Source organism: Panthera tigris, chromosome A2 (assembly GCF_018350195.1).
Source record: "Panthera tigris isolate Pti1 chromosome A2, P.tigris_Pti1_mat1.1, whole genome shotgun sequence".
Classification (NCBI taxonomy): domain Eukaryota; kingdom Metazoa; phylum Chordata; class Mammalia; order Carnivora; family Felidae; genus Panthera; species Panthera tigris.
The window spans coordinates 96367290-96439378 of NC_056661.1; the positions used below are offsets into that span (position 1 = coordinate 96367290).

At 38.2% G+C, this 72089-nt stretch overlaps 3 protein-coding genes and 1 pseudogene across 3 annotated transcripts; 2 read left to right on the forward strand and 2 right to left on the reverse strand.

Moving 5' to 3' along the window:
- The window catches only part of LOC102967092, a 4703-nt pseudogene extending 743 nt beyond the window's left edge, over positions 1–3960 (reverse strand).
- Positions 3961–7712: 3752 nt separating this feature from the next.
- On the reverse strand, positions 7713–11414 carry TFPI2 (tissue factor pathway inhibitor 2). The gene is made up of 5 exons (XM_007076700.3): positions 11013–11414; positions 10511–10693; positions 9689–9868; positions 8300–8470; positions 7713–7933 (listed from the first exon to the last, which is right to left on the reverse strand). Exons 1-5 carry the CDS (start codon positions 11098–11100, stop codon positions 7851–7853), a joined length of 705 nt encoding a protein of 234 aa, XP_007076762.2. The 5' UTR covers positions 11101–11414; the 3' UTR covers positions 7713–7850.
- Positions 11415–20563: 9149 nt separating this feature from the next.
- Positions 20564–28870, forward strand: GNGT1 (G protein subunit gamma transducin 1). Its single transcript, XM_015535101.2, has 3 exons — positions 20564–20601; positions 24160–24265; positions 28703–28870. The coding sequence occupies exons 2-3, from the start codon at positions 24170–24172 to the stop codon at positions 28829–28831; spliced, it is 225 nt and encodes a 74-aa protein (XP_015390587.2). The 5' UTR covers positions 20564–20601; positions 24160–24169; the 3' UTR covers positions 28832–28870.
- Positions 28871–35688: 6818 nt separating this feature from the next.
- Positions 35689–40104, forward strand: GNG11 (G protein subunit gamma 11). Its single transcript, XM_007076698.3, has 2 exons — positions 35689–36195; positions 39684–40104. Exons 1-2 carry the CDS (start codon positions 36100–36102, stop codon positions 39807–39809), a joined length of 222 nt encoding a protein of 73 aa, XP_007076760.1. The 5' UTR covers positions 35689–36099; the 3' UTR covers positions 39810–40104.
- Positions 40105–72089: the final 31985 nt, after the last annotated feature.

The following is a 72089-nucleotide window of genomic DNA, read 5'->3' on the forward strand; positions in this document are numbered from 1 at the left end:
AAAAAAAAAATTAAAAAAGAAAATGCCTATATAACTCTCTATCTAGTAGCCAAATTTCAGCATCTTGTGCTATTGCTGGCTTCCGTCTTTTGTAGGCAAGGCAAACCTTCCCTTCCCATTGCAAGGATCCAACTCAATATCACACTGTAAGAATCAAAGTGAGGCTTCTCTGGACATTCTCACTGGCTTCAAGTGCATCAATCCTCCAGGCCTGCCAAGGTTGGTGCATTAGGGAGTGAATGCATGGAAGACTGGTTGAGTCAAGTTGGCTTGGAGATGCTGTTAGGTGCCATGCTGCCCACTGGAATGGTGTGCTCGTCCAGCCATGTGGCAGCCACTGATCATCAGGAAAAAATTTCTTCACATCCTCAGGTAGCATGCAGTTATTATTTTGTTCCCATGGAGAAACCCATATGATGTTCAGCAGGTGACTTTCCTATGATAGTAGCGTCTGTCACACCTGGGGGTGACTCTAGGCTTCAAGTGATCCCCCACAGCAGCTTCTCCAGGTGTGGCTTCCTGTGGCCTGAGGGCGGCGTCTCCAACACAGCTATGTGTCCCAGCTCCGCACTGTGAGAGCAGCAGCAGAGATGGGCTCATTTATAGTTTTTGATGTTTACATCTTCTAGTGTTCTCATTCCATTTTGCAGTTATGTGCTTCCATCTGGAATCATTTTCCTTCAGAATTCCCAATAATGTTACTTGTAGTGCAAATCTGCTGGCAGCAAATCCTCTCAGCTGTGTTTAACTGTAAACATCTTTACTTATCCTTCGATTCTGAAGGATTTTTTGCTGGATATAGAATATTGGTTTGCAGGGTTTGTTTGTTTTTCTTTAGCACTTTAAAATGTTAATCTGTCATTTTCTGACTTCCATAATTTCTGTGGAAATGTCAATCATCAGCCTTTTTGATGCTCATTTGGAGGTATTATCTCTGTTTTTCTAGGTATATGAAGATTGTCAGTTTGTTTTTAGCATTCAGAAGTTGGACTGTGATGTGCTTAGTTGGTTTTGTTTGTTTTGTTTTATTTTCTATGTGGGGTACACAGAGCTTCTTGAATGTATAGTCATGTCTTTAATTAGTTTGGGGAAATTCCTAGCCAATATTTCTTCCAATATTTCTTTTTATATGCAATATAATACTTCTTATAATACATAAAACCTTTCTTATCTCTTTGTTCAAATGTTACTGTTTTACTAAGGAAGTAGCACATGATCTGGGCTTTGGCACAAACATCATACTTCCTGCTTTCTTGTAATGAGGCTACATAATCAATTTAAAAGTTGAGAAAGTGCTAAATTAACCCAGATTTCTGACATTTTATGCAATAATGTAACATCATAATCCAACAGGCAAAGGGAAAATAAAACAACATCACTGTTTACACAAATTGGAAGAAGGTATCTCTATATTATATAACTAACAAGGAATTCTTACCCAGAATGCATAAAAAATATGTTAATTATAAAAGACACAAAGTGAAATGGAAAAATGGGAAAAGAGTATAAAGAGGCAATTTATAGAAGAATAGCCAATAAAATGTGAAAAAATAATTTTCAATCCCATTACTAATCAGAAAACAAAAATGAAAACAGTAATGAGGTATAACTTCTCACTTATATGAATGTCAATAAAGACATCACTGATGCACAATGTTGCAAAAAACTTGAAGAAATATAAATTTGTATACATTGCTGGCTACAAGTATTTGGAGAGCAATTTGGCAAAATTTAGTAGGTTGAATGAACTTGTCTTTGACAATTTCACTTTTATGCACATATATGTGTGTAATGAGATATGTATATAAATATTCATTATTGTTTATAATAACCAAAATTTGGGAATAAAGTAAATATCCATCAACAGGGAAATGAACACACCGTGCTATATTTATGTAATGGAATACTATAGAGTAGTAAAAATAAATGAAGCAGATCTTCATGAAACAAAATGGATTTAGAGGGTATATCCTCTAAAATGCATGTATGTAATGTAAAATTGTATGATGACAATTTTATATTGTATGTAAAAATGCATGATGACAATGGATATATATGGTGTGATACCATATGAGTAATTTTAAAGCACATAGAACAATACTTCATGTTGCTATGAGTTATTATATTTATAATACAAGCATTAAAATATGCAGAGAATTGTGGCACCTTAATGGCTCAGGTGGTTAAGTATCTGACTTTGGCTCTGGTCATGATCTCGTGGTTCATGAGTTTGAGCCCAGCATTGGGCTTTGTGCTGACAGCTCAGAGCCTGGAACCTGCTTCAGATTCTGTGTCTCCCTCTCTCTGCCCCTCCCCCACTCGTGCTCTGTCTCTCAAAAAATAACTAAACATTAAAAAAATTAAAAAGAAATATGCAGAGAATGTATGCACTCCAATATCAGGAGAGCAGTTACTTCTCATGAAAGAGGAAAATAGGATGAGGTGCATTTTGAATCTTGAGCTCCATTAAAATAGAAAAAGCTCCTGAAACAAATCTGACATCTTTTCTAAACTGGGTCAATTATACTAGTTTTCTGTAATTTTCTGTACAGTTGAAACCTTTCATGATTAAAATTAAATTGTAAAATTTAAGCTCTATTTTTATGTTAAAAACTTTGAGCTGAGTTTAAAGGAAGTATTAACCTTTAATGAAAGAAAATGTATAAAATTTGTAAAGGTTCAACCTTAGTAATAATCCTGGAAATGCCAATTAAAATAATGATGAGATATAATTTTATTATGACAAAGAAGTGAATTTATTTTTCTGTTCGTTTAAAACCCAGTGTGTTCGGCATTTGCATACATTCTTAGATTCTTAGATGGAGATAAACTGATAGAACTTTGTAGTGTAATTTGTCAGCATATACTGAGAGCATTAACATGTTCATACCTCTTGACTAAGTTACTTCCACTTCAAGGGAACAGAAGAGTGGTTGTTAATTACTTAGTGATGAAATTTTGGATTATTTTTATTCTTATCTTTGTAGATACTTTTAATTTTCTAAATAGTATACAGTGAGTATAATAACATATTTTAAAATCAAAATATAACCTATTAGTTTTGCATGAAAAACTTGAACACCCTAACAACAAAAATCCTAGGAAAATAACTAAATGCTATCTTAGTGCAACTAGGAAGTTGTATTAGATATAGCGAAGCCACAGGACAAATGATTAAACCTGGTTGAGGTAACTCAAGGAATGCCGCCAATAAGAAGATTCAGCTTACCAAGTGGTTAGTAAAGAGGGAAGGCTATTCATTTCAAAGAAAACAAAAACTTAAACTGAGGCATACAATAGTGTTCCTCAAAGTGTGGCACAAGTGTACCTTCTAATCATCTGGAGTCATTGTCTGTCATGTACATCTTTGCTAACTCAAACCCACTAAATCAAAACCCCCGGTCATTGGGCATAGGAGCCTGCTGTATAACTGGCTCCCTGGATGGTTCTCATGTGCAAAATTCGTTAATTACATTACCAAAAAAGCCAAAGCAATATCACATTCTTTGGAAACTGAACATAATTTAGTGCAACTGAATTGTAGCTTACTGGTGATGTTGGAATGGGGGAGATACATCTGGAGAGGAAGGTCATGGCCCACTTTTAAGAAGCCTTAAATGACACACTAGGGGCTTGGGCAGTTAACATGAAGATTCAACAGCATCTTCATGGCATCAGCCATGGCATCAGTGTGGATGATGGATAGGGAGCAGACAGGCAGGGAGGAAATTTGGGAAAATGTTTTAATTTTCCTGGAATAAGATAAGCAGCATTAGAATAGACTTGAACAGATATACTTGGTTACCAATTGAATACTGAGTGAAGACAAAATAATTTTGGATGGTTCCAATGCCCACGTTTGCTTGCCTTCATTCTAGGCTTAAAATACCTAGACGAAGAATCTCTTAAAACTACAAACTCCACTTTTCCACCTTTCCTTATTTTTATCACAAGACCCATATTTTACTGGAGCCACTATTACAATACAGGAACAGATACTCCAAAGAACATGATGGAGTTACATCATTAGCTAAATGTCTACGAGACTGTTGGCAGAGATAGCATGTATATCTAGAGATGCTGTGATCCAGGCAGTTTTAAAGGCTCCACTGCAGTTTGTATGGTTAAACATGTGACAGTGTGTGTGCATAGAGCAGGAATGAGTGGCGGTCCAGAGTAATTTTTTTTTTCAATAAAAGACTATGTTATTTAAAGCCAGCCTGTTCTATTTTGTGTCTTTTTGTACCTAGAACGAGACATTCCTTTTAATCAGGCTGTCTGGTGAAACCACAGCAGTGACTTGTCTTCAGGCTGTGGCGAGAAGGAATTTCACTTAGACTGCAGGATGACCTACAACAGCTTTATATACTTCTTCATTAAAATAAAATGGCAGAGGTTTTGGCATATTAGAAAATTGTTTTCAAAATTCCTACCCAAGCTGGACAGAAAGCTGCAGCTGTAGCTGAATGTAGGCTGAGCCATCTCCTGAGGGCTTTGGCTGCAGGGGACTTAAAGGCAGCAAATACCAAATCAAGCTTCCCTGCAGCACTTGGAATCCCCAGAATTCCCAAAGGTTCTGTACATAAGATCCTCAGAGTACATAAGACCCTTTTGCTCTGATCATTCTCAAAAACCACCAAGAGTAGTCACAAATACAGGTCTTATTCCACCAAAAACCTTTTAATGACATGCTGCATCCCATATAAAAGCTATAAAAGCATTGGCTCCTCCTCTCACTCCTTTTAAAAAGTTCATTGGTTTGTTGGAAAACGTAAGGTATTTTTCCTGTAGAGTGGCCAACATTATGGATTTGGCTGGTTGACTTCCCCTGGTTTCTTCCAACTTGTTCCTTTATCCCCAATATTGCCTCATGAATGATAGATCTACAGGTTTGATTAACTTCAGGTTCAATTTTTTTTTCTTTCTTCAAGATTTCTTCATGGGGAGGAGGTGTGTGCTGCTTCATCATATCAAGAAGCAAAGAATGTCTGTTGCCACTGAAATTATCCGTGGATTCAGAGACATAAGCCTAATTCCTCTATCAACCTTTTGAGCCACAGCTTCGGCATCCACAGATGATCATTACCCAGATGCATACTTTCATTAGAGGTATCTTCTAACATCTTCATGCATGTATAAGGTGAGATTCTTCTATGAATAACTTTTATACACTATTTAGTTTCCCGGTGGTATAAATTTAAGGATAAATAAAAAAGGATAAATACTTTATTCTTTCTGTTAACTTATCAGTTTTCAAAGTAATGGGAGAGTGCCCTAGCAGTCTCCAAATGTGACCAAGGAGGCGTGCACGTGTGTGTAATTATTAATTCATTTTTATATATTTATATATATTGTGGTCATTATTTGTTTTGATGTTCATATTGCCTTATTTTAGATCATTGAAAGGCCCTTGTTGTTACCCTCCTGTTTTTATGATATGATTCATTAGTCTTCTTTTTAAATGGTTTTTAATGTTTCTTTTATTTTTGGGAGAGAGAGAGACAGAGTGTGAGGGAGGGAGGAATAGAGAGAGAGGGATTCACAGAATCCAATGCAGGCTCCAGTCTCTGAGCTGTCAGCACAGAGCCCCATGTGGGGCTCAAACCCACACACTGTGAGATCATGACCTGAGCCAAAGTTGGATGCTTAACCAACTGAGCCACCGAGGTGCCCCTGATTCATTAGTCTTTGATAGCTTCCTCGCTATCTGGAATAAGATGGCCTAAATTCATCTTACATATTTCCAGTTCTAGACCTGGAGTTGGTGATTTCTCCTCAGAACCCTGGTAGGTGTACTTACTGCCACTGGATTATCATTGCTTCAAGGACTTTTAAATGGAAAACACTTTTATTTTTTTAAAAGAGAAAATATACTTTCGATTCATACTAATATTTGTAATTCCAATTTAAAAGTTAAAGGCTTTTTCTTAATTTCTTAATTTCATACTTCTGTCTTTTTCTCTTAACACTGAAAATCTTGACTTCTAAAGAAATATATTTTCTATATATGATAGGTTCAAAATAACAGTACCAATATTGCTAATGACTACTAATCTGCATTTTCAGATTTCTTCGGAATTTATATGACCCTTAGATTATAGCCTTTAAAAGACATATAGTCAAAATACTGGCTTTGAAAGTCACCGGAAACAATTACATATTCTTTGTATAGTTATGCCACCATCTGATATTCATTTGGGTTCAATTGTTTTAGTTTATTTCTAATTGCAGAAGGAATGCTTTCTATTCTTTTTAATTTTGGTTTTAAATTATGCAGTGTTTGCGTGGTATAAGATCAAAACTATATAATATCTCCATACCTGTCCCATCCTCTGTTTCCTCCTTCCTGGTATAGGCAACTATTTTTAATATCCTTATGTCCTCTGTGATGTGTATATTTTATTCATATTGTTCTAGACACTGTTTTTTAAATGTATTCTGAGGATAACATGATACCCATATATAGATATTTTGCTCATTTTTCATCCATAATTTCTTCAACCAATCCCCTATTGATGATTATCTGGTTTGTTTCCAGTTTTCAGTTGTTCCGAATAATACATCAATGAATGTCCTCAGGCTTATACCATTTTGTACTTTTCTCACAATACCTTTGGGATAGATTTGTTTGTTTTGATTTTATTTGAGTGAGAGAGAGAGAGAGAGAGGCAGAGGGAGAGAGAGAAAGAAAGAAGAGAGAGAGAGAGAGAGAGAGAGAGAGAGAATCTTAAGCAGGCCCCATGCTCAGCGCAGAGCCTGATAAGGGGTTTGATCCCATGACCCTGGGATCATGACCTGAGCTGAAATCAAGAGTGGGATGATCAACTGTGACCCCTGGGTCACCCAGGTGCCCCTGGGCTAGAATTTTAAAAGAGGAATTGTTCAAGCAAAGGGCAAATGCATTTATAATTTTTCTAGATTAGGGGAATACTTTTAAACATATTAATCTTGCCATGAAAATGTAGGAATTAAAAAAAAGTCATTACAGAAAAAAGAAAAAACTGTTTAACTGGAATGATCATATTTATCAAGAATATTTCATTAGTGGAACTTAAATTATTAAATTCATGCATGCTCTCTGGTTTAATATAAATAAACACCTTGAACAGTTAAAAATTTTTAACAATTTTAGTGGTCTCCAGTTTATTATATCTTAGGAAGTAAGGTAACGATAGAATATTAAAAGCCATCTATTCTATATGTATAAACATATATATACATGTGAATGGGGATGATGGATGGAAACACAGTTAAAGAGAGAATTTTATACCCAGAAGAAAACATTTCTGATTTTAATAAATTTGCAAACTTTTTATTCGGTCAAAAAAGTTATTTTATTATCTTTTAAATGACACAATAGAAATAGAGGTTAATCATGTCTACCTAACAGCACTTGTAATATTTTTCTCAAGTGTTGATAAATCCGCAAGTTTGTTTCCTTGGACTTAAAATATAATTCAACTTTTAAATGCAAAATGAAATGTATTTGCTGGTCCTTTTTATGATAATATGTATTAAGACAACATGATTATACTGTCTTATGCTTTTCAATTGCTATCACCTTCTGATTTCAGGAAGAACAACCCCAAGAACTGGGTGAGTCATATTTGCTTTTATATCTTACGCACAGTAAGAATTCAACCTCATATAGGTGAACGGTAAATTAAAAATAATTGATTCACATTTGAATAGCAGCTGGTTATGTATAAAAATATACAAAAAAGTAACCTGTAGCAATAAAAACTGGCGAGTAAATCATTAATGATTCATTTACCCATGTTATCATATTATTATTCAGATATAACCGTAAAGGCAGTAGCATTCACAAAATGAAATATAGAAAAAAAAAGTTAAAATTGCCTCTTCCAAATCTTCAGCCGTTTGTTAGCAAAGAAAAGTTTTGGCATCTTCTTATTCTTTTCCTTCTTCAAAGCTAAAGTCAACAAAGTAAAAATAAATATCATATATCTCCAGCCCATACACTCACTTTAAATCAACAGTGCCGACATGCTTACCAGCTCACCTCAACTGTTTTTAATGATTATAAAGTCAGTTTTACTCACTACCCATTCAAGTTAGTAACTTTCTACCTTTAAAATGCAAGGATACAACTACTGTCTATTGTAGCTAGACAGCATTAGCATTTGACAAAACTGACCAGTACTAAAATGCTATTTATGTAGAAGTAGTCTTGAAATGTCAATATGCTATTAGGAAAATGGATACATAAAAATATAAATTTGCTTATAAATTATTTATAAAATTAGTTTAAAAATGGAATGAAGAAAAAAATCACTACCTTTTACACAAACATGTTTGCAGTCCTTCATGTTAATAAAGTTATTCTCATTCCCTCCACAGCCAGTATAGGTGAAGGCCTCACAAGCTTTGTGTCTCGGATTAAAATAATAGCGAGTCACGTTAGCCGAGCAGAGTCCTTCATCTTTTGGACTATAGCAAAATGATGGACCTTTATAAAAAGAGAAAATAAAATTAGAAATGCAGTAATACCAGAATTAATAAGCTGTGATTACTGAAGTAACTGAAGAAAATCTAATCCCATAGAAGCTTCATTCTGAATCCAAAATATCATACTAAACCATTTAAAAAGTGTGTCTCAATTTTCAAGAAAGCTTACATGCTATACTTTGCTAAATCTAAAATTTTCATAAACTGGAGAGAATTTCTTACGAAGCTATGTCGTTGTATCAATTGAACGTGTAAAAAAATTGAACCCAAAGAACAGATATGGTCTGTAGAAATGGGCTATGTTTCAAGGGCTGATATATGTCATGCTTTTAGTAAAGTTTCTTGTGTTGGTAGGTTTATTTTAAATATTTTTATCAGCTCTCCTTCCACTAGTAATCAAGAATGCATGTATCTATTTCCCAAGTAGCCACTGGAACATTTACATTTACACAAAAAATTTAAGGAAATACCAGCAACCACCATCTGTCCATTAACTCAAGATTTTACATTTTGAACACAGCAAATAGCTATAGAGCTCCCTCAAATCTCTGCCAAAGCAAGTTTTCCTTGTTTGTTAAGTTTGTATATATTTGTGTATGTCTGCTATGCTGAGGGAAAATGCTTATATTGTCTCTCTCTAGAAAAATGCTGCCCTAGTAACACATCATTTTTAGGGAGTGAGGGGGTGAGGATGTAGGTAAGAACAAAGAAGGGGAACAAAGAAGGATAGAGATCTCTTTGTCCTGCAATTTGCAGTTACTAAAGGATACAGAAATCTAGCCAAAAACTTTAGATAGAAATTTTCGAGTTTCACCATCTTAAGTCTGTATATATTCCACTGTCTCCTATAATAAGTGATTCCAAACCTGAGGTCATGACATTCAGAATACTGTAATTTTTATGTGTAAATTAAGTAGTAAGAAATAGTTCTAAAGAAACAATCCAGAAGAGGAAGCAAAAACTAAAATCATGCATGGCTTTGTGACTTTCCAGCCCTGAGAACTTGGCAAGTCATGAACTTCTGGTAGCCTGTCCTCTCATATGTAAAAATGGGAATAATTCTACTTCCTCACAGGGCAATTGTGTGAAGATCGATATCATACTATATGTGAAATCACCAGAACACAAGCCATGTGAATTCCACATCAAATTGTTGATTTTTTACTCCTAAAGTCTTAATAAAGAAACGAAATAGAAACACCATAAAAGTAGTATTTACTTTTTTTTGGTGCACAGAAGCCCATACAGGTAGCCTCATCTGGGAACCTGTTCTCATTGCTGTGACACCTGCCAGATAGGAATTTTTCACATGTCATGGAACTGAGATTGAAGAAATACTCTTCTCTGGGCTCTCCACACTGCCCCTCACTGACTTCCAACCTGCAAATTTTGGGAACTTCTAGGAAAAGGAGGGCATAAAACAGTGTTAGTCAAAAATTATCTTAGTATTACATCAAAACTTTACTATATTTTCAGAAACAACTGGGGAGAAAACAGCATCACATTTAGTACTGGGATAGTAAATCCCCAAGAGACTTTTCATTAATCCAGTTATTTTAGCTTTTTTTTTTTTTTTTTTTTTTTTTTTTTTGTAACAGTGGCTCCAGACCCGAGTCAGCCAAATGTAGTGGAAATTCTCTGTTCTCACAGGGTGTTCTGATTTTTCTACACATGAAGTTAATTAAACTTATTCACACGGATGGGTATTTTTGGCTTACTTCCCTGAATCGCAAAGTCCCATGTTCTGTTACTGGCCTTAACAGATACAATAAATATAATTAAAGTAAAATAGAAAACATTATCATGAATCTCCACGATATCCCTGTACTAAGCCAAAACATGTTTGGGCATCCAGGGACAAAAGGAAAATTTATAGTTAGCTAAATCATACTTTAATAATAAAATCCAGTGGAAGTATTTCAGATTGATGGATGATCGACATGAGGAAACAGTGTCTTCAAGGAGGCATAAAATTAAATTACCACCAGCCCTTCCCTGCAAGGAGCGCGCAAGAGTTCTGAGCTTGCGTGCGAAAACTTACTCTCTATCCTCCAGCAAGCTTCGTCGCAGGCCTCCCAAGTTTCGAAATTGTTGTCGTTGCCCTCGCAGCCTCCGTACATGAACTTGCGGCAGCTCTGTGTGTACCTGTCGTAGTAGTAACTGGGGATCCGGGCCCGGCAGGGCCCTTCGTCAGGGGGCAGGAGGCAGATCTCCGCATTGTTTCCTACAGGAGGGTCAAAAGGAGAGCCTGAGAGAGGGAAGGTCAGCCACGTCTCCTGTCTCCCGGGAAGGTAGAGGCTTCCCGGGGGAGTTCCGTTCCGAGCAGCAGGGGAGTTTGCAGGAGAGAAAGTACAAACTTCGGCGGGAGTGCCTCTTCCCACGGCTCTAGACTCCCGAGCGGCAGGGGCCCGGGGAAATCCGGGTGGAGAGGGTGGGTTCTGGGGGCCCCGGGTGGGTTCTGGGGGCCCCACTGCCGCAGCGCCCTCACTGCCTACCTCAGCAGAAGCCCGGCGCAAAGAGGGGGGTCCCAGACCAGCCCATACCTGGTGCCTCCTGAACACCATCTCCCAGCACGGTTCCCATCAGGAGCAATGGCAGAAGTAACAGCCCGAGAGGTCCAGTAGGCTCCATGGTGTCCGGTTCAATTGGCCCTCGGGGCGAGGCGTTCCTTGAAAGTCCCGTTGGAAAAGGGTGCACAGAGTCCAGCCTCTAGGCCGCCTGGGTGCCGACGTGCTGGGTGCTTGCTTTATGTAGTAGGGTGAGCCTCCTCCGACCCCGGACGGGGCGGAGCGTGCCTATGCGGAGCCTGGAAGGGAGGCTGATTCATGCCCTACTGGGCTGTGTGACCCGCCACAGCAGGGCGCTGGAAAGTGTGCGGGGGAGAGGAATTCCCCACCAGGTTGAACCTGCCTCTCCCAAACTTTCTCTCGCGGCCTGGCGGGGGTGGCCAGATGTGGCGTAGTGTCAGTGATGGGAAGTCGGCAAGCTAGAGGGAAATGACCTGGGGGTGATTGCACAAGGTTCCAACTTGCAGCATCACCCTGAAGCCTGAGTCCATGTTCTGAAAGCTCGAAATCCAAGTACTGCAAGGGCAGAAAGACAGTGTGAAATTCTTTGGGCTGAGGGGAGCCTGGCTCATTGCAATAGATTCCTTCATTAGATTAGAAATTTGAGTATGTATATTTATTTACATTTATATGTATGTACACATTTCAATCAAGATCTAATCTCCATTTAATAAAAGGCTCATAATATCTCAAGTGTACAGCACTATTCCAAATCAAGAATTCGAACATTTACAGCACTCCAGAGCATTCTCTCATACCCTTTCCCAGTCAGTCCTTCCCATCCCAGGCAGGGGCAACCACTTCTGATCCCCAGACATCCGTTTTGCCTGTTCTTGAATCACATGCAAATGGAATCCTAAAGTATGTACTTTATAAAGTTTTGTACTTCTTTGGCTCCACTACTGTTTTTTTTTTTTTTCAATATATGAAATTTATTGTCAAATTGGTTTCCATACAACACCCAGTGCTCATCCCAAAAGGTGCCCTCCTCAATACCCATCACCCACCCTCCCCTCCCTCCCACCCCCCATCAACCCTCAGTTTGTTCTCAGTTTTTAACAGTCTCTTATGCTTTGGCTCTCTCCCACTCTAACCTCTTTTTTTTTTTTTCCTTCCCCTCCCCCATGGGTTTCTGTTAAGTTTCTCAGGATCCACATATGAGTGAAAACATATGGTATCTGTCTTACTCTGCCTGACTTATTTCACTTAGCATAACACTCTCCAATTCCATCCACGTTGCTACAAAAGGCCATATTTCGTTCTTTCTCATTGCCATGTAGTACTCCATTGAAGACACACCATGTCATTGATAGTTCATTCCTTTTAAATGCTGAGTCCATTCTTCCAATGTTTGAATATATTACAGATGTCCTGTTAGTGGACATTTGTGTTGTTTCTAGTTTGGGACTGTTAGGAATAAAGCTACTTTGTGTGCACACACAGCTTTTATTACTCTCGGGTAAAATATTTATGAATGTTAAAAACTGCCACTTTTCCAAATTGATTATACCATTTTATACCCCCCCCCCCGCCCCCGAGCCACGTGTAAGTATTGTAGCTATGTTTTTTGAGCTGGAACATCAAAGTCCAAAGAGAAGTGGGCTTAGGGGATCACAGATTCGCCCCTTCCTGTACATTTCCTAATTGTCAGTGCATCTTTATTAAAGTTCACTGCTCCTTTAACATGTCAGCCCCAGTCTAACCTTTTATTTACACAAAACAAATTATTCACGTTCGGTTTTCACATAAAACGTTAAAGATATTTTTGGAGAATATTTTAATGGGTTCTCTTGATGAATGTGTCTTCCCTTCCTCCCCTTTTTCCTCTTGTTGTATTTAATATTTTCAAGAGAATAATTATTCCTGGCTTCTCCTGAGGGTCTGGACGGAGTTTACGGGAGTTCTCTTCCAAGTTTCTGAGAAACACTATGCTCACACTTAACAGTCTGGGACATTTTGCACACTATATCCCTCGTGCCAGTTTTCATTTATCCTGATGTCACAGCATAGGATCATATTCTTAAGAAAACTAGCCTCTTCTGGAAATATTCAGTGTTACTGATGCTGTCAGATTACCAAATATCTGTGATTAAGACTGACAGTCCAAGATATAAAGATAAATGTTTAACAACCAGCTCTCAGGAAGGGGAATACCGGGGGTGGGGAAGAGGGAGGTGGTGTTTTTGGTGTGTATAGTTTACTGATTTCCATGGTATAAATGCTCCCATCATGGCCAGTTTCAGGCTACCAGAGTTGGAAATAGATAGGTACAGTCAACCCACCAGAGCCAGCGTGAACTGGCTTTAGCACACCAACTACTGAAATAGCCAGCTGGTTTGGGAAAGACACATTCCTAGGAGAAGCAGATTAGACCCTCTCTGTACCTCTCAAATGTTAATAGGAGAGGGAACTTTTACCAAACAGCCAGTATCACATTCAGGGGAAAATTCAACTTCAAATTTATCTATTTTCATTCTTCTGAGTATGATTACATATATCTTACACGTGGACTAAACTAAATTAGACTGATTCAAACTTGTCATTCAGCAATGGCTGTTGTCATGTCTGTTCTTTGTTCTCAGGTGTTGGTACTTTTTGATCATCTTTTGCTTCATATAAAATGAGGAATCTTTTGGATTAGGGCAGATTGTTTTGGGAAATTGCATGCTGCAATGGGAAAATGAATTTTATTCCTTGCTCCTTCAGACAAGTCACATAAACTCTCTGAGCCTCAGTTTCCTTATCTGTAAAATGGGTGAAATGACTATTCTTGTTTACATGTGTGTTATAAGAATTAAAAGGCAAGTGCGTAGGCATGCAAAGAGATGTGCTTCAGCTTCTCACACACAGGCCCAGACTCCCATTGAAAACCTTGGCACAAAACTTTAAGATCGAGTATCAACCATAATCAGGAAACAGCAACATGATCAGACAAACAGCAATACAATCAGAAAACTGGCCTTGTAAGACTGAAACCTGTGACATTGTTCCCACCAGCTCTCCTCTTGGCTGAGCTCAGAGGCTACCCCTCTGACTGGGAAGGTGTCACACAATCAGGCACCTATCCATGATGGTTTCTTCTGGGGAAATGAGCCTCAGGATTCTTTCAGCCAGAGCAGTGTACTTAGTCCTGCTAAGTACTCAGACATGCTATGTTACAAACACATGGAGGGGAAGGGGAAAGGGCCAAAACCAGGTTTTTCACCCCTCTGTGGTGTAGAGTCTGTGAACACAGGTCAAAATTCGAGCTCAGAGATATTCTAGAAATGTTAATTTCCTTCCTTTATTCTGTGTGCTGTAGGGTGCATCTCTTATTTTTTTTTTTAAGTTTATTTATTTATTTTGAGAGAGAGAGAGAGAGAGAGAGAGAGCAAGCAACAAGCAGAGAAGGGGCAGAGTGAGAGGGAGAGAAAGAATCCCAAGCAGGCTCCATGCTATCAGTAAGGCCCTACTCAGGGCAGGGCTCAGTCTCACAACCTTGAGATGATGACCTGAGCCACAATTAAGAGTCAGATGTTTAACTGAATGAGCCACCCAGGCGCCCCATAGGATGCACCTTTAACACCCCTGTGACCACTGAGCAGAGACAGGGAAGGAGAATTGAACAAGTGAAGACAGGTAGAAGTTTGAGATTTTCAAGCCAGGTTATCAGGAAGGAAATTACTCCTCTTAATTGCAAAACACTTCAGTATTTTTTATATCTATGAAAAAGATACCATGAAAAAGATATAAGGGGAATCTAAATTTCCTGGGACTACTTTAAATTAATGAATTTATACTTAGGACCATGTGGAAGGGCCAAATGACTACTACAGTCAGCCTCCATAGGGACGTCATATTACTTCTATATCCTTAAACTAGTATCTAGGCCAAAGTTACCACATAGCAAAGGAAAAGAATTCCTTTATCCAAAGTCAACAGGAAGTGCAAGGCTGGAGGGAACTGGGAAGAACAGTCACCCAAATTGATTTGTCATTGTTATACCAAGTAATAGCTTTAGTAGCTGTGGCCAAAAAGTAGAGGTTCAAAATAGTTTGGAGTTCTGTAAAATAAGGCATGGAATTCTTATCATTTGAATGCTAAAGGAACTATGAATATCATCTATTCCACTATTTTCACTTCACAGAATTATAAATTGAGACCTGGAGAGATAAAATGGCTGGTCATGTTTATTTACCTTAGTTGCTGGCAGAGACTAGAATCCAAGTTCTGATACGCAGCCCTGTATTCTTTCTAAGCCCATACATGGGCTCTTTCTACTGTACAAGGCATTGGAGGAAAACACTAAAAACCAGAATTGAAGCACACAGAAGCTACAGTGACTTCAGGAGCACCTGTGCATGTGTCAGATCCTTGCTTCTGTTCTTTCTCACCACCACCACCACCCCCGACCCCATAAAAAATGGATATGAAGTTGATTTGGAACACATTAGCTCCTAGAATTCCCAGTCCTGAAGTATGATGTTCTGTCTTTTGAGAGCCACACATGCTTGGACTGTCATCATGAATTTTAGGAAAGGATTGAGGCAGATGGTCCTCCCCTCTGTCAGACACCTTAGAGAGAGGTGGCATGGTTAGCTCATGAAGGAATGAGGAGAATTAATTGAGTCCAGTGATTTGGGGGATATGTATTATATAACATAGTCACTTAAGGAATTACACTGATAACTCCTTAGTAAACAAAATTCTTGCTGCCTTTTAGCTTAAGCCCTCACAAAATAAAATCTGAAATGAATCCAGCTGGCTCTAACAAGAAGTTTACACATTTGATAAGAAAGGCAGTTAATCTTTTCTGAGAGATTAGGGATCACGAGGATTTTGTTAAAGTTTAGGCAACTCCTTCACCAAGAAGGCGTTTTTCTCGCGAGTTGGACCACATACGAAATGTTTACTCTATTGCGCCCTCTGTCGGACATAGAGTGCATCTGTGAGTCTTCTATAATAAGATGGAGCCACATAAGCGGATGAGACCTTCCCTATGCCTAATTTTATTATTCTTGTTCCCCTTAGGGAGAACGAGATAATGGAGTATTTAATATGTCTTGTACCATGGTCATTTTTTTCATTCACCTATTTTTAAATAAGCAGAATTAACATTTAACATGTGCCAAACCTTGTGCTAGGTGTTTGGGATACAAAGACGAACACATTAGGGATCTCATAGCATAATAGGGTAGACAGATGAATATCACATAACCAAATTGCAATATAGTGTTTTTGGTACAATATTGAATTATGTACTAGGTTTTATGGGATCATAGAGGAGGAAATAACATTTTAGCAAGAGCTCAATTCAAAATAATAGGCAATCCATATAAACATATCTAACATTGTATCTTCTATGCCTATGGGACACAGAGACTCATTCTTTCAACAGCTAGCTTTTTTGGTTGGTTTTTAAAGATGCTGTGGCTCTAGCAAAGCGTTGCCTTCTGTAGGAAGGTAGAATCTCAGAAACCCCCTTTCTCTTCTACCCAGATGTATGTTCCCTCAGCTATCATGCCTATCTAGGAGGCAGACCATCTTTTCTCTTGCTCAGGGTGCTACATATTTAACTATGTAGGGCATCTAGAAGGTTGGGACAAATTTGGGACTATTTCATCCAAGATGTTTCAGGCACAGTACAGTCTCACCATCTGTCCAAAACTCTAGCCTGGGCTACCAATCCATCAGAGAGTGGCATGTCAGGAAGTGGGGAAGACAGAGAAAATTGTCTCTAACTCCTGAATATCATGTGGGAACCTCAATAGCAATAACTATAATGATGAATGTGATGTTTATTGAGAGTATACATTGTATTTTGCATACATTAGCTCATTAAATCTCCCACAGTAACCACTGAGGGAAATACTTTATTCTCCTCACTCTGCAAATGAGCACTGAAACTTCAGGTGAATATGTGTGTTGGCCAAAGCTATACAGCTAGCTCAGGCAGTCTGAATCCCGATCCCATGTTCTTACTCACTGTGTGTACTTTTCTTTTTCTTACATAGTAGTGGGGACCCATGTCAGGCTTATCATATATAACACTTCCTCATGACCTTAGTTCAGTACCTGGGCAATTTTATCTCAGATTTCCTTTTTACTCAAACATAAAGTTTATCACTGAAAACAAATAGATTACTTTAAATACAAATAGATACAATTTAAATACATTGCTGTAATGCTCCAAGAGAAACATCTGCCAAAGTTAGTAATCAGATTAGAGGATTGAGAGAGTTAATCACTAAAGTCCTTATTTTAAGGGTTATATTTAGCAGAAAGTAATGGACCTTGACCTTTCTAGTATAAAGACACTCTTTCTTACAAAAATATTGTCATTTTTATGCTCTAACCCAAATCTCATGTTAGTTACACATTACTTACTAAAATGCCATAAACCCTTCAAATGTTCATTTGTTCTGGTTTTGTGTGGAAAGGCTTTTGTACCTTAAATCACACAGGAAGGACAGCCTGCCATTTGGGGGTGGGGGGAGGCGGTAGTTGCAGCTTGAAAGGGAAATACATCTCCTAAGACTCTAATTTTTTTTTTCTTTCTTGACTATTAGCCAAGGAAAACACTGAGTCAAACTGAAAGGTCTGTATTAGGAGGGAGTTGAGGAGAGTGGCACGGACCAGGTCTACTGAAGGAGCCAGAGAAGTGTGAGTTGTTCCTACAGGTCAATGGGATCTCTGGCATTCTCTGTCTTCCTGTCTCTTACCATAGAAGTTATGCCCTGGTGCAATCAGACACCAGCCCCTTAGCAACTGCTCTGGGTCTTTTCCCCTCTTGCCTTCTCAAGGACTTGACTCCTGTCACTTTTCTGTAACAACAGTGCTTCATCCCAGACTATTTTCATCCCAAACTTAAAGTTCATATTTAACTCTCTATCCCTTTTCAGTTAGAGCCTTATTTCACTGCTCCCTTTTCCAGCAAAACTTACCAGAAATGTTTTCTTCACTATCTGCTCCAATTCCTTATCTTCCTTTCTTTCCACATTGCACTCCAATTAAACTTCCATTTCGGGAAGAAGAAGAACAGGAAGTACTCCTGTCAAGGGCACCTCATTATGTTTCCACATCTTACTGGACCTCTCAATTCATATGACAACCAAAACAGCTGCCCCTAAGGTCACCAAGGACCACATTTTTTCCATCTACCTTTTGTCTCAACAATGTTTAACAATTTCAAATCTTTCCTCATCCTTGAAATGCTTTTCTTTTAGTTTTTATGACACCACATTCTCTGGTTTTCCCCTATTTACTTGGTATTCCTTCTCAATCTGTCCTTCTCCTCTGCCTGCCCATTAAAGGTTGGGTGACTCAAAGCTCAACCTTGAGAACTCTTCTCTAACTGTACTGTTTTTCAAATGTATATTCATACATATATATATGTATATATGTATATATATATGTATACACACACACACACACACACATATACGTATATTTGTGTATAGTCTTGATCTCACCTCTGAATTCCAAACACTTACCTCTACTTAATATCTGTATTTGGATGTCTAATAGACGTCTCAAATATTATGTGTCTTAAACTGAAGTCTTAGTCATAAACCTTGATCTTCCTTCTTTCTGTCAATGACACTTCTATGTAGACTTTCAAGCCCAAAACTGGAATTACTCTTGACATGCCCGTCTCTTCATCACCCAACCCATCAATAGTCCTGTCGGTTCTACCTGTAAGTCACATTTTTAATCTGCCCATATTTCTTTATATCCATCGCCACCAATATAGTTCAAATCTATTTGTTCTTAAGGGACCATTGTGTTAAGTTCTTACATAAATTCCCAGTTTCCACTTTTGTTCCCCACTCAGCCCCACACAGCAGAGTATTTTTAACATATCAGAGCATGTCACAATACCTCACTTCAAGATAAAATCTAAAGCCCTTCATTAGCTTCTCATTTTATTCCTCACCATTCCTCTGAGTGACTGTATGTGATCTGACTGCTATCTCCCTTACTGACCTCACCCCCTCACTCTCCATCGAATCTCCCTCAAGTTACACTGTGTTCTCTATTCTCCTAGTACAACAAATTTGTTTCTACCTCAGGTCCTTTGCATGAGATCTTCCTTCTGCTTAGCCTTTCTCCTTGCATGAAATGCTCATCTCCTTATCTTTACTGGCTCCTTCCTGACAGTCTTGGTCCCACTGACACTACCTCTAACCAGTCTATATGATGTTGCTTCACATAGCGGTCACTCTCTATCATAAACTATAGCCTTTATTATCTGATATCACTTTGTTGGTTCCTTTTGTTTTACTTGTCTTTTCATTATATCTAAGCTCTGCAACAGCAGGGAACTTACCTGTTGTATGCACCATTGCATCCCAGTGCTAAGAGCAAGACTTAGAAAGTAGGAGCTTATAAATGTCTGTGAAATAAACAAATTACTTATTATACCTCCCCTAGCACTTATCACAATCTAATATATGGTACATTTTATCTTGTTTATCGTCTTTCTCCCTCATTAGAATGTACATTCCTCATGGGCAGTGTCTTCTGTATTTTTCTCTGCTCTACCCTCAAGCATCTGGCACATAATAGCACTCAGTAAATATTTGCTGAATGAATGAATAAAATGTTAGCTATTTTTATAGTCCCAAGTATAATGTCAGGACAAAAAATAATAGTACAAGATAAGAAAATTTATAGCCATATGATTACAAATTTGTTGTACATAATACAGTGGATTTGTTTCTGAAAAAGTGTCAAATTCAATGTTTATAAGTCAAAATATTTAAAGTGTGCTAGCAATATTTCTATTTCAAAGAATGTGCGATTGGTCCTCTATCAAATGGGGGACTTCTATAAGTAATTTCAATAATTCCCCCTAATATAGCCCTTATAAGTTAAATATTTTATTTTATTTTTTTACTTTTTAAGTTTATTTTTGAGAGAGAGAGAGAGTGTGTGTGTGTGTGTGAGAGAGAGAGAGAGAGAGAGAGGAGAGGGAGAGAGAGAGCAGGAATGGGGCAGAGAGAGAAAGAGAGAGAGAGAGAATCCCAAGCAGGCTCCGCACTGTCAGTGCAGAGCCAGATGTGGGGCTCAAACTCACGAATTGTGAGATTGTGACCTGAGCCAAAACCCAAGAGTGGGATGCTTAACTGACTTACCCACCCAGGCTCCCCATAAGTAAAATATTTTATCAGGTTCCCTTACTTCAAAATATGCTTATCTATAATGTGTAAAAACAAACAGAAAACAGGTAGCTTTTGAACTTTATACTAGCCCACTTTAATTCTAGAATAAATCAGCAAGAATCCTAATGGAAACACTGAAGATATTAAGCATGAGACACTTAAGTTACTCTACACAGATTTATCCTCCCTACATCCCTCCCCCACATCCACAAAACCAATGAAAACCATTAACAACCTAACATATTTTCAAAAGTCCCTGGAGGGGGCAGTATTGCCCCCACTGAGAACACTGCTGTATTGATGGGGCACAACTCTGAGATACTTCCTCCCTCTTCGCTTCTCTTTGCCGGTTTGGACCTTATTTCTTCTGATGGTAGTGAAGGATGGAAGAAGAAGTAAAAAGGCAAATATCTTCTACCAGGGTATGTTTCTCCCCTGAGTTAGCCATAAATTGCTACCTTAGCTTGTTGGTTTGTGTCTTCTGTCCTTCCCTTTTATATTCTGGTAAAGATGGGGTGAGTAATAGGTGAGCTTGGTAATAGGGGCAGGGGCAGTTATAAGATCTAGCCCCTCTTAGGACTTTCCATAGACAGGTGAGTCAACTTGGAAGCTTTGAATATAAGTGACCCAGGTATGGGCGGGGGGTGGGGGGTAGTGGTGGTGATATGGCAGAGTGGGCTTAATGCCCTTTGTTTTCAATTTTGTGCTTTCTTTCTGTGTAATTCTAGAGTATGAAAAAACAAAACTATTCTTTTACACTAATTTGAAGAAGGGTAACAGTGTGCTGAAAACAAAAACAAAGATAAGTATGCTGTAGTCGAAAATACCCCAGACCAGAAAACAAACACTTGTGTTATAACCCCAGCTCGTTTGCCACCCATTGTATGATTTGGGGCACTTCAATCTCTGGACTGCATTTGCTTCATCTGTAAAATGGGATAAGGCATGATTAGATGATGCCACATCTAAATTCATTCTAAACTCTCAGTGCAACTCTGAGCCTTTGGTCTCCATGCAGACAATATACACTGCCCTTCTCTGTGTGTTGGGGTGTCCTTGAGGGAGGTTAGAGTTTTGATATTTGCTCTTTGAGTTTTCTCATGCAAGTCCTGTGGCATCAAATTTGGCAAGTGTTCTCACATCTTCTAAGATTCACCTCCATCAAAGGAAATGTGTTTTACTTAAAATATTATTAAATATCGTGAATCACAGCGTTTTAGAGTTGGGAGATCATTTGTTAATAATGTTAGAACTTTGCACTTTCTCTGTGTCTAGGTGAATTTTCATGACATAGGTTGCAAGTGACTTTTTCAACTTCAAGATCCTCTTTTATGTATTGAACAATTCAGGAGAAAGGACATAAAAGTTATGAAAGATATGAATGCTCTTATAAAGGTCCTTACAACCCATTGTGCCTTAGATTTTTTAGAAGCAGAGCCTAAGGCTTTCCTTGTTCAAGTGACTTATCAAGGGTGGGCTCTCAGGAGAAACCTCTGAAGGAGGGTGGAAAGCATGATGAAGCAGAAGTTAAGCAAAGTTGTAGTTTCAGATGTTTAGCTGATCCTGATCCCATGGGGAGCTCTGGAAGGTTCTCAATCATAAGGTTGTTCTGCCCAGAGGCAAGTGGTCTGAGCTATTAGAACCCCACTTCAGCCAGCCATGTGCTACATGGGCCAGCTGAAAGCATAATCTCCCAGACATCACCAGCTGAAGTGCTTTCCATCATCCAAGAACAAACTTATGCAGAAGGCTTACCCTTGGCAGTCAACACCTGCAGGTGTTGGGGAGATGAATACCCCACCCTGGAAAGGGAGATCTAGGCAGGGTACCAACAGTGTCTGCTATGCATGATATTAAATGAGTGAAATTATGTCCGCATGATATCCTTTAAAAGCACTTATAAAGCTACCTATCAGCAAATGACATGTAGGATAACACAGTCTGAAAACCTGGAGGTACCCAGCTAACATGTACTGAGCACTAGCTCTGTACTACATACTCTATGTAATCTTTATTCCTCTCAAGAAATCTACAATGTAAGTAATAATATTGCTTCTATTTCCTAGTAAACTGGGGCACAGAGAAGTTAAGTAACATGATCAGGGCCACACACCTATCAAGAGCCAATGAGTGACTATTTCATTGGCAAAAATATGGTAGGGATTCTCTAGAACAGAGAAAATTAAATTCTAAACCCTGTTCCAAATCAAAACCTCTTAGATTGGATTCATATTTTAACAGGTCCTAAAGTGATTTTTACACACATTGAAGTGTCAGAGCCATTACCAAATGGAATTAGTTTTCCAAAATGGAGAAAAGTTGTGCAAAGGCCAATGTCAACAGCTGAAAATGTTCAGCAGAGATAGATACACTTGTGAATGGTTATAGATAGTCTAAAGGTAGTGAGAAGGAAGGGGAGAATAAACTTGAGCATGGGCTCTTGAATATGAGGTAATAATTACATAGGAAGGAACAAACTTTTTGTTGTCATTGTTTCTTAAAGTAGGAACAAAATAGCAAAAAAACAGTATAGGGAACATTAACTTTGGGTACTGATAGAGTGTTTTTTTCTATATTTGTGCTGGCATTTATTCCTAAAAACATACTAAAATGTCTATTTCTGGGGTGCCTGTGTGGCTCCCTCAGTTAAGCATTAGACTCTTGGTTTTGACTCAGGCCATGATCTCGTGGTTTCATGAGTTTGAGCCCCACATTTGGCTCTGTGCTGGCAGTGCAGAGCCTGCTTAGGATTCTCTCTCCCTCTCTCTGACCCAACCCCACTCATGCTGTTTCTCTCTCAAATAAATAAAAACTGAAACTTAAAAAATAAATAAATAAAATGTCAATTTCCCAGAGAACAACAGTCTATTATAAGACTGAGAAAGGAAATAATGTTTCCTCAAAGGTTTTAGAAATGATAACACTGTGTAAGCATAGGGAAATAAGTTAATTTCTGATAAATTATTAGCAGAATATTTTTATGTAGATGTACAATGTTTGCTGAAATAGCATGTGACCTGAATGTGTCTACTTTAATAAAAATATGTCATTATAAAAATTGGACCAGGGAGACAAAGGAGAAAAAGAGAGGACCAAAAAAGGAGAGATTATAAGTGATGCCACTTGGCTACAATGAAATATTTTCCAGAGAGTTGCATACGGAACTGGGCAGTTCCAGCAACTGGACAGTTGCTTATCTTCCCCTTTGCCCACTGATAAAATCAAGGAGAAGAGATTTCTGAGAGTGCAAAAGATCCTTCTTCTATGATGAGCATCAGTAGATCAGACCCACTATGCTACCTTTAACCTGCTCCATTTGCTCATCATTGTTATCCAATGCATTGACAGTTATTACACACTTCCAAGTATTTTTAGAGTAACATGCTAGTTTATTTTTGATTAATAAGATTGTTTGCTGTATTTCTACTCTATTGGTTCATAGTTCAATCTATTATTTATAAAGAACTCATAATAACAGTTTTTGTATGGTTCTCTGTTAATACCAGATTAAGTACTCTAGCGATTTAGGGGATTAATGGGCAGTCCTCAAAATGACCTCAAACTAATTTAAATGGCATAAATCATATGATGGAGGGCTTTGGTGTTGGAGAAGAAGGTTGGAAACCCAAACTTTTAAATTGTGTCAAAAAAAAAAAAAAAACAGGGAAAAAGAGAGGCTTTTGGTGTTGAAGATTACATATGATTAAACTGACCTCTCCCCACAAACCTACTAGCAGGTGTTTCGAGTCCAATGCTTGGTTTAATCATATTAGTGAAGATTATAAAGGAGCTTTAAAATTGCAAGGCTAGCGTGTAGTGCTGGAATTGTTCAGAGAGCGTTCATAAGAAATACATTATCACAGAAAACTAAAACAAAGAAAGAATTCACTTAGTAAGTTAAGAGTGGAGGGAAGTGTTGGCTAACATTGGCTTTAAACAAAGGCCAGCAATTCAGGTGCACGAACTATCTATTTTTTCAGCAGGCAAAAGATGCCAGTGATCAATATTGAGGACCTGACGGAAAAGGACAAATTGAAGATGGAAGTCGACCAGCTCAAGAAAGAAGTAACACTGGAAAGAATGCTGGTAAACTGCTGTTCTCTTTTGAATTTTATTTTAAACAGTAGATATAGTAGGAATACTGGGTCAGAAACCATTGCAGGGGAGCAGAATTTGCCACCCCAAAATATGTTCCTTTGGCATAAGCATTATTTTAGGCTGATTATTTTTAAGAAACAGCAGATAGTAGAGAAGCTCTGGAAACCAAGTAAAAGCTGCCCTTTTGTAAGAGACGTTTACAATTATAAGAGAACTCTCCATTTGTAAGGGTGTCTTCTTCTGAGAAGGCATTTAGAGAGACTTAGGATTTAGAGAAGACTCTAAATCTCTAGAAACTCAAATCAGTAGAGAAGGCAAGGACTTAAGTCCACTTGATTTAAGTGGGTTTTTGATGACTGCTTTTCCTGGAAACCTCCCATAACTGGCCTGCTCCCCATATCCCCCAACATCTTTTGTCTTCAGCTGGAGGTAGTATTTAATGGGATATCTTAGGTCATTTTGGAGAGGTTATTCATTCTCCTGGGTCTCTCCCATATATACAGGAGGTACACGTTATTAAATTTCTGTGCGTTTTTCTCCTGTTAATCTGCCTTTTTTTATTACAGGGGTGTCTCAGCCAAGAACCTAAAAGAGTAGAGGGGAAATTATTTGTCCTCCCCCACACCATTTACTGGAGAAGCTCAATGTAGTTAAAAATAAACTGTTCGGGTAAAAATTCATCAGAGATTAAGAAAGTTAGTAATCATAATTATCTCTTGATTAGACTATAAATCAAAGATTCAGCAAACTATTTTTCATGGGCCAAATCCAGCCTTTAGCCTGTTTTAGTATGACCACTAAGCTAAAAATGTTTTTTACATTTTTATAGAGTTGTTTTAAAAATGAAAGAAAGAAAGAAAGAAAGAAAGAAAGAAAGAAAGAAAGAAAGAAAGAAAAAGAAAAAGAGGCAGAAAGAAAGGAGATGGAGGCCATATTTCAGTTAAGCAGTAAAGTGAAGCAATACATATAGGCATTTTATTTTTACTTTTCTAAATTGATAAGCTTCTCTTTATTTAATGCAATAGTTTGATGTTTAAATACTTTTAGCCAAAACCTCATCCCCTCCAGCACTGTCATGGCTAGTAATGAAGGAGTACATTCTATTCCTTCTTTGCAAACAAAAATGAGTTCAAGCACAAGAACTCACTCGTTCCTCCTAAAAACATATGACAGATCTTGGAAACGGATACCAAGAGTTCTCTGCTGTTAAAAGGACCAGAAATGGCAAAGGAATAAAAGTTTCCTCCAAGCAAACAGTGACTGAAGCTTGGAAGATGTAGATATGTATTTTAGATCTCTTCATTTTAGGAAAGTAAGTAGAACAAAAACTCCTCCATGAATAATAAGAGTATATTTTATATTTTTTCAAACATTTGTTTTATCAAGCCAGAGCAAAAAAATGGGGAGTAGTTTGCATTATCTTTGTATTTTGCTCAAAACTCTTACTCCCAATACATATGGGAATTTTGGGGATTTTTTCCCCTTTATAATTGTCTCAAACTCCCCTGTTGCCCTTTCCATACAGGCAAGACATATTTTGTTGTAAAAAAAAATTAAATTTATAAATATCAAGAAGAGCTTGGAACTCACAACAAAAAAGTTAAAATCTTTATAATTTAGGAAACATAAACTTTTGGCATAAAGGAAAGTTCTTTTTTCTTACTTGAAACATCCAAAAGCTGTTTGATTACTTATGTCCTCAGGATTATTGTTTTGAAGGCAATTTGGTTGTGTTCATGTTTATTATTCACTTATGGCAAGCTCACCTGGGAATTTTTATTTTTTTTTATTTTGGGTAAACATCACATACATCTTACCATCTGTCAGGTTTGGGGGTTCCTTTTCCCTACTACTCAATGTCTCCTCGCTCTTGGAAGTCAAACTAATTTAATACCACACTGCCCAAACCACACACACCTACATACAACCTACATGCACACACACACACACACACAGAAATTTTAGGTCCTGAACCGACATTTCTGATACAGGATGGTATAGCATCCTTATAGTATGGTCCAGTGGATAGATACTGGAACCATATCCCTGGCTCAGATTCTGGCTCCACAGCTTTCTCTCTGTGGAACACTCACCTGAGATATTTTCTGTAAAATGGGAATAGTAACAAAATGTAATTCAGAGGACAATTGGGAGGAATAAATGGGATAATATATATAAAGCTCTGAAAACAATACCTAGGACATAGCAAGTTTTTTCTGCTATTATTACTACTTTTTAAATTATTATTGAAGTCTGAGACCCAGACTAGTTCATAATATGCCTCAACCTCTTTTGCTATCAAGGCACTATTGTCAGAATAAGACAACTGCTTGCATCCCACTTTTAGAGGACAGATTTGCAATGACTATATGTCAATTCAGTGGGCAAAGGTTGAAGATAATCTTTGTGGTAATAGCTAAAAATAGCTGCCATTTGATTGAGAATCTGTTGTATGCTGGGAACTTAATGGAACTAGTGTTGCTGTTCCTATTTCGTAGATGAAGTAACTAAACCTTGGGTGAACTCTCCTAACTAAGGGTCTATTGTGGGTAAGTGGGTAGAGCCAAAATTCAGACCTGGAGTGGCCCGAATCGAGTCCATGCTTTCCACAATGCCATATAATCCTATATTAAACTATCTATACTTATAATAAGCTTCACTGAAATACATTTTGAACAACATACTCACATGGGTTTTGGGTAATTTATTGCTCCTTGTAGCCCCAGATCCTAGTTAGACATTGTCAAAACCAACCCCTCTCTGACTCCAGAATTAGGACAGCAGTTAAACCTCTATTCCTGACATCTGATTGGGGCCCAAAAAGCTGGTGTTCGGAGAAGTATAAAAAAAAAGTGAATCTACATGCACCCCCATGTTTATAGCAGCACTATCAACAATAGCCAAAGTATGGAAAGAGCCCAAAGGTCCATCGATGGATAAAGAAGATGTGGTATATATATAAAATGGAGTATTACTCGGCAATCAAAAAGAATGAAACCTTGCCATTTGCAACTATGTGGATGAAACTGGAGGGTATTATGCTAAGTGAAATTAGTCAGAGAAAGACAAAAATCATATGACTTCACTCATATCAGGACTTTAAGAGACAAAACAGATGAACATAAGGGAAGGGAAACAAAAATAATATAAAAACAGGGAGGGGGACAGAACAGAAGAGACTCAAATATGGAGAACAAACTGAGGGTTACTGGAAGGGTTGTGGGAGGGGGGATGGGCTAAATGGGTAAGGGACACTAAGGAATCTATTCCTGAAATCATTGTTGCACTATATGCTAACTACCTTGGATATAAATTTTAAAAAATAAAAAAAATAAAAATTAAAAAATATATATATAAAGTGAATCTAAATCTTAGTTTTGAGAAAGAACAAATGTGAATCTGAATTACTGCATATTTTAAAATTGTATATAAACTCCAATTGAAGGAGCCATCTGACCAAGGTCTTGCCTCAGTTAGGAATGATGTTTTCTAATATGTACATAATGAGTTTACAGAGTTAAAAAGTAATCTTAAGTCTTATATCTAATGTTGCTGGAAATTTTCATATAAAAATAGCATAAATATTTTATTAAAAAAATACAATACCTAGATAGCTTATGGAATGGCCACCTAATGGGCTGCCGGAAATGAAGTAGTTTCATGTTAATTTCATGAATGATGTATTAAGTGAAAAGGAAACAAGCTGAAAGTTAAAAGGAATGATAACTTGATCCTGTGTATATATGCATGCATATGCATGCATACACACACACACACACACACACACACACACACACACACACACACACATTTGTATTTATATATGTTATAGAACATTGACTCTAAAAAGTGGGTTAAATGTTACATGGATCATTCAGGCTCTGGCTGAGCCCATTAAAGTACTAAAGCCTGATTTTTCATGAACTCATTATTATAATAGTGCATATGAGGGAAGGTCAATCTCACAAAAAAAAAAAAAAAACTCAGTTCAACAAATACTTATTTATGGAGCACCAACTAAATGCAGTCTGTGTTCTCGATACATGTGAACAAATCAGCCAAAGGTCCCTGACCTTTTGGAGGTCACCTTCTAATGCACTGTCATCATCAATCATTGTAAATGAGTTTAAAATAACATTACATGTGTATACTTCTGAGAATCCAGGAGCAGTGATAAGCCTGGAATTTAACAATTATTCATTCCCTTCCACCTTTACAGGTCACATTTTTGGAAAGAGGAAAAATATTCAATCAGTGTTCACTCTGGTGAACAGCTATTCCTTCTTCTCTCCTAGAAAGTACATACGCATTGGCGGAAAGCAGAACCACATTTAAAAGAACACAAAAATTATAATAAATACATTCTTGGATTCTGCAGCAATTGTATTGAACCAAATGTGTCATTTCTTTCTCTTTTCCTTTAAGGTCTCCAAATGTTGTGAAGAAGTAAGGGATTATATTGAAGAAAGATCTGGCGAAGATCCACTAGTAAAGGGTATCCCAGAGGACAAAAATCCCTTCAAGGAGCTCAAAGGAGGCTGTGTGATTTCATAAGAAAAAAAAAAAAAATCCTTGGAATATCTTGAGATTTAATGACAGTACTAGTTTTTGGTCATATATAAGAATTCTATTAAGCATGTACGTAAAGCTTTAAATTTATAATTATAAACTTTAAATAAAAACTGGGATGTGATAATGTATAAATCTGTTTTTCTTCAACTGTTTAGTACAGTGAATTTTGATTGACCTTTTTCTTTTAACGATACCTACTGTTTCATGGGGCGCCTGGGTGGTTCAGTCGGGTAAGTGACTGTCTCAGATCATGATCTCACAGCGCAGTTCCTGAGGAAACGTCATAAGAAGCCAGAAAGTTCTGGCCCTGGCACTTCACTGCCTCTCTGACTTTGGATAAGTTACTTAATTTTTTAAATCTCAGTTTCTTCTGCTGTAGGAAAGAAAGAATAATGGTTCTATCCCCTTTTACTTGGGGTTAAATATTACACTAGAGTGATTATGGCATTTAGTGTACCACCTGACACACAGTAAGACCCAACAAGTGTTAATAACTAGTGTTACTGAGAAAGGAACTAGACGCATATCCAGAAATCTTTAAGATACGTGCTATTCCATCCCATCTCTAAGAAGACTGTCACCAATACGGTCCTTTTTCCTATAGCAGTGTAAGAGCAAAATGGTAGAAAAATAGCTTTGTTCTGCATCATCTTCCTAATCAGTTTCCTCCTGGCATCTTATTGAGTTGACATAAGCCAAATCTCACTACCTTTGTGCTAATGACTAAGATAATTTGCCTCTGTTTCTGTAACAAATGATGAGTGTTTATTACCCCAACTTGGAAACTACTTTTATTGTTACTGTTTCCTTATCCTATCTCACACGTACAGTGCTATTTTTGGATACGTCAGTGATCAGAATACAAGGAAATGTTAATTAATGTTCTTTTTGTTTTATTTTAATGACTTATGGGAGAGGGAGAGCGGCAGGGAGAGAGAGAAAGAGAGAGAATCTTAAGCGGGCTCCACGCACAGCATAGAGCCTGACATGAGGCTTGATCCAAGGACCCTGGGATCACGACCTGAGCTGAAATCAAGATTTGGACACTCAACTGACTGAGCCACCCAGGCACACTGATTGTCATCCATTTTTTGAAAATTTTTAAAAAATATTTATTTTTGAGTTACAGAGAGAGACAGAGCACAAGCAGGGGAAGGGCAGAGAGAAAGGGAGACATAGAATCTGAAGCAGGCTCTAGGCTCTGAGCTGTCGGCACAGAGCCCAACGCAAGGCTTGAACTCACGGACACTGAGATCATGACCTGAGCCAAAATCAGACACGCAACTGAATGAGCCACCCAAGCACCCCTGTCATCCATTTTAAAAACAAGGTAAGAATTATCTTTATTTGGTCTGGAAGGGAATGTCAATGTGGTCCCAAGTTTGGCTCCTAGCACGGTGTTTTCCCACTCTGGTGGTAGTAAATGCTCAGCAAAGATCTGCTGACTCCTGCTCAACCCTTTCATTTTGAAATAGAGGAAATCCAGGCTCAGAGAAGTGAATTGGCGAGTTTCTCAGGCCCAGACTCCGGATCTCTGGCTGCGTGGTTAACAACACACTCTATCACATATAGACATGCTTTCGGTATTAAGGGATTCCAGGATAAACTATTGGATAAACTACCCTTTCCTCAGCAGAAGCTCTTTTCCCCTGTTTAAAATTATAAAACTCCTTTCCAAGCACCCCTTCAGCACTGCCTGTCTTCGTGTTCCACTCTATTTTCTTCCATAGCTCCCACCACCATCTAGCATACTATATATTTTACTTGTTTTACTTCTTTAATTGTGGTCCATCTCAAGGGTTTTTCCATGTGCAGTTTGATGCAAATTAATGTTTATTAAGTGTTCCATTTATTTTTTCCCCCTGATTAAAAAAATACAGAGTCCTTGCTATGGCACTTAGTAACACGCATGATCCTAACCAACATCTCTACATGCATGGTCCTAACTAACATCTCTAACAACTGGAAATAGATCTGAGAGCCAGATAATTCTAAGTTAAAGCTTTGGTTTGTCCACTTTCTACTTCAACTCTTTGAACATCATGAGTTTTTTTCATGTATAAAATGAGAGCATAGGATGGATTCTTATATGAAAATTTAAAATCACTTAGAATAGAGATGAGCAAATGTCCTCTATTATAATAAACCTTGGAGACTTCCTGTAGCCAACAAACTTAACTATTAAATGACCACTGACATGACACCCCATTTCCCCACCTTCTGCAGTTTTAGTCGTATTGATCTCTCCACCTGAAATGTCCTCTTCTCTAACTCACTTCAGCCTTTTGAATCCTACTCCTTTCTGAGACTCACTAAAAACTATCTTTTCTGTCCCTCACTCCATCCCAAGAGTATTCTGTAAATCTTTTAACTCATTTAACATCGCTTTGCTTTCTCTTATTACAGTTGGTATGGTTGTCTTGATCTCAATTCTGTATTGTAAATTCCCCAAGCCAGACGCTCTGTTTATTATTGAAACTGCCATACCAACTAATAAATTGTCTCTACAATTTAATTGACTAAGTGTTCAATTAAAAGCAGGAAAGGGTAATACTTTTTATATTGGATAATTCAGAATTCTTATTAGCTTAATTGAGGAATAAATCGACAGTAGGGTAACATTCGTATTGCTTAAAAATACAGATTGTCAGCACACCTGGGTGGCTCGGTTGGTTAAGTGTCCGACTCTTGGTTTTGGCTCAGGTCATCATCTCATGGTTTCATGAGTTCGAGCCCCATGTCAGGCTTGGTGCTGACAGTGCAGACCTGCTTGAGATTCTCTGTCTCCTTCTCTCTCTGCCCCTTCCCCCACTTGCACTCTTTCTCTCGGAAAATAAATAAAAAAAACTTAAAAAAAAATACAGATTATCTGCAGAAGTTGGAATAAGATAAAAATCATAGAAAGGAGTGACAGAGAAAGATGGTTTAGGAAGAAGGATGTGATAATCATGACTGTTCCACAGGCTGTACAGCTACAACAGTGAGTGACCTTTTTTTTTTTTTTTCTTTCCAGAAGTTGTTATTTCAGGACCATGGATTACTAGGTAAAAAGGAATGAGGTAAGATTACAGGGAAACAAAAGAGACTCCTGGCATAGCCTTAGCATTTGGCTCTTCAACAAAACTTCCTGGGACCAGTAGTGAGAATGAGTTAAGTATACATACTGCAGTATACCATTTGAGATACTTGCACTTTGAGGGTATTTTGTACACATAAGTGAGTTTAAGCTTTAGCAAGAAAAAAAAAAACAACAGTTATTCTAATTTGGACTGATTTGATTTGAGCCAGATTTGAAAACAAGGCTAATATCAAACTTCCTAAATTCTTAAAACAATATTAACATGAGGAAAACAGTAAAATGAGTAATAAGAATGACCAGTTAAATGGAAATTAAAGTCTTGTATAAGCACAATTGATAAATCATATTTGATATGAATTATAAGTAGTTGTTAAGATAGTTGGAGCATTAGGGGCACCTGGGTGGCTCAGTCGATTAAGCATCTGACTCTTTTTTTTTTTTTTTAATTTTTATTTTTGAGAGAGAGAGCACGAACAGGGCAGGGGTAAAGAAGGAGGGAGAGAATCCCAAGCAGGCTGTGAGCTATCAGCGCAGAGCCCAAGGTGGGGCTTGATCTCACAAACCATGAGATCATGACCTGAACTGAAATCAAGAGTCTGAAGCTCAATGGACTGAGCCACCAAGGCACCCCTAGATTTTGACTCAGGTCGTGATCTCAGATCATGAGATCGAGGCCCATGACTGGCCCCAAGCTAGGTATGAAGCCTGCTTAAGATTCTCTGTCCCTTTGTCCCTCCCCAGTGCACTCAAGTGTGCTCACTCTCTGTCTCTCAGAAAAATAAAAAGGATAATTGGAGCATGAGACACAGGTCATCCTCTTACTTCATATTATCTCCATCTAGAAAAGGAAGCTTATGCACACAGTTGAATGGGTCAGTTGTGAAATTTTCCATGGGATTGTTATAATAAGTTGAAGTAAAATAAAATGAACCAAGTGCATCAAATATTTGTTAAATATGTTCCTTAAAGAAACCATCATTTTAATGGCCTAAACAGTCATCATGAACTTTATAAATTCCAGAAGAGCAGAATTTGGGAAATAACCTAGTTTATTTACACTAACAAAACAGAGGCAGAGAGAATATATGTCCTGTAAAAACAAACAAAACAAAACAAAACATAAGATAAAATAAGACCAGAATCCTGGTCTTTTTGAGTTCAACCTAGCATTAAATCAACTCCAATATGACACTCTTGATATTTTCTTATATAGTTTCCTTTATATGCATTTTTAACAACATACTTAATACATTCAGAAACATAGCCAAAGAATTTTTTCTTTTTTTTCTTTCCTTTTTTTCCTTTTTTTCTTTTCTTTTTTTTTTCTTTTTTCTTTCTTTTTTTTTTTTTTTTTTTTTTTTTGCATGTCAAGGTAAATATTTCATGGTCTTTGCTCTTTTATACTTTAAAAGTAGAAATAGGGGCATCTGGCTGGCTCAGTTGGTGGAGCTTGTGACTCTTGAACTCCGGGTCATGAGTTCGAGCCCCATGTTGGGTGTAAAGGTTTGATAGATGATATATAGGTAGGTAGGTAGGTAGGTAGGTAGGTAGGTAGATAGATAGATAGATAGGAAATAAACACATGGTTAATTTTCTTAAGCAGTTTTCTTTAAAGCATTTGTCAGAAGATAATGGGCTAATAAAAGTTACTTTCTGGTTATACTTGTTATTTTCATTGCAGAATGGTTTGTACACATACTATTTTGTAAAAAAAAACACAACAATCATAACTTCTATTACTTATATGTAAAATATAAGTAAAAAGCTTACATTACATTTGGATATAACTGATATGGATTTTAAAATCTGTTTATCCAAATGGTTTTGTTGGTAGAACATTTCTGTGAGAATACACAAGAAATTGCTTACCATGGTTGCTGTCTGGGAGGTACATTCCATGCTAGGGATGGGAGCTACATGCTCTTCTAAAACGTGTTCCCAGCATCTTACCATTTAAAACCAAACAAGACAGTTTTCAAAATGTTGTGTGGTCATGGATTTCAGCATTTCTCAATTCATTTTAGTTTAATCAATTAACTTAATATATTAGGACCCTGCATTATTTGATAAAAATAAAAACAAAAAAATAATAATATGTATTTCATCTCTAATTTAAGTTTCATAATACTGTGGAAGAAGTGAAAGAACCACTGTAGTTTTATAAATATTTATCACTGCATGCAAGTTGATGATTTCATAGAGGAAAAATTTCCAGGCTAAAATAATTCGGCTTTTATGATTTGGACCAAAAAGAAATACATTAAGATACTTAAACAACTTATTTAATTTGGGTGCTGAGTTTATTTAATTTGGGTCATGTTAACTACTTTCACTAACTTGTTTAAGTTATTTTTAACCAACGTTTTAAATCTGAGCAATGGGGAATCAGAAAATACAAATTGCTTTTGGAGACAGATGTTAGTTTTTTGTCTTGGCTCACAGCTTACTAACAGGGGAAAACTTTGGCAGCTGATTTGACTTCTTTGAGCCTGGGAGATCCTGGAATGTGTGGTATTTCAAATATAGAAAAAGAAACTCCTAAACAGTTTTCTTTGTGAAAGTGATTTATCAGATGTGGATACATACATACAATTAGAAACAAAACATACCTTGGCTAATCCACCTCTCCCCTTCCCCATCCTATATTGTATAAATTAGAAAGCCAAAATCCAGAAAAAATAAATAAATAAAGGACTTTTCCAGTGCTAGCCAGGGACAGAGCTGGGACTAGACCCAGAGTAATCACCAAGTAGCTTGTTGTCCTTCTTGTTCCAAGATATTCATTGAAGATAAGTGGGTGGAACATAGAAATTGTGAGCAAACAAAACCTCTGCTCACAAGACAGGGAGTGACAATGGGTGTCTCAGGTCAAGTGCCCTGAAAAACTCAGTTCATGCCACCACTCTTGAATCTGGCTCTGTAGGCAGGAGGTAATATCTCCAAAAAGAGAAATATCTGACTGGGAAGGTCTCCTACCCTTAATGCTTTATTTTTCTTCTAGTCTGTTGACCATCATTAAGAAGGCTTTAGTTTATAGTCAAGGGAAACCTTACATTGCAGGTAAGCATTTGTCATAGCAGACACTTTTCCTGGCAGCAAGATGAATACTGCTTTGCAGATAGTGGAGAAACCAATACTTAGTGAATCTGCTGCCTATGTCCAGAAAGGTGCTGGAGCCAGGAATTCAAGACCCATGGTGTCAACAGTCACCCAATCCTTGGTTGATAGGGAGTGGAGAAATACTTTCTGGTAAGAACTTTAAGACTGCTGCTTCTGTCTTCTCTAGTATCATCCGCGTGTCCACTAAATCATTACAAAACACTCCGCTAAAGAAAGAACAAAAACTCTGCTGTGGAGGGTGCAGACGATTGCCAGAAAATGGTCCTGCAAGTTGTAAACAATATTCACATCCCAATGACTCCTCGATCCCCCAATGTGTAAATATGTATCAGGCACACAACCGACTGGGTCCATCAACAGACGTGGTGGGTGTTTCTGAGATTACAGGTCAGTTTCACTTTCCTCTTGGGCCTTTTCTTAAGCGTTCGCATTTCCCACAGTACACATGTATATTAACTGGGGAAAAGGAACATGCTGTATATTTTTGAAACTCTTGGAGAGGTGAAGGGTCGTTATTTCCTGCAGGGTAGTGTCCTCCTTTTCTTGCTTCACAAACAAAACCCGGATGTGACTTGGAAACGGAAAACAAAACAAAACAAAAAAGGAACAAAAAGTAAAACTTTACAGTTGTTTCTCCAGGAAAGTGGGTTAGTGCAGCCCCAACCCTCGAGCCGCAGCCCTGGCCGGTCCCGCGAGGGCGTGGCCGACTCGGGAGCCGGCAGAGGGCCAGCATCCCGCCCGGAGATCCCGCAGCACCGAGCTTCTCAGGCTCCCTCCCAACTCTACCGTCCCCGGGCTCGCAGGGCCCGGCCACCCGGGGTCGTGGGAGCCCTAGAGAGATCCCAGGGCGCTGGGCAGGGCCAGCACGTGGAGAAGACCCGGGGACAGCTGAGCGCTCAGGGCTCTGGGGGCCACCTCGGGGAGGCGGTCCCGTCCTGAGCCGGAGGGCGGGGTGCGCGGGCACCACAGTTACTTGGGGACGCGCCCTGGTTCGCCGCACTTCAGCCACTCCACTTGCAGAGCAGTCCTCGGGCCCAGCTCTGGGCTGAAAATGCCGGCCCTTCACATCGAAGATTTGCCAGAAAAGGAAAAGCTGAAGATGGAAGTTGAGCAACTGCGCAAAGAAGTGAAATTGCAGAGGCAACAGGTAAATTGTCCCAGAATGTTATTCCCTTCTCTGAAATGAACCAAGGGTGGTTTTGCCTGGTTTGTTACAGTAAAACAGTACAGCTTTTTTGTTCTTTGGTTTCTCACCCCTCCCCGCCCCCCCACCAGCGTCTCTTGAAGTGGGGCTTTGGTTGTACCTGGCAACTGCCAGTTGATGTGGAGAAATCACAAGAGGGAAAGGAGAGCGCAAGGATCCCATGAGTTAATTCAAAGCCAACTGTCAGAGCATCTGAGCCTAGCATGGGGGACCATGGACAAAAAAATTCTGCCCGCTGTTAGTTGGTTTTAAAAACTCAAATTATAGGAAGAAGGCAGATGGTTATTTCATTCCTTGATCTTTTTCATTAAGGGAAAGACTGGTATTTAAAGGTGTTTTTGTTTTATCACTATTTAATTCATCACAATTTAGGTAATTTGAATTACATAGTTTTGAATTTCAGGAGGCCTCTCCAGAGGTATGCAATGAACAGTTCACTTGGGCTTGGAAACAAAATCTTACAATTCCTATTTTTATTTGTTTGTAACTCTCATCCCTTTATACTTTCCACTTTGTTTTAGAAGGGCGCACAATGAACGAATACAGCATTTTTACACTTATATATAAGTAATAATATATATACTGATGTGCATTTGAAAACTCTTTTTAGTGATCATGATTAAAAATCTTAGAGACCACTAAAGTGGATTACAAATTCAGTGAGAACATATGCCTCCGTGTTCAGAAGTCTCCACTGAAATTTGTTGGAGATTTTGTAAATTTTACTTCAATTTCTTACTGGTATTGTGAGCATGCATTTCTTCCTTTTTTCCTCAATCAGGCAACCTGTAGTCCGGGAATAGGTTTTAGGATAAATATTTTTTAAAGGAAATGCTCTAATCCTTTCTCCCCAGCAAAAAAATAAAAATAAAAATAAATTAATTTCATTTTTCTGTGCTTTAATACTAGAAAAAATTAAGGAAAAAATGGAAATTAAGCAGGTATGGTAAATATGCTCGCTTGCTTTCCTGCTCTACTTTAGTAAATCTATTCATGACACAGTCCTGTTACTCAGGATGAACATTTTGAGTAATAATTGGAAGATGCAGGTGTTTTTGAGTTTTACTCTTTGTGCATTTCTTTTCTCAAATTTAACCTCCAAATCCCTATGCTTCCTAGATTTTGGAGTGCAAAGTTACTTCTATCCTTGTTCAAAGTTTTTGTTGCTTTAAAAATACTGCTGTGTTTAAAGGAAAAAAAACAAAGTTATAAGACCCAAACAATAGGGTAATTTATTGAAACTTTAAGGGACCCATTTTGTGGATGGCACAGTGCAGTATGTGTTGGCCACTTAGATTTTTTTCACACACTGCTTTGTAGAGGTTACATATTAAACAGTTGCATATACTGAAGTAAAGCATTGTACAAAGTTGTAATATCCTAGTAACAGAGTGTGCAGAATTTACAGGAGAAAAAGAGACAAATGTCTTCTAGGTATTTTAAGCTTCAAATTAGAAATCGGGCAGGAGCCTGGGTGCAGCTGACTGTGTGGAAATTAAAGGTATCATTCATTACCCTGTTCCTCCCTGGCAGCTCCCCACCTCCACTCTTTAGGACACACCCTGCTGGATCTGTTTTCCAACTCCAAGTGTATGCCGAGGGCGAAGAAAACATGAGGGATAGCCTTAGGGGATACAAGGAGAGGTGTCTAAATCCTAATAATAATACTCAAACATATGTTATCAGACACTTTGAATTATAGAGTATTAGTGCTATACAAACATTATGGTTCTTAGAGATCCTTCTGTGCTTTCACTTTTAAGGATAAAAAACTGAATCCCAAGGAGGCTAACCACCTTCTTATTTAAGACCTCAGAAATAATAATAGAGCACTTACTGAAACACATGTGTTCTGATGCCCAGTTCATTATTCTGTCAATAAATTGTACATGTCTGAGCTGTGTGCTCTGCTCAGGCCAAGGACACAAAATTCACAGGCTGAATTCTGGCTCCAGCTAATTGTTCAAACCTATCTTCTTGATCGTGGAAGGAAATGCTCAGAGGAGTAATTATTCACTTTCAGAGGCTGCAGATCTCTTCGGAAACTTAATGAAGAAGCCTCTGTAAGAAAGACACAATTTGGGGGAACTCTAATCTTATCCACAAATAGCTCTGGGGAGACAGACCCCAGGTTATGGATACTTGTATCTGTACTTCTGACAATTCACATAAAATGCATGCACTATAAATGTCAACAACAAATAAAAGCAATTGTCACCTGAGAGGGTGGCACTTGAATAGATGGTTATTTCTCCACATTTTAAGTCATATAACTACATCAGCTAGTTTTAATTTTTTAGAACAGTGGTCTTTACATTGTGTGCAAAGAATCTTTGGGGTATGGGAGTAAGATATTACAATTTCTACTTTTGGTTAGATTTTAAGCCTCATCATTTGACAGTTTCCAGTTTATGTTTTATAATTATGCATTATGTATTAACACAGTAGCATCTGTGCTTATTTATAAGTAAATAATTACATATTATTTATAATTATATGCATTTGGGGATAATTATGCAAACGTGTTTTAGTGATTACCATTGAAACAATTTGAAGATTGCTAATCTAGATTATAAACTCAATGGGAACAGTTTCTTAGGGCTAAGAAGTCTATATTAGAATTTGCTAGAGCTTCTGTAATTTTTACTTCTAATTTCTTATTCATCATGCAGACCTTCACTAAGACACTAGTCCTTCTTTTCCTTTCCTTTTTATTCCTTTTTCTTTTTTAAACTCATTCATGCAACCTGTTTCTAAAGGATAGAGTTTCTGAGGAAAGTATTCAATCCTTTCTCCTTTGTAGGAAAAGTTTCAACTAATTACATAAACACAAGAGTCTCAGATAAGCCTAATAAACCTCAGATAAATCTGTTGTTGTGATCATTGCCCTCCAGCAGTGGGAAGGGATTCTGAATAGAGACACAAATGGTATGAATAGGCAACCTCCACCTTCCCAGCATCAGGCCTTCTCCAGTGTTTCCATCATTTTGTAAAATTGCAGAACATGGCACACGCCCATAATAAGTGAGAATTTTGGCAGGATGCAGCCCAAAACATTTGGGGATTATCTATTACTGCACCTGTTCATTAGCATGGGAAATTGAAAACGGGGTATGTTTCAGTTCCTAAAATATTATGGATACACCATAATTGTATTTTAGCAGTGGCAGGAAGTCATATGAGGCACAATGGGTAGAAATTGCTGGGGATGATCTGTTTAATATGGTGACTTTCAAACTTTTTGGCCCTCACCATAGTGAGAAATGTATTTTAGACTGTGTCATTCATATGTAGCATATGTATTACACATGCTTTGTGCTAATATTTTCATATTATTTCATTTTTTAAAGTGCTGGCTGTACTCAATTAAATTAATTTCACTAAAGTGTAGATGATCCTGACCTGATTCATTCTTTTTTTTTCTTCTTAAGGTGTCTAAATGTTCTGAAGAAATAAAGAACTACATTGAAGAACGTTCTGGAGAGGATCCTCTTGTAAAAGGAATTCCAGAAGACAAGAATCCTTTTAAAGAGAAAGGCAGCTGTATTATTTCATAAATAACTGGAGAGAAATTTCATCCTGAGTAGAAGAACTAGCTTGTTTTGGTTTTCTGAAATAAAACCAAAATTCTTTTCAAAGAAAGAAAAACAAAATTTAAAGACTTTCTTAAACACTTCTATTGATATGATTATGTATAAAAACTGTTTCTCATCTTTGCTAACTACACACCCTTTTCAAGAGGGCAGAGAGTATCAAACATACAATTATGGAAATAAGGACATTACTTGTGCGTGACTCACCTCTTTTCAGTGTATTGCTTGATGCCTTAAATAAAGTTTTATCTCTGGAAAATGCCTGTTGGTGATTTAAAAAGTGTTTTAGTTTTCTTTGTTTTGTTTCTGTGTTTGTTTTTGGCATTTACTTTTATGTTTTTCCCCTTAACCTGTCACGTGCTTGGGACGTGTATCAAAAGTTTAGATGATTTGATCAGGTCTCCAATCCAGCTCTCTCTACTTCAAATCTCGGTTGGTTTACCGTGCTGAATTCTGACTCCTGGGATGTTTTTTACCTAATTGTAACTCTTAGGGAACGGAGTGAGTAGAATTCCTAACATTGACAGGAGCTGGAGTCTCTGAGTCAGGAGCCACTTTAGTGCTTCCCAGGTTTATCATCAGGCAGATCTTGTTCAAAGTGTTGCTGCAATAGTGGCCTTGGGAAAGGGCCAGGTTTGGGGTGCTGGAGAAATACCCGGAAGGTCAGCACTGGTATGTCCCTCCTCGGGGAGCTGCATCTCCCACAAGATCTGCAGGTCCTGGGTATGGCGACACTCCAGCTCTGTGGCATTGGCATGGACACTTGGCTCTGCACCTACTCTAACCAGCCTTTTCCAGCAAGCCCAGGCCAACCATACTGCCTTTTCTTCTCCTCCAAAGGGACCAGGTAGTCTTTTTCCCTTTCTAAAATTAGCTTTTACTTCTCATCAATCTGTAGGCATTCTTCACATAGTTTGACCATTCAGCCTTTGTCAGTGATAGGTGTTGCAAATAACCTTCTCTGGCCCATGGCTTAACATTTCATGGAAGGATGGTAGCTGCTATAGTTTTAACCCCTGGGTGCAATGCACCAAGGTACATGACCCACTCAAGTACTTTATGAAGGCACCCGTAGCACTGACCTCAAAGAAAGGGACCTTTCTTCTTTGAGCATTTCCCCCCACCCCCATTCTGTTGAATGGAAATTGCTCAAGGTTTCAGCCAAAAGAAAGACCAGCACAACCCTTACAGGTTAGTTCCATTCAAATGGGCTTAGTTGTTACCTTGCCTTGCAATTTTAAATGTGACACCAGAAACCCAGGTTTCTCCTTGACTAGGTTTTTTCTCTTGCCTAGACCCATACCTTATCAAACCAGAGAGGCATCTGTGACCTCTAGCAGCTTCCTAAAGCATAGCAACCTCCTCGCTCTAAAATTACTTTTCTTTCCCTCTCTGAGAGGGAACAGGATGCTCCAGGCTTTTGAAAGAGCAGGTTACAGCAAAACAAGAGCAGGGACTATTTCCTTCAGTTTCCTTCTGTTTTCCAAGTGTTGACGCCATTTGGGATTACTGAGAACCCAGGGATAATTTTAGCCCAAAGCATGATCTACTCCAAGATGAGATTTAAGAACAGTAAAGGCATAATTTTTCCAACAGCCAAAGAACAATTAGTATTGGAATGTCATTTCACATTTAAAGTGGCCTGAGATTTTAAGAGTTTGGGGCTTAGGAAGTCTGACTTTAATGAGCCATTCATTTCTCTCAAGTCATGGGGTTTTCTTGTGTTGCATGAGGAAACAAGCATCTATTCTTGTTCTTGGTCAGATCAGATCGCCTGCTTCCTTCATGGAGGGCCAGATCAACACATTTATCCTGTAACTTCTTGAGAGTTGTGCATTAGAAGGCTATCCATTTATGTACACCTCCAAGTCCTAGCCTTGACTTTTCATGTACTTTCAGCCAGATGACAGCTTAGCCCACTTTTGGTTTTTCCTTAATAAATCTCCAATCTTATAGATGTTTGCACTAAACCTAATTCTGTTCTTTTTTTCTTACTGTTTCATCATAGTAATTCAGCAAACATGTAGAAGTATAATAAAATCCTCTTGATTTTCAAGTGTTCAACTGCTAAAAACTTATTAGCTTGCATTAGGAAGAAAATGAAAAATATAGCAACTATATATTTGGGTTTATTATAAAAGTAACCTTTAGTGAGTGGGACTTTGTTAAGTAGAATTTAAATCATGGGTTCAATTTCTTCCAAGTATATAGTTGTGTTAATCATTTGGTATCTGATTAAATAGTGACTATGCTTTGTGTATTGAGACTCAGGTTCTATGAACTCATTAAATTAGCAAAATTGGTTTTCCTATTTCTAGGCAGAATCTACATTACAAGCTCACTAGTACATGATATTTTAAGATGGATTATTTTACATGTTGGATGCAAACTGGTGTCTTGATATTTTCTAAATTTGCATTTCTTTGATTTCCTGTATTTTTAAAGTGTGATTTCACGTGCCTTTTGACTACCTTCACCCATTTCAATGACCCCAGCCCCCGCCTCTTACAACTACCTCTGTATCTATAAGCTTGGGTGTTGTTGTTGTTGTTGTTTTTAGTCCATAAAAAAGTAAGATTATATGTAGTATTTGTCTTTCTCTGTCTGACTGACTTCACTTAGCATAATGCCCTCAAGGTCCATCCATGTTGTTGCAATGGCAAGATTTCCTTCTTTTGTTATAGCTGAATAATACTCCATTTTTTATAGATATTCCATCTAATTATAATACATTTTTATCCATTTGTCCATCAATGGGCACTTAGATTGTTTCCATATCTTGGCTATCGTAAATAATGCTTCAATGAGCATGGGGGTACAGACGTCTTTTCAAATTAGTGTTTTCATTTTCTTCAGATAAATACTCAGCAGTGAATTGTTGGATCATACAGTAGTTCTAGTTTCAGTTTTTTGAGTAACTCAAAGTTACTGTTTTTCGTAGTGGCTGCACCGATTTGCATTCCCACCAACAGTGCACAAGTGTTCCCTACTCCACATCCTCACCCACACTTGTTATTTCTTGTCTTTCTGATGAAAGCTGTTTTCACAGGTACAAGGTGATATCTCGTTATAGTTTTCATTTGTATTTCCTTGATGATTAGTGATGTTGAGCATCTTTTCATGTACCCATTTTTATCTGCTTTTATTTGTTTGAAGGAACATTTTAAGGTTATACAGGAAACCAATAGTAATTTTATAAAGTTTTGATTTTTGTACCCTGTAAATGTATTATCTACTTTAAAAAGTAAAAGTAATTTAAAAATAACAAATGGAAGCAAGTTTTATACTTACTATGTTTAGGATTTGGTGAGTAAGTGTATTTTGGTATTAATGTCCTATGAATCAGAAACAAGTTTGTATAGTTAACATGATCTAATAGTATATTTTGATCTATTCAGCTTATCCTGATAAGACAAAAATATTAATAATAATAGTTATTATAGTCTGTTATATTCATTATAAATGAGTCTTAGAAGGATGATAATCAATGAAAAATAAGCCCCTACTTGTAACAGTCTAGGAGAGCAGGGACTAATCAGAAGGTATTTCTCATTTAATAGGGAGGAGAGGGATGGTCATGGAAGGAAAGTGCTATGGGATATCTCCTGTTAGAATGAACCCTGATACCCTGCTCTGTGTATCAGGCTGTCCTGACCAGGGAAGACCAGGGCATCATCAGCACCTTTTCCATCTGGGCTACATTCAGTCTGAGGAGATGAGTCCACAGACCATAAAAAACCATCCACCGGCACTAGGAGAATGTAGAGACTCATTAATGTCATTTCTTCCTTTTCCTTTGAGTTCACACATACATTAAGTGATGACCTCCTTTTTAAACCTGACATTAAAGAGTACGTAACTTCATTGGACAGGATAATAGGAAAGGGGGATTAAAACAGGTGATTTATAAATTTCAGAAATTGACCTTAAAGTAATTGTGCAAAAATTACACTTAAAATGGAAGGAAAGATCTTTGTAAAACTAGCAGTCATGAAAAATAATTCACGTTGGCATATATAAAAATGTATGCATTTATTTATTAAAAACCAAAAATATTTGGAGCTCTATGTGCCACGTATTGGTTTAGGCCCAAGGGATATAGTGGTGAATTAGACAAAGTCTTTAACATCATGGGATTTACAGAAATTATAATTAATCAGATGTAGGCGGAAATTACAGAGTATATTATGATGTATAGGTTAGGATAACAGGAAAGTGTTTTTTTCTACTTTTTACTGATGACGCTGATGATGGCATAACGATGATGATAGCTTACACAAATGAAATGCTTAATATTTTTTGGACACTGGAGTAAGCCTTTTTACATAGATTATGTCTTTTGATCCTCACAAGTACCTTATATATAGGGAAAATGATTTACACAAAGTCATAGAGCTATTGTAACTGGTAACTGGCAACACAGACTGTGCCTTAAACAATATGCAGTACTGCCTCTCTTACACAAGCCAATATATATGTGCAGAATGAGAAGAACTATTAGCTCAACCATTTTCTGAAGTGGTTTTTGGCACGTGTAGAGCCAGCTCCTATCACCTCAGAAATATTTAGCCCCGATGTATGACATAGCATTTTACAGTAGCTTATTTCAGTTGCTTTTACTGGTTGGCTGGTTGGTGGGTGGGCGAGTTGGTTGGTTTCCTGTAATCACAGCCTAACATAAAAATTTTAACCTGTACCAAGTGGGTGAATTTTGCTTTCTTAGTAAAAATCATATCACACCCTAAATTTTTATAACAGTGATAAACTCAAATTATATACCAAATAGCATTTGCTCATTTGCTGATTAATGTAATCTCTCAGTTTAGTACTGGAATCTATCTGATAGAGGCTATATAAATTATGGTAGAGTATCTAGAAGAAAGAAATCAGACTCTGTAAGGACTTACATTCGGTAAGGACCAAAATTATTAAATCACAGCCCTAGAGAATTGCGTACAGGTACTGAAGAATATTTTCTTTTTTTTTTTTTTAATTTTTTTTTAATGTTTATTTATTTTTGAGACAGAGAGAGACAGAGCATGAATGGGGGAGGGTCAGAGAGAGAGGGAGACACAGAATCTGAAACAGGCTCCAGGCTCTGAGCTGTCAGCACAGAGCCCGACGCGGGGCTCGAACTAACGGACCGCGAGATCATGACCTGAGCTGAAGTCGGACGTTTAACTGACTGAGCCGCCCAGGCGCCCCGGTTAAGAATATTTTCTAAGTGATCAAATTCAGTCTCTGAAAAAACTTGGATGTTTTCTTTAATAAAGTTAGCTACAGGCTTTAGCTTATGTCATCTCATCCTCTTCTTCCTGCCAGCCTGAGACACCATGTTAATGACCCACTTAACCAGAGTTGGTTTGGGAATTGTTAGGCTGGATTCTCTATGCTATGAGTAGAGCTGTTTGAATCCATAAAAGGTTCTCATGTTTTCATATTGATCAGCATTTATCAGTAAATATCTTCAAATCCCATGTGGAAGTATTCAGATGAACTATAAATATGTAAAAAAAAATATTTATCCTGCAGAAGTAGTGTATTCATTCAAACTTTTGTAGCTCTGTTTGGTGTAGCATACGGAAGGAGAGAAAGAGAGTTGGTCTTGGCTTATTGAGTGTTTTGAAATAGTATTGAAACCTGTATGTGTCCCAATCTAAAAGTGAAAAATGAAGAGAGGAGAGAAACATTTAAACATATATTAAATACTTTGAAAACATAGTCTAAAAACTACAGTAAATATTAACATAGGTCACTGATTACTTAAGAACAGTTCAAAGGCCGTTGGTGGTAAATGTTTCATCTTTATAACTGAATTTATGCATTAGCAAGAAACACCACAACATGGATGTGGGTGCTCTTTAACTGCAAATACTGAGACTTGACTTTTTTTCTTTTTTTGTTTTAATTCATCTTTCAAAGATCACAAGCAATTGGGGTTTCAGCTGAGTCTTATTTACGTACGTTAATATAAAAGATATAAGGCAGAATAAATTAATATTTATTAACGTTTGGATTTTTCAGTTGGGACAATGAATAATTTAGACATTTAAAAATAGTTTGTTTTAATTTGATTCAACAAATGGGTTAAGGGCCTATAAACATGACACTCTTGGACAAGTTCAGCCAATATTTTTTCTGCATTCTAGGAATTGGCAGTCGAAACAAGTGGTAGTGACATTTATCAAGTCCAATTAATTAAATCAATTTATGTACAAAGTGTAAGTGGATTTAGTGAGAAAAAAAAGGATAATAAGTGAATGATTACAGTAAGACTAGGACATTTTCTACCTTTTGGGGGAAACATTTCATGGATGAGGCACAATACCTTAAATGAAGGAAAATAATTTGTAAAGTATTAAACTAAGGGAAATTTCACTTATTGAGTGCAACTTAGCAGATTAAAAGCATTTGTCAAATGTATAAATCAAAAGCAGAAGGAATCTATAGTTAATTGGACACGCTGTCTTCGGTAAAAAAGAAAAAAAAGTCTTTGAAATGCTTTTTCCGTTATTGTGGGTAATAGATTACCCAAATTCAATGACTGAAAACAATATATTAACGGGGTGCCTGGGTAGTTCAGTCAGTTGAATGTCTGACTCTTGATTTCGGCTCAGGTCATGATGCCAGGGTTGTGGGATCGAGTGCCTCATTAGGCCTGCTTGAGATTCTCTCTATCTCTCCCTCTGTCCCTATCCCCTATTCATGCTCTCTCTCTCTCTCTAAAATAAAATAAACTAAAATGTAAATAAATAAATAAATAATAAATAATAAATGAGACAATATATTTATTATTGCTTATGAGTCTACCAGTCAGTTTATAAGGGCCTTGTTCTCTTGATCACAGCTAGCTTGATTGATTCCTCTGTAGTCACCCAATGGATCAGCTGAGAGCTAACTGGTTAGCTGGGAGTTGGCTAGGGCAAAGTTGGTGACTGGGTTATATGCCTTTCATCCTTTAACAGACTTTCCTGGACCTGCTCTCATAGCATGGCAGAGTTCTGAGAAAAGTGGAAGTATAAAAGGTATCTTAAGGCCTAGAAAAAGAACAAGCACACCATCACTTCCCTGCATTCAGTGAAGGAAGACACAAGGCCAAACGAGAATCAAAGGGAAGAAAAATAGAAGCTCCCTCTTGAATGTAAGAGCTGCAAAATCATATGGCAAAGGGTGTAGATACAAGGAAGGGTAGAAAGTTAGGGGCAGTTTACAATCTATCCAACACATTGAGTGAGGATGTTGGCCTTGACCTGGGGCAACAGGAAGCCAATAGGAATAACCTAGGGATATGTGGGAAAAGACACTTTGTTAGAATAAAAGCTAGAAGGTTCCAGTGATAAGGCAAAACGTGGGATAGTCATGGCACACACTTAGTAATTCAAAAAATTAGGAAGGGGTGGATTAGAAATCTATTGTGGGAGGAGAAGTATCAAAATGAATTTGAGAGAGTTTCAGTAACTTGACAAATCCTCATAGCTACTGTGGCAAATCCAAACTGCATGAGAAAATGAGCAGCCTCTTGAAAATTAATTTTACTAATTCAGTTTATAAAAACAACAAGTTCTAGGAAGTGGAAGACTGAGGTTCTGATTATGCCCTTTTCATCTTATGTTACAGAATAGAAAAGCCTCCTGCAATCCTCTGACCTCTTCATGCAGAAGGACTCATTTTCAATGGAGCCAACCTCTGAGAAGTCACAAGATTTATTCCCAGCAACTGACCAGCCAGTCTGGTTGAGGGTAAGGGCTATTATAAGCCAATCCTGCCAATATTTCAGAAACTAAAAATATCATGCCACTCCTTGCTCATCCTCTGGCAGCCTGCGTTTCTTTCTAGTCTTTTCCTAATGTTCTATCTTAGATGGCTGTGATCAGAGAGAAATCCAGAGAATTCGGTTTGCTGTTTAATTTACAGTCACCTCCCAGATTTGCACTTGTTTTAATTCTTCTGAACATTCTGCTTGAATCTGGACTTTAGAGGGTTCTACTGATACTTCTTTGGGTATTTGTCTGTGTTGGAATTTTTTTCTTGGCATAAGACTTCTCTTACTAAAGTTGAACTCCTTCTCTTTAATCCTGACCACTGTTTCTGAGGCTTCTGATTTCTTTTATTATGCCTGAAGTTTCTCACATAATTCCTCATACTTTGTTGTAGTTGAAAGAGTGCAATTTATCTGGAAGGGTAAGAGTTTGCAAATACTTTTTGATTAGTGAGTAACACAATCACAAGTTTGAGGGCACACAAATCATGAGCTTACAGTCTTAGTGCATCCATTGCATTGGTAGCTAACTCTGAAAATATGTGATAATTTATCCTATTTAGAAGGACATTTTCAAAGCAATGGTTAGAGACTTTCCTTTACAAAATTTACTTGAGAGCCTGTACTCTAAACTTTGTGTCATTATCATGTATTTGTATAAACTAAAAACTGGATGTAAGGTTATGTATTTGTCATATATTAAGAGGGCCATAAGGCAATAGTATAAATGCATTTTCCTGAGGTCATAAGTCATATTGGTACACTAGATGGAAGGTTGTCAAACTTTTTCTTTTATGGGCCACATGGTAACTATACTAGCCTTTACAAGCTATACTATCTCTGTGGCAACTACTCCAATATGGAAGCAGCCACACACAATAAAGTAGATAACCAAAAGAGTGTGGCTACGTTTCAATAAAACCATTTTTATACAAATAAGCAGTGGGCTGGATTTGGCCCACAGGATCTGCTCTAGATCAGTGTTTCATGTCATGATCAATTTAGTGGAATGTTACCAATAATTTAATAAAAAATAAAGTAACATAAAATAAAACAAATAACATATCAGCCTACATTCTATATTGCGAAAGGGTAAGTATTTATCTTTTGAAACATATGTGTTCAGGTCGACATGTAAAAATTCATTTCTTTTTGTAGGTTCCAGTTGATAAAAGTTTGAAAACTGTTAGTCTAGGTTGTTAGAGCTGAAAGTTCAGTTTTTGATAGTATATAGTAAAGACTTTAACCCTGACCAAATTGAGGCATGGGTTTTCCCTACCTCTCATGCCCTCCCTCCCCCCACCCCCAGGTGATCTCTAAGCCCTTTGAATGTCCTAGCCGATCGGAGTGTCTTTGTTTACTTGGGGACTTTGGACCATGCCAGGAAATATAATAATGTGACTTATAGTGAGTCTTGGAGTCTTGTGGTATCAGCTGGATCTCTCAGGAGGCTGGAGACAGACCAAGCATGTGGATAGTTGACTGTGGGGCCCCAGTAAAAACTCTGGGTACCAAGGCTTTGGTGAGTTTCCCTGCTGGGCAATATCCTGTGCATATTGTTGCATGTTGTTTCTGAGAGAGAAAGGTGTTGTCCATGATTCCATTGGGAGAGGGCAACTGGAAACTCCATCTTTGGAACTTTCCTGGACTCTGCTCCATGCATCACCTCCCTTGGCTGATTTTAATCTGACTCTTTCAGCTGTGATGTACTGCAGCTATGAATATAACAGCTCTCAATGAGTTCTGTCAGTCCTTCTAGCAAATTACTGACTCTAAGAGTTGTCTGGGGTACCCCTGAACTTGTAATTGGTATCAGAAATGAAAGGGGTCCTGAGGACTATGTCCTTCTAGTTTACAAGCTGTGGAAGCCATAGGTCAGTGAAATTTATAAGTGTTGTGCTGCAAATTAGTGCAGCAGAACCACAACGAAAGTATCCGGTCTGTAGTCTCCTTATTCAGAGGCTTCTTCCTATTCCTGTGCCTATCCCTGATATTTGTTGACATTTATTGAGTTTATCTGACTTTGTGCCAGGGGCCTTGTTCACATTAACCTGTTTTATCCTCACGAGGACCCTATAAGATTTGTACTAGTGATGTAGGCCCGCCAGGTCCAAAGACCCAGAGGGGATCTCGCAGGACAAGCCAAGAGGGTCCTTGGCTTCATGCAGGATAGAAATCAAACATGAGCAGTGACGAAGTGGGAGCAGAGTTTATTGAAATTTATTGAAGAGAGAGAGCAGGTACAGGGTGTCTGAGAGACTCAGAAAGGAAAGGAGAGAGTGTCTCATCTTTGCTTGGGGATCAAGGGTATATGTCTGCATCACACACATCTTCTGTATTCCCCTTAGTACCTGGCATAGTCAACCCTTAATAAACGGAGGGTGAAAATGAATGAGGATAAAAGATAGAAGGTATTGGGTTAGAATCTCGTGTATCAGGCACTGTATAATTCCTGTTGGTATAATTTATAATGCACTGAAATCTAGGGGCTCCTGGGTGGCTTGGTCAGTTAAGCTTCTGACTTCAGCTCAGGTCATGATCTCATGATTTGTGGGTTCAAGCCCCACATCAGGCCCACATGAGCACAAAGCCCACTTCAGATCCTCTGTCCCACTCTCTCTCTGCCCCTCCTCTACTCATTCTGTCTCTCTCTCTCAAAAATAAATAAACGTAATTTAAAAAATCATAATGCACTGAAATCTAAAGTCAAAAAGACTATTCTAACCATCTAATTAATAATTTGGGCCACTTAAAGACTCTAGAAGAAATCTCCCTTTTGAAATTTATTTCCTCCGTTTGAAATATATTTAATTGAATTTCTTTTTCCAGTCCTGATTTCAGGGCATGGATGAGGAGATTCACCCATTTACTCACCAGTGGGAGGAAGAAAGATGTTTTCCTGCTCCTCATGTAGTTGATATTCTAGGAAAAGCTAGATTCTTGGGTTGAATAGACCAACAAGTAATAAATAAGTGTACCACTAATAGTGACTTCCATTTGTATGGTCTTTTGATATGTTTCGTGCATCATCACATTATTTCATTTGATCCTGAGAGGTACACAGTGTAAGTATTAAACCTGGTGGGATATTGTGATTTATGAATAAATATATATTTGGTCTTCCTCCTGTTTCACAGAGCTCTTAACCCTTCAAATTTCCTGTGTGATGAGAGCAACAAAGGTGTCTATTGCTATGTTAATGAGGTGACTTTTAGAAAACACCTAAGGATGGGACTGGTTGCCAGGAGAACCAGCCAGGTGATCAGAGGGTTGGAACTTCTAGTCCTACCCCCTGCCCTCAGGAGAGGGGAGAAGGGAGGGGCCAGAGGTTGGATCAATTGCCAAAAGCCAATGATTCAATAGTGCCTATATAATGAAACCTTCGTAAAAAAAAAAAAAAAAAAAAATTAAAAGGACAGGGTTTGGAGAGCTTCTAGATTGGGTGTCTAAGTGGAGATTTAGGGAATGGGAGAGAACATGGAAGCTGTATGTATCTCCTCCACCTGGCTGTACCTGAGTTGTATCCTTTTATAATAAGCCGGTTATCTATTAAGTAATGCTTCTCTGAGTTGTGAGCCTCTGTAGCAGATTAGTCAAACCCAAGGAGGAGGACATAGGAACCTCTAATTTATAGCCAGTCAGAAGTATAGGTAACAATCTGGACTTGTAGCTAGTTCCTGAAGTGGGAGGGGGCCAGTCTTATAGCACTGAACCCTTAACCTGTGGGATCTGATGATGTCTTAGGTAGACAGTGTCAGAATTGAGTTGAATTCCAACACTCCCAGATGATGTCCAAGAATTTCTTGGTGTTGTGTGGGAAACACCCCACACTCCCCTCCAACACTGAAATTGGTAGTCTCAGAACACCTAAAGACCCTATGATTTATTTTCATCCTAGAGATGACAAAATTAAGCCCCAGAGGTCAAGGGGTTTCCAAAGGTTATACATCTAAATCAGGACTTTGACTCTCCTTTGTTTAAATAAATATCCTCAGTTGATGAGCTATTTCTTCAAACATACTTTTTCTTAAACCAAAAGCTCTTAACCTATAGTATGCATGAATATATGTGAAATGAGTTTCAGGAGTCAGCCTTCTGAAATTAATTTAATATATTGTGTATGTATCCTCAACATATCTCCTTACTGATGGTAAGTCAGTCTTATTTTATTTTATTATTATTTTATTTTATTTTATTTTATTTTATTTTATTTTATTTTATTTTATTTGTCAGTCTATTTTAATTTCAAAAGTGTTAATAAAAAAAAAAAAAAAAAAACTAAAACCGGATCCTTCCTTAAGAAGGAGATTGCCTACATAACCCATATGAAAGAGGTTGTGTGGACCATTTAGTTGAGAACAGGTACTGTCTCATTATATTGAGAACTTCCAGGAGACTTGGAGTACAAGCCCTGTGTACCCTCCTCTGTGCCCCATCTACCTCCCATTCCATAGTCATCAGACTGACCCGTGTTCCCAATGATCTCCTTCCATTAGCTTTTCCTATTATCGCAATTAGTCCAAGAGACTGCTCCTTCTTCTATTCATTTCCCTTCATGACTTGGGGGCCTCCATTGCCATATCCTCACCCTAACCACCACCTCATGGCCTTCATCTATTGGTGTTTGAAGTTCAGACTGCCTGCTTTCACCATCCTCTCTTCTTGAATGCAGTTACTTACCTACCATCCTTGCTTCTTCCTTGATCACATCAGAGAGTTTGACTCTATCCTTCTCCCTAATCTGTCAGCTCCTAAGATGAGGTCCCTTTTAACACTTCAAACTTAGAGGTTCTCATTTCCTTAACCCAAGTGATTACAATACTAGTTTTGCACATCCCACTATTCCATTGTACTGCGTTACTTTAATGTATTAAAATACTAATATTTTTGTTGGCATATCACCAATTTGAGATATTCATAATTTCTGTCTTGAGCTATGCCCAGAGAATATGAAAAATGTGAACAAAATGACAGTGAAGTTTTTACTTTTTTTGTGTGTGGTTGTTTTGATTTGTGTTTCTTTAATGGTGAGAAATTTGCATGTCTTCTCCTTTCTGCTTTTTGGCAGTGAATTTTTCTAAGGTAAAACTAACCTGTGGTATAAGAAACCAAGATTGTGGTTGCTCTTAGGTGTATGTGTGACTGAAAGGTGATGGAAGGGAGTTTCTGGGATGCTGGTAATGTTTTTGATGTTGGGTGAGTGAGGTCCTTAATCACACAATTATGCTAATTTTGTGAAATATTTCTTTGTGCTACATTCTCTCATGATATATACGCTTTTCGCTACCACAGAAAATATTCTGAGCTCCCTTCTCCCCTTTGAAACTATCTAAAAGATTATGTTCTTATTTTAATTCTGATTTCCCAGGTTACCAATGCATTGTGAATCTTATGTTTTAATCATTTGTAGTTCTCCCAAAGCCAGTTTCTTCTGCACTTTCTGGGATCCATAACAGGATCTTGAAAATTGTGGGTGGAGGGGAGGGACAACAGGGAGATCAGGGGAGTATGTGGCAGGGGGCTATGGGAGTAGAAGAGAGTAATGGAGGGTGGGGGGTCACCACCTCATGTAATTCCCAGGCCGTCACTGCAGGCTGATTACTGATGCACTTCACTCTCTTCCTCTTCTTATTCTAAGCCTGGTAAATTGTCAGGGGCCTGACCCCTGGTGCTCTTAGATGATTTATTTAAACCAGGATTTTTTTCATCAATCATCTGAGCCAGAAGGTCAAAGGCACCTCAGGCCTGGACCCTGACCCTCTTTCAGGGGAAGCAGCACCTCGGGCAGAATATAGAATATGATGACAACCACATCCTGCTTTATGATAAATCACCAGCTTAAATATCAAAATACCAGCATTGTCCTTGTGCTTCAGTATTGCAGCCACCACTTCATTTCTATTATCTTCTGTTCCCCTTTACCTCTGCGAGCACTGGTGTCACTGAAAATTCTTTCACCTTCAATCCCAACCTTGTGAGTTTTCTAGGCCTTCATTCCTCCCTTTCCTTTATATAAAACTGGGTGCTTGTCCACATCCCCCTCTAAGAGCCCCCCAAATTTCCCCGATTTTCTCCACATTCTGAGTCTCTTTGCCTCCATCCAGCCTGGCCTGGGGAGTCAGCCATTTTAACACCATACTTGGATCACTCCAATGTCAGGTAATTTCACACCATCCTTTAAAAGCTTGATAAAACTCACTCAGCTCTCCTGTGGCAAGTCTTGTGGGAAGCCAAGGCCCATGGATGTGAATTCCTGAGACTTACTTTCTCAAGGACACCTCTGGTTCTGAATTCTACCCCACCTACCCCCCGCCCCTGCCCACTCGCATTTTATTTCCTGCTGCCATGCTGTTCTCTGAGTATTCTCTTTATTTCCCCACGACTCTTCTTACAAGGCATTTTTGTATGTAGCAAATACTATTCACTACTTAAAGTGAAGAGGAAGTTACAAGATATGAAAGGAAACAACCTCAAGTTGAATGTCTGCTGTCTCTGGTACTGTCTTCCTGCTGTCCTTTCTCCAAGCCTTGCTATTCCGTCCTCCAACATATCTCCTCCACATCCTCTGTTCACTGCTTTGTTTCACTTCCAAATTCCAGTTAATTTCTAATGAAGATCAGTCTCTCCACCATCATAGTCTGGAGTTTCTTCAGCTTCCAGGGTATTGACTAGGTATAGAGAAAACCTGACTAACCTTGGCTAGGCCCTTTGCTGCACTGGGATTCTTTTACTTGCTATTTGAATTCTCCACCGCATCAGTTACCAACTTTCTCTCTTTTCTTCAAGAGTCCAGCCTTGCTTCAGCCCGCCATCTTGCTGGCAGGTGCCCTACCCTCTTACTCAGTAGAAAATGTATCACATGTACACTCTTCCTACTTTTTCTCCTTCCTACAGGAGAATGGTCATCTTTCTTTATTGGTCCCTGTCTTTTCTGATAGGGAAGCAAGCATTTTCCTTTTTTTTTTTTTTTTAAACTAAAACTATCTTTTTGAGCTCTTAAATCCCTGGATCTCCTGGGATATAAGACCACAAGTTATGCTGTCTCCTTTATATTTTCTAATTCTCACCCTTGATTGGTTTCCTCTTTTCTGCCTAAAAATGTAACTTGCCCCAAATCAATGATAAAAACAACAATTGTAATACTAAAACAAAAAGAGAAACTTTCCCTCGTTCCTGCTTCCTGTGTGAGCAATACCCTCCATGCTGTCATTCAATTTCCACTGTTGAGAGCATTGCCTTTATTGTTTCCCTCACTCCACCCCTTACTAACTTCTCATTCTTTGAAATCTTGCAATCCCACCTCCATTCTCACTGCCCACTTTCTTCACATGACTCTCTGTCAAATCTAGTGCATTTAAGTTTTCCTTCACTCATGACCATCTGTATCATGGGAAACTGCTTTCTACTCAAAGCCCTTTCTTCCTTTGACTTCAAAACTTCATCCACCATGCTCCTCTGCCTGCTTCTGCCTCTTGGAGCTTCTCCATCCTGTATGATAACCACTCTTTCCAGCCTCTTATACACAAATATGCCATGACCTCTGCCCTTCACACTTTTTTCTTTATCCCTCTCCATGAAGAGTGTCCCCAGAAATCCTATAATATGCTTCTTCTTTCAGAAACCTCCCAGAACCTTATTTTGCCTGCTTAATGATGTAGGTACAAACTACTCAGCCTGGCTTCAAGGTTCCACAGCAAACATTTTTAATTGATTATGTCCTTCCATTGTTCTTCTGTATATACCTATCCAGGGGACTGCTGGCTGATAGCTAAGCAAGCCTTAAGCTTTTCTGTATCCCAATTGTTGCAGATGCCATTTACTCAGTCTGAAAACCTGTCTTCCCTCCCCACCTCACCCCTGTGCAGGGGGCCTCAGCATTAGAATGCAGGCTCAGCAAGGGCACTACAACTAGCTCTGGGTTATTCAGATAAGAAACTTGCTTGGCCATTAGCCTTTCTTAATATATTATTCTTAACATGTTAACTTTTTCTCTGTCTAATCTCTTTAGTAATTTTCCACTTTCAGTAGAGAAAAAAAAAATAAATTCTATTTATGGAAGTGTTACATGATATTAGAAAGCAAGTCTATTCCTTTTTTGGATTAAGAATTCAAATATGACCCGTGCATCTTCTTTTATAAGAAAGGTAAAATAATAATATTAGAAGGATATTCCTCATATTCCTTTTTTGGATTAAGAATTCAAATATGACTCCTGCATTTTCTTTTGTATGAAAGGTAATATAATAATACTAGAATGATGTTCCTCATTTTTGTTTTGTTTTATTTATTTTTCTAACTTTTTAAATTGTACATTTTGCTGGGTGCTAAAGCAGTGGACTCTTATTAGAGAGGCGCTGTGGGTGGTATATAGCTCACAATTATGTCAGTGAAAGCATGATCATACTGTTGACTGGCTTGGCTTAGACAGTAGGAAACATCTGGTAGTTTCCTGATATTTATCAAGACAGAGCTGTGTTTCCTTTAAAAACAGCTTCACATGAACAATGCACTACATAATAGCAGAGGAATTTTATAACACAAGTATAGAAACAAGGATGCAACTATTAAATATAGAAATTAGTTTCAACAACATTAATCAAAAAGTTAATTATACTCAAGAAATACATCAATATTTGTATCTTAGTAAAACATCTTTACTGAAATGATGGTCCTTCTGATTTTTCTTTTCTAGAGCTAATTTCTATATCCAGTTTAAATTAAGGCATTGAAGCAAATGAAGAGGACTACAGGCCCCCAACCACACCCTTCTTCCGAGGTCCACTGATGGACATTTGCATCTTTGATAGGGACTGACACTATAGAACGTGTTTTACCATGGCGACCCCACCTACCCCGCCTCATCTGTAGAGACTTCTCTATGTATAGAAATGCTATTGCTCTCCACCCTCCCTGCCATTCTGTCTGTCTCTCTCTCTCTCTCTCTCTCTCTCTCTCCTTCTCTCTTTCTTTCTCTCTTTCTCTCTTTCTCTTCATCCTACTAAAAAGAGTACATTTTGGAAACTATTTCAATCTAGAACACTGTTTTTACTGGGGGAAAAAAGCAGACAACCAATCCTGGATAGTGCTGCAAACTTTGGTCATACTTTTCTAAATGTAAAGTCCAAATGTGTTTCCGCACCAGTCCCACATGAACTTGGAGGGAAGGAGCAAACGTGAAATCTGAAAACAGCTTAGAGAAATGAGTGGGGTCTGACATTTCTGCTTGGACTCTGCACGTTTCAAAACTTGGGTTCCAAAGTCCAAATCTTTCAGCTAAGAAATCTTAAAGTAGGATGGCTTTGCCTGATATTTCCACTTTTGAAATGTTTTTTTTTTAATATGTATTTATTTTTGAGACACAGAGCATGAGCAGGGAAGGGTCAGAGACAGAGAGAGAGAGAGACAGACAGACAGACAGACAGAATCTGAAGGAGGCTCCAGGCTCTGAGCTGTCAGCACAGAGCCTGATGCAGGGCTCAACCCCACAAACTGTGAGATCATGACCTGAGCTGAAGTTTGACACTTAACCAACTGAACCACCCAGGTGCCCCTGACATTTCCACTTTGATATAAGCCTGTGCTGAATATCTAAATGCTGTCTTCCTTCTGATCTGTATATCAGAAAATTGGGCTAAATAGCTTATAGTTATGGTTCCAGAGTTAGCAAATACATCAACCCTCTATGCTTGGCCCAAAGTAGACATGGCTGACCAATCACAGGGTACCCTCCCACTGAGCTAGAACAGGCCTCATAGTCCTTTTCAATGGCATTGCCGGCCTGCTGATCAATTGGAGTTGACACGACAGATTAAACCTATTTGCTTTCTCAGGTTTAGACTTTTCTAAATATAACAGATACAACAATTATTTGGGCAAAACTTATCATTAATCACTTTTCAAAAGGAATGCTGGACAACTATCTTGGCAGCCCCTCTCTTCTATTTGGTACATAGCCATTTTAGGAGATGAATAACTGCGGACGATCCGATTCCTCCCTTATCTTCCTTTTCCAACAGTGCCTTAAAACTTTATCTCATCCATTTTGAATAGACTTCTGAGCACATCATTCTCAGGTCCTCACAACTGATCTATTTGCAGCAATGGTTGGAAGGACAAGGCGTCCTTCCTTTTTTCTGGAACTTATCTTTCCCTGTTTCTTACATTCCTTTTGTTTCTTCCACCCTCCAAACTGTTTTTCACTTCATTGTTTCTCTACTATATTATGTCTCCTCTCTCCAATAATTGTCTTTCCACACTGTATAAACGTGCTGTCAGATTTTCCTTAGCCTAAAATAGGCAAGAATATCAACTTTTCAGCAATTCTACTTCCTCCTTAAACTAACGGAACTTTTTTTTTTTTCCTTTTAACCGCAACGTTTCTTCAAAGACTGAGCTGTTTTCATCAAACTCTTCTTAATCCTTTGCAAGGATTAAAAACACTCAGAACTTGCCAAGTGCTTTTCTCTCCCCCTCGGTGTCTCAGAACATTCTTGACATGCTTCCTTTCCTTCGCTTCTCTGGCCCTGCACAAATTAAATTTCTTCTTTGCTTATTCTTTCTCATTTCCTTCCTTAACATTTTATATGCCTTCTAAGGTCTTCTCCTCCACCTTCTTCTCTTCCCTTTTTCTACCTCTACCTTTGGAAAACTCAACTTAGAAAAGTCAGCTATCACCTCTTTGAGTGTGACTTTTAAATACATATGAACACCCCAGGCTTCTTTCCTAGATGCTAGGTTCACATATTCAAATCCCCTTCTGAACATTAAAGAGTGAGTCTCTTTTTCCAATGACTTTCAACCTTCACAAGACTTTTTAGCCTGGATTTTCATCTGCTGCATATCCTGCACATCAAATTTAGTTGCCATCTTTCACGGTGTTTTCTGGCCCATTCTTTCTTCCAGTTCTCGTTGCCATCTTGAATCAGGTCTTTACCCCCCCAAAAACAGAAAGTCTCAAATAGTTATATTCCAACTTTGTGTTCTAGTTTCTATTGTCTCTTTCCATAGAGCCACCTCGCATGAGGGCCTAAGGTTTGTCACCTTAAAGCACTGTTTTGATACCATTTATCCCTTGTTGAAACCCTTCATGGGATTGCTGTTATTTTTTGGGTGGGGCCTGGGTGCCTCTCTGCCTCCATGACCAGGCTCAACTTATTTGTAAAGCTTGTGCTCATTCAAGCAGGTTACTTCCTGATTCCAAAATTCACCTTGATCTTTTATTCTTATGAATTTTGCCCTTGTTTTGCCATTTTCAATATCTGGGATAATTTTCTCTACTGCTATGCTCTGCCTTGTAAAAGTCTACTCAACCTGTAACACCCAAATTAAACAACCCTGCAGGAGAGCTATGCCCAGGTCTAGGTGGGGTGCTGAGAAAAAAGAATAAGGAAGCAGTTGAGGGACGTCTTAGGAGGTGCACAAGATTTATGTCCCATAGAGACATGAACACTAATTAAAACCATGGAATTGCTTAGAGAAATAAGTAAAAGCAGAAGGGAGCCTGAGCCTGGCCTGGAGAACAGCCAAATATTACCTCCTGGGTAGAAGAGAAAGAGCATACAGGAAATAAAGAATTAGAAACAGTAAAATATGCACAGTGTTTTTGAGAAGTTTGTTGTAGTTGAAGGGGAATGAAGGATCAGGTAAACATTTTTATTTTTTCTTTAGGAGAGGCTTGAGAGAACTTAAAAGCGATTGAAAATATTCAGGTTTAAAGATAAAACTAGAAAATCTCGCAGAGAGCGAAAAAAATATTCGATTGACTGAAGTTTCTAAGCAGGTGCGAGATGATAGGCTACAAATCACAGCTGGGAGATTTTGATTTTACAGGGAACAGGACCAAGTCCTCTCCTGCAAAAAAGAGAGAGAGTGCAAATGGATGAAGAGGGAAGGAATGTGTTGGGAAGAAATGACTGACTGATCGCATCTATTTTCCCTCTGAGATAGTAGGTGATGTCACATGCTGACACCAAGGAAGAAGTGGGAAGTGGCAGAGATGAAAGTTTCAGGAGAATAGAAAAAATTTAAAAGAGTCACCCGTGAGTAAAGTGACGGCAGAGTAATATGAAAAAAAAAGTTATTGGAATGCCAACAAAGAATACAAGAAAGAGGCCATCAGCAGGTGGGTTTATCTAGGACTGGTATTTTGCAAAGCTGATGAGATCAAAATGGAAGAAAATACAGACGTTTAGAGTGAGACCAAGAGTGTTACTGAAATGTTGGATGAGGGAATACACACATTCTGGTTAAGAGGAAGGCAAAGAAAAACAGAAGGCTAGTGTATTTTTTAAAAAGGAGTTCTCATTGGGTTGGCTAGGGTCTCAGAGAGGTCTCAGAAACCTTATCTCATCACCTCAGCTAGAAGTTCTGGATGAAGATCCAGCCTCACTTACCGTGGTTGTTTGGGTGTTATCTACCATACGCTGCTGTATTTCCATGTGATGTCCTTCTTTCTGAAGTGTGCTGGCGGCATAGCACACATGGTCACACCTGGCGTTGCTCATGATAGGTGCTCCAAAGATATTTGCTGAATGAATGAATGAGGGAAGTGAGGAAGGAAAGAGGGCGTACAAATAAGGACAATACACTTTAGTTTGTTTTTTATTTGCAGGTTGTTGTCAACACATATCTTACTGATACCATTTCCTTTTCTTGCTACTTTAAGAGTTAGTGGAAGGTGTTAGTCTTTCATCAATCAAAAGATTGAAGCATTAGATCGGGTCACTCAAGCCAACAAAACAAATGTTTTATTTGGTCATTAAACATGCATTTGTGCTTTCTTATTATTCACATCATGAGGCAGAAAATTGTGAAATTTTCCAGTAATTACGATTGTATCCAGAGGGCAAGTCTGAGAATGACTCGCCAGCTTGTCTGGACAGCAACAGACCATTATTTCCGGGGACAGACCCTGTGGCTATGCCTGCAGCTGACCCTGGATGGTAGCAAACTGCTGCTCTTCCAGTTACTTTTTAGTTTCCTTCTTTAAGAAAACAATTGTATGTAGCAGGCTAGAACTACGCTGAGCATCACTGTTAAGACAATGGCTTTCTGACTTTGTTGCTATTGGTAAGAAGGCTGCTGTGATTAACACTAACAATTACTTATCTGCTAAAATGTGAATTTTTCCATTTTTCCCTCTGAATCTGTAGAGAATACAGGCAAATCTGATTTATCTCTTTTATAGTTTTTATTCTGATTGTTCAGTCCAGGCTACCTTAACTTACATTTATTTTGCCATTTTCCTGTTTTTTGTTTTGTTTTGTTTTTTAATGTTTATTTATTTTTAAGACACAGAGAGAGAGACAGCGTGAGCAGGGAAGGGGCAGAGAAAAGGAGACACAGAATCTGAAGCAGGCTCCAGGCTCAACACTGTCAGCACAGAGCCTGATGCAGGGCTCGAACTCATGAACTGTGAGATCATGACCTGAACCAAAGTCTGATGCTCAGCTGACTGGGCCACCCAGGGAACCCTACCATTTTCCTGCTGAAACACATTTTATATAGTGTCAAATATGCAGTTAGAAAAGTAAAAAGCTTAAAAAAAATTTTTTTTAATAAACAACTGTGACCTAGATTGTGCAGTGTTATCTTAATGACAGTACTGAATCAATATCTGATGTTTTATTACCAAATTGCTTGAATTTTTTACTTGCCCAGATAATGTCTGACCATTAAATAGCACATCTATTTTACAGAACACATCAAAGTGTGCATATTTTATGCCTGAAAAACAATATTATGTCCCAGGAGTAGAACGTTGGATTCTTGATGAAGACTAATTCTTCATCATAGGAATCCTCCTCCTCCTCCTCCTCATCACCATCATCATCAGGTACCTCAAGGCCATTGTCATCACCAGTAGGTGATGTTGAGTACTTCCTTTTATAAAGGCCTCATGACCAAAGTGATTTCATATATTATCTCTCACAAGGCCAAATTCTCTCTAGTGTTTTTTTGCTGTCTATTAATTTTCTGGAGATGCCAGATATCTAAAGAAGAGTTAGTATGGTGTCCTTTAAGAGGAATGAGAAAAATATTCAGAGCCAGTGATCCAGGTTCAATTCTGGATGTACTATTTGCTTAATTCTGAGTAGATAATTTTGCTTTCTTTAATCTCTGTTTCCTCATTTATAAATCAGGGATAAGAATAGCTACCTGAAAGTGTTCATTCATTCAACATCTAATTCTTAGAAATCTATGTGCTAAGCCGTGTGAGCAAGGTAATTAGTTGGCTGGCTTTATGAATCCTACAGTTTAATGACGGCATTAAGCAAATGACTAATATGAGTTGCAGTATATACATTGTTTAAGAGCTGGGAATCCAGGGGCGCCTGGGTGACTCAGTTCAGCGTCTGACATTGGTTCAGGTCATGATCTCATGGTTTAGGGGTTCCAGCCCGCATCAGGCTCTGTGCTGACAGCTCAGAGCCTGGAGCCAGCTTCGGATTCTGGGTCTCCCTCGCTCTCTGCCCCTCCCCCGCTTATGTGCGCATGCTCTCTCTCTCTCAGAAAAGTAAATAAACATTAAAAAATTTAAAAAACAAAAAGAGAAAACAAAAGAGCTGGGAGTCCAGAGCTGGTCTACCTGGGTTCAAAACGTAGCTCTTCCATTTAACTAGTTATAGCACTTTAAATTGCAAGATCTCACTTTGACTCAATGTCCTTATCTATAAAATGAGGATAATATTAGTATCATATCACAGGGCTGTACTGAGAATATGAATTATTATAGATAAAGGTGGGTGCTTTTCTTTCTGATGAGAGAACAGGAGTTCAGAGAGCTTGAATTAAGGACTTAGGAGTAGTTCATATCTCTTAAGGCAGACTTTTAAGGAAGAACACCTCTTATCCTTCCAAAACCTGAAGAGAGGTAGAGAAATATTGTACTTCTCTAAATGGAGTTTTGATTTTTAGGGTCTGTATTGGGAAATATTACGGGAACACAGAGGTCCAGTTGGGAGCACTGAGCCACATCAGAATGTATGTGCTCTGGTGATATGTGGTGCTGTAAGCAAAGCCCAGGTCTCATTCAGATGGACGCATAACATTAAAAAAGATAAAAAGGGATCCCGATGTGCAGACAGATCAAATACATACACCCTTACTCTCTCTCAGAAACACACACATGCACACCATCAAAAACTTGTATTTTTGCTGCAAAGATTTTTAGTCTGAAAATACGAAGGCATTATCCATTTTTTAGAGAGAAAGACTATTTAAAATTAAAAGTACTTAAAATTAATTTTATGACTCAAAATCTCTCATTTCCTGTACTGAAGTATTCATAACATCATTAAATTTCAAAACTAAGTGCAAATAAAATTTCTTTAAAAATGTAGAGATCCATGGGAAAATATAAAAGAACATCTGTTGAACATGTACTTTCTGCCAGGATAAAAGTTAATATTATATCATAAATTTTCACATGTGGTTACTTGTAGCATATCTGTAAAGACAAATTAAAAATTTGTGCAGTTTTTTTTTTTTTTTCAAATCCTTTTTAGTGCTTACTTTGTACCAGGCACTGTTCTGAAAACTTTATGCATAATGTTCCACATTTAAGTAGAAATTAGCTGTTGGTTTTTGTAGACTCCTTTGATCAGATTTAGGACTTTTTCTTCTACTCCCACCTTGATGGGAAATTCTTAACATTAATGGGTGTTGAGTTTTGTCAAATGCTTTCTCTGCATCTATTAAATGGATCGTATACTATTTCTCTTTTATTTTGTTAGTATGAACTGCATGGTTGATTTTCTATTGTCAATCCAACTTGGCATTCCTGGAATAAATCTCATTGGTCATGATGTGTTACCTTTTTTTAAATGTATTGTTAGATTAATTTATCGAATATTTTGTTAAAATTTAAATATATGAGTTCATGAGGGTTATTGGTCTAGAGTTTTCTATCCCGGTGATATCAAGGTTATGCTGGCCTCCCAAAATGAGTCAAAATCGTTCCACCTTCCTTTATTTTCTGAAAATGTTTGTGTGGCACAGCTCTTTTCAGTCTTGTGTTTATTTATGGTAGTGAATTCAATGTCTTTAGTAGAGTGGTTCATAAGTTTTAGAACACACAACAGCCACCTGGCAGGCTTGTGAAAACACAGATTTCTGAGCCCCCTTCCAAGATTCTGTAGGTACAGGGTGAGCCCAAATATGCATTTCCAGATCAGCTCCCAGGAGATGCTTGCCGCTGGTGGTCTCCCAGGTGTTCTTTGAGAAGCAGTGTTGGAGTAGCTAGGGAGCTATTGATGGGATACTGCTGGGGGTGGTCCAAAGTAATAGTTATTTGAAAGTCCCAGTCTGATCAGTTTTACATCTGTGCCGTGCCTGGGTTTTTGTTTATTGACTGTTTATCCTGCTGATGTATTTTCTTGTTTTTTTCATGTCTGTTTATCTTTTTTAATTGAATCCTGGTCATTGTGTGTAAAGGACATATTTAGTGTAAGATAGGGAGTGCTGGAGAATCATCGCAGGTTCTCTTCCACCCCCAGACACACAAAAAAGGCCTTAATTTATTGCACCTTATTGAGGGTCTCTATCTGCAAGGCCAATAGAGGTTTGCCATCTATCCCCGTGAGGTAGACCATCACTGCCTTGTATTTAAAGCAAGATGTTCCTCAGTTCTCCTGCTCTGCCTCAGTCTTAGGCAAAGCCTGGGGTGAGGGTGAGGATGTCTCACTCAGAAATTCCTCATGCCCTAAATGATGCTTTGAGTTGGTCATGGCAGTGATTTGTGTGGGGACTGATGTGCCTAGCTTTTTTCACAGGAAGGATCTAAGGCAATGCAAAAAATCCTATGCATAGGATTCTTTTTAAATGTATATGATATTGTAATACTGGGAAATGATACTCATTTAACAAGAACATCCCCTTACAGGAAGAATGGGAGAAGGGCAAGGAAGACATTTTCAGTTGTGTATAGAACTGAAAAACTTAAACCAGGGAGGGAGTGGCTTCGGTGGATTACATATGAGTCTGATAACAGTGCTATCCAAATGAAGTAAACACTAAAGTCTCACCTAGGAGAGAAATTCAAAATTGGACAGAGAGGGTAGAGGCAAGATCTTGGGGTGGAGTGTGCTTGTAGAAGGTACAAGGCTGCTGGACCAGGTAAATTTTTTTTTGTTTTTTTTAATTTATTACATGTGGGTCATGGTCAGGTTCTCAGACACAAAGCAACACTCACTGGAGAGGTCACAGAGAGTAGTATGATTGAATCTACTTAGGAGTTCTAAACTAACAATAAAGAAGCTGTACATCCCTGAAGGGCAGCACCAACTGTAATTGTGTATAGCATGGTTTTCCTAATCAAAACTGCTTCAAGAGGATAAAAAATGCCTTACATTTGATCACAGTTACGAGTTGACAGAAAAGTTAGCATCCATAGTGTTAATTCTATAACAGCCCTATAAAGTCAGGGTTACTAATCACATTTTACACATTAAAACAAGTAAATTGAAACAAAAATTGAGGGTGCACAGATTACACATCATAGCCAATCACACACATCCAGTATAAGGCAAAACTAACTCGAAATCAAGACGGGTTAAGCTTACATCTCATGCTTTTGCTGCAACTGCTTCTTTGTAGTCTTTAGATATCCTAGACTGGACTCTGCCGCTTTCCAATGTATTTTAATTGTATGGTTTTGCATTTTCTTTGTTTACTTTTCTGTTATTTCTTAGAATAGTTCCTTTTGGAAGTTGCATCCTGGCTTGACAACATTGCAGAGAAAAAGGAAAAGGAGCAGACTTGGTCATGTTGTGCCCACAGGGACCCCTAGTTCACAAGGCTGCATCCAAGCTGAGGTGGGAAAACCCGGGGCCAGGGCATTTATTATTAAGTTCTCCCCGGAGAATGGATGGGACAAAAAATACTGTTCTTTTCTCACCTACCTGGGGCAGTTTTCTTGCAAAAGCACAGGTGGAAATGGTTGAAAAGGACAAAGTGCTATTTAAGTGTGCCAGATACGTATGACATCTTTAGTGCAGGTGACTGTGGATAGATTGAGTCTAAAAGAGCATAATGGTGGTTTATACACAACACAGAGTTCCCTAAAAACAACACAAAATTGGAACTATAGCAGAGAACACCTAAATGCTATGCATTCAATGCAGTTTAGTTTTTGAATGATGTACTTTTAGGCTCTCAGTAATGGAAATAATTTTATTTTTTAAAATTCTTTTATTTGAGCATGGTTGACACACTAGAAAAACATTTTTATAGTTATAATACCTAAGTATATAGTTCTCTAAAAGAAAAGTAGAATATTTTAATCCATTTCAAGTACATCTACATCCCCCACAAGCCATTCTTACTCCTAAACTTACAGTACATTTTTAACCCTTTGTATAGTTACAAACTTCCATTCCCCCGGAAATTAAATATACCTCTTAAAAGACTGTTAGCGTTCATCTCAATTTTACTGATTGCTTGACACCTTATAATTTCCTTGAGACTTACATTTTTGGTTCTTAATTCAAATGAGTTTTGCCATTGCTCTCAGCTTACTGATAAGATGATTATGTATTCTGCATCTAAGTGTGCTTTCTGGTGATAAATTATATTATAATTGTCCCTGCCAGAGCTGCTTTAGTTAAGTGCCTGGTAGCATTTTCATTATACAAGTCATTTTCCTCCCGAAGGGTTTGTAACTTTACCCTTCCAAAATATGTTTTTGTTATTCAGTTACTAATAGAATATGCATATTGGAGCAGGGCAAAAAGCCAGATATCCCTAATATTTAGACCTACTCTCAAAGGGGAACTTCTATGATAAGAACTTTTACAATGGAAAGGAAGAAGTCCTCCTTCTCCTTATTAAAGAAACAAGGATGAAGGTTTAAATGTGTAGTTGGCTTGAAAAACATGGAGAGAGGCAGCGTTTATTCTAAGCCTGAATGTTCTCTCCCTCTTACACACATACAAATATGTAACCAGGAACCTGCTATTGGTTGTTTTCACAATGGTTTGACAGAGTTACATAAAAGATAAAGAGAACTGCTGAGATGCTAGAAGATGGGCTGCTTAGCAACACAAGTTATTTTATGGACTGTCAGCATTGCATGGTTAGGACATGGCACTTTTGTTGAAAACAAAATTGTGTGCACCCAGTGGGACACAGAGGAAGAGACAGAGTTTCTGGCATGCTGTAATAGTGGGAAATCACAGATATATATTTGCACGAATTTCTATGTATTTTATGTAATGTTGTAGCAAATACTTAAAAAGAGTTGCAGGTGAAGAATTTACAGAGACATACATGTGCTAACATTTAAATATAATGTATATATTCTTGTTCAAACTATTTGATCTAGAAAAATAGCAACATAAGTTGAAATGTATATATTTACATATGTATGTATGTGTATATGTTTGTATGTATATTATAGATCCATTATAAATGTCCTGCGAATTCCTTCCTTCCTCCTTTCTCTCCTTCCTTCCTTCCCTTCCTCTCCCTGTCTATCTACCTAATCTAGTTCTTTTCTTAGACATGGATTACACAATCATACCATTTGTGGACGGAGATACTTCTAGTCTCAGAATAAGTAAATCATTCCTTCTTAAATCTTTACCCTTTAGAGGCTTATTTAAAAAACAGCACGAGATCCTTTACATGATAAACAAACAAACTAATAAGCAGGTTGTACAAAAATCTATTCCCTTCAAGTTCTTATTGCTATTTACCCACATTATATAATTATTCCTTGGTGACAAATACCACAGTGCATCAGAACGACCATAGAATCTGGAATTAGGCAAACTTGTATTTGAATCCTCATTTTCTATGTAACACTGAACAATACTTCTCTCCTTGGAGTTTTAGTTTTCTCATCCGTAAAATGAGTGTAATAATTTCTGCCACGCAGGGTTGCTGTAACAATTAAATGTCATGTAAAGTACCTAACCCATTTTTACCACATCATAGGTGTGTAATAAATACTAGATCCCTTCCCTGTATCACCTAAGAAGAATTTTAAATGGAGGGGGAGTTGGATTAAACTAATTACTTACCATTCCAAGATATATGAAAAATATGGTTTAAAAAGGGCAAGGGCAAATGTGTTTTAGGTAATGTTTGTAACAGTTCTTGGAATGTAGGTATAGAATGTGCTAACTGAATGCCTAAGTTTCCTTGGATCAAGATTACAAAAGTTTGGTTTTATCTTTGTGCTACTGCAAGTTTTCAATAGGCTTATTTTTATTAAAATATTTAGTACAAAGGTATATTTCAGGGGCACCTGGGTGGCTCAGTCAGTTAAGTGACCGACTCTTGGTTTCTGCTCAGGTCATGAATTCATGGTGTGTGAGTTTAAGCCCTGCAGTAGGCTCCATGCTGTCAGTCTGGAGCCTGCTTGGAATTCTCTCTCTCCCTTTCTCTGCCTCTCCCCTGTTCATATTCTCTCTTTCTCTCTCTCTCTGTCTCTCTCTCAAAATATAAAAAAAGATACATTTCAAAGATATATATAATAATTGGGAGACTGCTAATGCTATAATCAAGGAATTCACAAGCTGGTAAGAAGACAAACGTGTTAGCAAACAATACATTGTGAAAAGTGTGGTATTAGATATTTGGTAGACATCCTGCTCTCTGGAGCTCCTGGGTGGCTCAGTCAGTTAAGTGTCCGACTTTGGCTCAGGTCTTGATCTCACAGTTGGTGAGTTCAAGCCCCACATTGGGCTCTGTGCTGACTGCTCAGAGCCTGGAGCCTGCTTTGAATTCTATGTCTCCCTCTCTCTTTGCCCTCCCCCATTCATGCTGTGTTTCTCTCAAAAATGAATAAAAGTTAAAAATAAAAATAAAAATAATAAATTAAAAAAAGTCCTGCTTTCTGATGTAAAAGGACCAGCAGTTGTTCAGGTGATCAAAACAGTTGATTAAACTGTGAGTCACACACACACACACACACACACACACATACACACAAAGGTACATATAGTCTCTGAATATTATATGTAAATTTAAAACTTACAAAGGTATGTTCATTTGATGTAGTGCCAAGATACTTGCTTTGAATGTGTTTCTACTGAATGGAGTGCCTACTTTTTTTTCCTCATAAACCACAACCATATGCAATGCTTAGTGCCCCATTCTGGCTTTTATGAAAAATGAAGCAAGTGTTTGTGTTTACAGACTTGCAAAGCAATTTGAATGTTGAATGAAATTTTAGAAATTTTATAATATCTTACCCATACCTAATTTAATAGAAGTATTAAACAATTCATATTCATCCTTTTTTAAACAATTCATCTTCTTCAAAATTATTTGTAAATTTTTTCGGCTTTGTTTTCATTAAACAGCAACCTCCTTTCTTTAACCCTTCTATACCACTGATTTATGTAATGTTAAATTAAGTCACAGAATTAAAATGAAATGTAAAAATGGCATAAGCAGGTATGAAAATAAACACAAACTGCGTCTGGGTGAGTGCACGGGTTCACCTGCTGGAGCAGAAGTGCAGGGACATCCTGGTCATGTTGTGCAGCATGCGTAGGGTATCAGCTTGTGCTGTTAAGGAAATGGAGAGTATCAATTCGTCCACTTGTTAGGTGGAGGTTGGTTAAGACGGCTTTTAGTAAGTCTCAAGTTCTGGTGGTAGCACAAGAGGGGATGTTACAGTAGTTGTGATGATGGAGCTCTTGGGTTACATTTACACGTGATGGTGATCATCAACATTTAATAATTATGTGATCTGGGGCGCCTGGGTGGTTCAGTTGGTTAAGCATCAACTCCTTTTGGTTTTGGCTCAGGTCATGATCTCATGGTTTGTGGATTCAAGCCCCGCATCAGGCTCCATGCTGACAGCATACAGCCTGGTTGGGATTCTTTTCTCTCTCCCTCTCTCTCTGCCCCTCCTCCCCGTCATGGTCTCAGTCTCTCTCTCTCTCTGTCTCTCTCTCTCTCTGTCTCTCTCTCTCTCTGTCTCTCTCTCTCTGTGTCTCTCTGTCTCTCTCTCTTTCACAGAATAAATAAATAAACTAAAAAAAAAAAAAACCCACAATTCTTTTAAAAAAATGTGACCTTGGGCAATTTGTCCTAACCCTCAGTTTCTGCTTTTTAAGATGATTATAACTGAGTTGTTAGAAGGAGTAAAGGCACTTAGCACACATGATGTTCCAAAATGTTAGGGATGAGGCTGATGATGGTAACAAAATATCAAAGAAGACTTTAAAACTAAGAAGATGCAATCATACTTGATCAGATGAGTTATTTGATGCTTCTCTTGGTCTCTTCTTACATGTTTTTCTGTAACAGTTGCTGTAGTTGTTAGCTTGTAAAAATCATCTAGCAAACTTGTGACCACATTTTCAGTGGGTACTTTAGGGTCCAGGCACTTGCCATCACTAGGTGTTTCTAGGGACAAGAGCTGTTCTAAAAGACAAGACCACATACTCTGGAAATACTAGCATCTGTTGCAAGACACAGAAAACTTGAAGTGTCACAGGCAGAACCACAAGCAAAGATTTGGTGGGGGTGGAAGGGTGTATGGTGGGGGGGGAGTGATTAAAAACGAGAATGAGTTCATGGAGACACAGTTCCTGCTAGACTGATTTACTTTCCTTTTATGGTGCAGTACCTTGTTTTGTGTACAAGATAAATATGCTGAAAGTTGTAATGTACCTACTTGGTATCAAGTATTTCAAAGTATTTGATTATATCCATTCTATGAGTATTACTTAAACAGGAAGCTGGAATCTCTTCCTTTGTTTGATTCTCAAATATTTGTGTCTGCAGGCTTCTGTCTTTGACCCCTTCTTACTCTAAATGCTTTTAATAGAGAAATAGATTTACTTCCATAGCCCCAGCTCCAACAAAAAATGTGTGTCTTTGTCCTACTTATGAGTCTGTACCAGCAGCCCACAGACATCTTGCATACAACATGCTCTGCTCTATAATGTAATAGTTTTTTTCCTTCACTCCTTTAACATGTTCTTTATCAGAGGTCATTTGCTCAAGTCAGACACCTGGAAACCAACCTTGGCCCTTAGGTCTTCTTTACTCTGCACATCCAAATAGTACCCCCCCCCCCTTAGACTTGTTGGTACTTCTTTGAGAAAAAATTTTAAAGTTTTATTGCCAAAAAATAGATATGTTTTGTTAAGGGTAGCATTTAAAACCTAAAATGAGGGGCTCCTGGGTGGCTCAGTCAGTTAAGCATCCGACTCTTGATTTCGGTTCAGGTCATGATCTCCTGATCTGTGATTTCAAGCCCCATCTAGGGCTCTATGCTGACAGCTCAGAGCCTGGAGCCTCTTCGGATTCTGTGTCTCTGTCTCTCTCTGCCCCTCCCTGGCTCATGTGCACGTTCTCTCCTCTCTCTCTCTCTCTCTCTCTCTCTCTCAAAAGTAAATAAACATTAACAATTTTTTTAATTTAAAAAATTAAAAGATTAAAAAAACACCAAAAATGATTAATTATAATGGGAAGGATTCCTGTTAACAGTGGTAGAGCATAATTCTATGATGTAAGAATTCAATGACATAAAATCTTTATGGATGGAGGAAAGTTTGAAATGAGGTTTAAAGGTTTAAGGCAACTCTCTCCCTCTCTCTCTCTGCCCCTCCCCCACTTGCTCTCTCTGTCTCGCTCTCTGTCTCTTAAAATAATAAACTTTAAGGGGTGCCTGGGTGGCTCAGTCGGTTGGGCGTCCGACTTCGGCTCAGGTCATGATCTTGCGGTCTGTGGGTTCGAGCCCCGCGTCGGGCTCTGGGCTGACTGCTCAGATCCTGGAGCCTGTTTCGGATTCTGTGTCTCCCTCTCTTTCTGGCCCTCCCCCGTTCATGCTCTGTCTCTCTCTGTCTCAAAAATAAATAAACGTTAAAAAAATTAAAAAAAAATAATAAACTTTAAGAAAAATTAGGAAAAAAAAAACTGTGCCTGGGTGGCTCAGTCAGTAATGCATCCAACTCTTGGTTTCAGCTCAGATCATGTTTCATGAGTTGAAGCCCTGCATCAGGCTCCACACTGATGGTGCAGAGCTTGCTTGAGATTCTCTCTCCCTCTCTCTCTGCCCCTCCCCTGCTTGCTCTCTCCCTCTCTCCCTCTCTCAAAATTTATAAATAAACTTAAAAAATTTAAAGGTGAGTGAGATTTTGGGGGACTGATATAGGGAGGCAGATGGAACATCTTAACCAAAAGCAGGAGAGATAGGTCAGAGCATAGGGAGGACTTGAGGAACAAGCACTCTCAAATGGGGCTTGGAGATGGGGCTGAATGAGGACTGAAAAAAGGCACAGGATCTGGGCACCAGGGAGTCACCAGTGGCCTTTGAATGGTGCCACTGGAGTTGTTACATGAAACCTAACTGAAACATGAAACATGAAAACACTATTTAAGAATCTGGAAAGATGGTGGGGCACCTGGGTGGCTCAGTTGGTTAAGTGTCCGACTTCGGCTCAGGTCATGATCTCATGGTCCATGAGTTTGAGCCCCGTGTCTTGCTCTGTGCTGACAGCTCAGCCTGGAGCCTGTTTCAC

Bases quoted from the DNA above. Each gene is read 5' to 3' on its own strand.
- TFPI2 (XM_007076700.3), bottom strand. From the start codon at position 11,100: ATGGAGCCTACTGGACCTCTCGGGCTGTTACTTCTGCCATTGCTCCTG. The intron at 10,694-11,012 runs GTATGGGCTGGT...ACCCTCCTGTAG, and splicing joins TGGTGTTCAGGAGGCACCAG to GAAACAATGCGGAGATCTGC. The intron at 8,471-9,688 runs GTAAATACTACT...CTTTTTATAAAG, and splicing joins CTTCTGTGCACCAAAAAAAA to GTCCATCATTTTGCTATAGT.
- GNG11 (XM_007076698.3), top strand. From the start codon at position 36,100: ATGCCGGCCCTTCACATCGAAGATTTGCCAGAAAAGGAAAAGCTGAAG. The intron at 36,196-39,683 runs GTAAATTGTCCC...TTTCTTCTTAAG, and splicing joins TGAAATTGCAGAGGCAACAG to GTGTCTAAATGTTCTGAAGA.
- GNGT1 (XM_015535101.2), top strand. From the start codon at position 24,170: ATGCCAGTGATCAATATTGAGGACCTGACGGAAAAGGACAAATTGAAG. The intron at 24,266-28,702 runs GTAAACTGCTGT...TTTTCCTTTAAG, and splicing joins TAACACTGGAAAGAATGCTG to GTCTCCAAATGTTGTGAAGA.